The 72,089-nt window shown below is 38.9% G+C and overlaps 1 protein-coding gene across 1 annotated transcript; it reads left to right on the top strand.

Annotated features, from left to right (window-relative positions):
* Positions 1–19,371: 19,371 nt before the first annotated feature.
* Positions 19,372–62,522, top strand: Colec10 (collectin subfamily member 10). Its single transcript, XM_006982391.4, has 6 exons — positions 19,372–19,635; positions 46,612–46,683; positions 48,817–48,888; positions 58,174–58,227; positions 59,615–59,710; positions 62,041–62,522. Exons 1-6 carry the CDS (start codon positions 19,488–19,490, stop codon positions 62,430–62,432), a joined length of 834 nt encoding a protein of 277 aa, XP_006982453.1. The 5' UTR covers positions 19,372–19,487; the 3' UTR covers positions 62,433–62,522.
* The last annotated feature ends 9,567 nt before the right edge of the window (positions 62,523–72,089 follow it).

The raw sequence follows: 72,089 nt of genomic DNA, 5'->3' as shown, positions 1-72,089 counted from the left end.
GCTCTCTCTGTGCGTGCTCTGTGCCAGGATGCTGAACGGTGGAGGTAGACTGTGCAGAGCTCCAGAGAACACCGCTGGACTGCAATACACCTTCCCCAGACCCTGCGACCTACCTATTACTTAATTTGTGAGTTACGCCATTAAATAAATATCCTTTTAACTACATGGAGTGGCCAAAATAATTTTACCAATACCAGGTAGATTATAATTGTTATAAAGTAAAACATAAAGAGACTTAAGATCTGCTTAGGTGTTTCACTTTTATGCTCTTCATAGTAGACTACTCAATTTTGCATCATTTAGAACTAAAGCTCATGTGTGTGTATGGGGGGGGTGGGTAACATTTTTCAAAATCCCTTTTCCATCAGCTGAAATAATGTGTTCTTCTCTGGAAAATGGTTATGTGCAAATTTAAGATATTCTATTCTATGCACTGGTTCAGAAATATTGTTTGTTTTCTATTATGAAGCCTCCTAATTTTTTGCATCTTATTGTAAAAAAGAACTAAAAACTAATAGGATGAAGCAAATGCTTTTTTTAGTGTTATTTTCAAGGGTATCATACCAATTACTGTAAAAAAAAACTAATTAATAAAACTACTGCTCTCAACAATAATAAAAATAAATGATGTTTGAGCTGCTTTTTTTTGTTGGAGAGACCAATAAAATAAACTTTTCTCATGGATGTTATAAAAATTGATTTTCAAGACAAATTCTAGTTTGAACAAATGTAATCCATCTTTCTCTACACAGCCTTGTGAACTACCATCAAGTTAAAGTCTTCAGTCTGTATGATTACCCACAAACCTCAGGTGCTCAATCTTCAAAGAAAGAAATCATTTTAACATAATAATTGAATAAATCAGAATAGTATAATTTTAAATGTTTTGTTTCTTTTTAAATGGTTTTTAATTAGGAGAGTTCAAAGATTACATCTCATCCTATAATTTCTAACTTTTACGCAAATTCACAAAATTTAGAGGTACTTGTCATGAGTTAAATGAAGCTCATATGTTGAAGTCTTGGTCACCAGTGCATGTTCAGAAGTGGGATTCTGAGAAAGTGACTGCATCCTCAGGCCTTTGATTTAACCAATTGACAGAGTCACCATTTGATGGCATTGTTGGCAGGTAGTAGAATCAGAAGAGGAGGCCTAGTTGGAACAAGTAGGCCATGGAGGAGAACAAGCTCTACAAGAGTGTAACTTGTCCCCGGACCCTTCCTCTTTAGTTGTTTCTGCTTCCTGGCTGCCATAAGCTGCCTTCCTCTGTATGATGTTTCTACTTTGCCACAGGCTGAAAACAGTAGAGCTGGCCAGCTATGAACTGACTTCTGAAACTGAACCAATATACATCTTCCCTCTTTTAAGTTGATTCGCCCAGGTTGTTCTGTCTCATTGACTAAACATGACTAAAAAGTGCTGATGACCCCTGATAAACCTCCCACTACTTGTGAGACACTGGATAATTGGTCCTGAAGAAAATATACATCCTCACAGCGTTGATGTTACCTGAGCTATGATTTCTCTCACCACAGACTATCTCTGTCATGATCAAAGACTTTGACCATCTAGAAGCTCAATATTCTTCCCTTTTCAAAGAATACAGTATTTTGAGCTGGGCATTGGTGGCACACACCTTTAATCCCAGCACTTGGGAGGCAGAGGCAGGCGGATCTCTGTGAGTTCGAGGCCAGCCTGGGCTACCAAGTGAGCTCCAGGAAAGGTGCAAAGCTACACAGAGAAACCCTGTCTCGAAAAAAACCAAAAAAAAAAAAAAAAGAATACAGTATTTCTATTGCTGAATTAGCCACTGCAAGAAGAGCTTATATGGCTTTGAACCTGATGCTTCAGCTACAAAGCTGACCATACTTATAATAGAAGGCAAGGAGCAGATTAGAGACACTTGTTCAAGACAGGCAATAAATATATGACTTAAAAAAGTGTATCATTTTATTACTTAGTTCCTTTATGGGGTTTTTTGGTTTTTTTTTTTTTTTGTGTGTGTGTGTGTGTGTGTGTGTGTGTATGTGTGTACCAATTGTTGGGTAATGGAATAGGGAAATACTTTTTATAAGTTTTTTTTAAAAATTTCCTTCCTTTTATATACCAAACCTTGTTCCCTCCTCTTCTCCCGCTCCCCCCACCAACTACCTCATCCCACCCTCATCCCCTCCAAATAGAGGGTAAGGCCTCCCTTGGATAGTCAACACAGGCTATGTGTCATACAATGTTGGGGATGAACCTAGCCTCTCCCCCCTGCATCAAGGCTGAGTAAGGCATAAAATAGGAAATGGGCTCTAAAAAGCCACTTTGTGTACCTGGGATAAGTCCTGGTCCCATTGCCAGGGGACCCAGGAACACATAAATCAATGCACTTTCACCCACATTCAGAGGGACTGGTTCAGTCCCATGCAGGCTCCCCAGCTGTCAGTCCAGAGTCCATGAGCTCCCATTAGCTTGGGTCAGCTATTTCTGTGGTTTTTCCCATCATGATTCTGACCCCCTTGCTCTTACAACCCTTTCTCCCTCTCTTCAGTTGCACTCAGATTAGTGTCTACCCTAATTGCCATCAAAGAACCTACATCTAGCAACTGATAGAAGCAAATGCACCCACAGCCAAGCACGTGGCCAAGCTCCTGGAATAGGGAAATATTAGCATGCTGGCTTCTTGACTATACTGCTTTCATGTTGTTGCAGACGTTGTAACAACATAGAAAGTGATGACTAAGTCCTCTGCAGCTACTGCCAGAATATGCAGCTAGAAGCTCAGACTGGATCTTGGTAGAGACTGATACTTGAATCCCGCATCTGTACTTTGGCCTCTGGCTGAAACTAGCAAGTCGCTTAAGCAAATCTGTGCCTCAGTTTACTCATGGGCAGGTTATATGAGTGTTTTGCTGTGGTTCACTAAGCATCAGAAGAAACAATTGAGGCTCTGCCCAAAAAAAATAAATAAATAATCTTTCTGGGGTGGTGACTTCAAAAATCTCTAGCTAATGTGGTTCTGTAACACCCCAAAGTCCTAGCTGTGCAGTATATTTATATACCATATATTTATGTGCCATATATATGTGCCATATGTATAAATGTGCCAAATATTTATGTCTTTTATAGGAGGGCAAATGCTATCCATATTTTAAAAAATAGTAGCCAGGCCACATCTTTGTATATACTGACCTCTCACAAGGACCAAATTAATGCTTAAGACAGTGTCACTGGGCAACAGTTAATTGCAAGTTCTGCCTATGGGATGAGTATTTTAAGAATAAAAATCATGGCAGCTTCTTTTATTATCCCAAACATTCACTAATCTATTTTTCAAAGCCATCAGATCTAAATCTTAAGATCCAAATTCCAGTTCTGGTTATGGACTTAATTAGTTACACAGAGTTGTTGCGTCCTTTATAGTGGCCCAGTCTCTACTGCTTAGTGGAGCAAATGGAAGTCCCGGATGAAAGCAATCTCAGAGGCACAAAGCATACACAGAAAAGCAAGACAGTGCCACCTTCCATGCTCAGCTTTTGTTTCTGATTTTGTATCATTCTGTCTTTTAGGAGAGAAAAAAATGGGTATTATCACATTTTAAGTTGAAGATATGATCACGGTGAAATATTTATCTTAAGGTAAAAGGTTTTCCCATCTGGTTATATTACGCAAATTTAGTAGACATCAGGAGAAAGAAAGCTTAAACCTGTGTGAAGTGAAAACAGAACAAGAACAATGTGTCACAGCTGCTTTGATCATTCACAAGAGAGAAACAGTGAGGAGGCCTAAGAATCAAGAGGAGCAGGAAGAGGAAACATTCTAGAGCCAAAGTGAGGAGAGAAAACTTGTGAGAAGATGCTCATTGGAAGCTCCTGGCTTGGGAGCTTTGCAGGGGAGAGGGTAAAAAACCTCAATATTATGGACTTAGATGTGGTCTAAGATTGCCTCTTTCTGCTATTTCCAGCATCTCAGTGAAAAAAGAAAATAAGCCACATTAAATTTCCTAGTACTGGTGATATTCCAGAGAAACTGTACAAACAGAATGAACTCTACCTGAGAGTGACTGGAGAGCCAACAGGAAGAGCAGGAAGACAGTGAGCAGAGAGGTGGTCTCAACCTGTGGCTTGTGACCCTTTCACAGGGATAGCCTAAGAACATCTGCATGTCAGATATTTACATTACTGTTCGTAACAGTAGCAAAATTACAGTTATGAAGTAGCAACAAAAATTATTTTATCAGCCAGGCGGTGGTGACGCACGCCTTTAATCCCAGCAATCAGGAGGCAGAGCCTGGTGGATCTCTGTGAGTTCGAGGCCAGCCTGGTCTACAGAGAGAGATCCAGTACAGGCACCAAAACTACAAAGAGAAACCCTGTCTCGAAAAATCAAAATAACAATAATAATAATAATAATAATTTTATGGTTGGGAGTCAGCAAAACCTCGAGTTATTGTATTAAAGCATCACAGCATTAGAAAGGTTAAGAACCACTGGACAAGAGGCTTGAAGCAAGGGACAGCAGCAAGGGATTAGACTGACCACCATGCTGACAATCCTCAGGGCACTGGGGTAGTCATGTTTACACCAGGAAGGCTCAAAACAAGCATGATGGTGTGACACATAGGATATCTGTAGACATGAGACCCCACATGCATCAGCCATTTGTAGCATGAAGAACCTTGTTGAAGATGGTGAGCAAAGGTTCTGAATGGGCGCAATGCCACGTGTAAGTCAGTGCTGGATACAGGGGTTTCCCTTCCACTGGAGATGTAAGGAAGTGACTGCCCCCTTGTAAAGGCAGTTCCCCAACTGTAAAATGCAGGTAACACCTGCCTCTCAGAATTGCAGGCAATAAAAATGGAAACAAAGGCCCCTACTATAATGGCTTATATACAGCAGAACTTACAAAATGACATCTAGTCCTTCTTTCTGGTGAAACCGAATTAACCTAGTTGAAAGAATTTATTTCAAGTATGCAACTTGCAGATGTAATTATTCACCAGGGAAACGATTCCATATCAACAGATTGCACACAGGACAAGCGGGGATGCTAGGATTTTGAAAGATGCGTAAGTACTGAGGACATTTGTGCAGCAAGTGTGTGACAGAGTTACTTAGCAAGACAACATGGGTCTAGGATTTCTCTGAAGAATGGAACACAAAACCCAAACTGAGTTCAGCTCAGTGTTATGATCCTAAAATATAGGTCTGCCTAGAACCACTCAGGGTCTTTGGTTAGAGTTCGTAGATGGCTAGCTTCCGTTTTTTAGAATACGTTCTTGCTTTGGAAACTGGCATGTATAAAAGGCGTGAAAAATACTTTCGTCCCCAGGTCTGGTGACTCAGCTGTCATCCCGCTGACTGAGGAGGCTGAAGCAGGAGGATTGCAATTACAAATCCTGCTTCGGTAGTGAATTTGTGTCCAGTTTTGGGAAATTAATTGAGATTTTATCTCCCAAAAATAAATAATAACAAAGAAGCGAGGGCGTTCGGGATATGACTCACTTGCCTGTTAACATGTGAGGCTCCGGGTTCAATCTTCAATACTGAAAAGAAAGAAAAAAAAAGACTTCTGCAACAAAATTCTCGCATTTTCAATAAAATCTGTCTCTTGGTATTAAATAAATTGCAGTGTGCCCTTCAAAGTTTTTGGGTCCTTTGAAACGAAAAGTAATTATATGAGCAAAAGATACTAGTGTCTAACTGTGTCATGAAGTCAAAATTTAAGCCATTTGTGGGAACTTAGAAACTGAAGAATGTTTTCTTGATAAGTAAATTCCAATCTTCTTGAGAATATTTCACAAAAATACATTTTGAGAGTTTATATATAATGGAGCATACTCTAATTTGTGATGTGAAGTCTCTAAAAAATAAACAGACCATTAGAAACAGAAACATCATTTATTAAGCATATGCTTCCCAGAAGAGCTGAGATAAATATTTATCTCCTTAAGGCAGAAAATATTTTCCCAGGAATCAGTTATACTCTGCATCTTATCAGCTCAGCAAATGCCTTTTACTCCACTGTGTTGAATATCAAACGGAGCATGTCAGCCTCACACTGTCTGGAACGTGTGGAAGTCCCACTGTCTGCTGCTTTTCAGAAACAATGGGTCAAGAGAGTGTAAAAGCGACTGTCTGGGAGAACACTTATCCCTGACCCCACGCACAGCTGGCGAAGGGGCAAGGATGCTCGTTAGCCTTCAGCATTTGTCTGCCCATTTGTCCTGAGTCCAGCGCAAGGAACTTTTGTTTCTACTCTCTGTAGGGAGAGCTTGGGCCTCAGTTTTCAGGTTTGCAAGCAAAACGGAAAGCTAAGATGTAGAACAAGTAAATAACCATCCAAGAAGCAAACTCTGTGACAGAATTGAAAACTAGGCCCAGGCCTCTCCAATGTTGTCACGTCTACTGTTAAATGTAATTTCTATTAAATACGTTCAGTTTAATCATCGTTTTGTCCTGGGGAGTGAGAAACAACTTAGAAGTTACCATGTACTGAAGCTGAGAACAAAGAATAAAAAATGCCTTGAAAGATGAGGGGGAAAAAAGTCTTGTGAAGCATCATTTTCCTTCTCATGCTTGCCCAAAGCATCAAAGAATTTCTCAGTTATAAAATATGAACTTCATTGCTTGATTTCCTAGCACTAGAAAGTGTTATGTATGCTACCAAAGGATAAACGTACTCATGAGTCTTACTCAGCTGTGAACTCTGGGAGCTCCAATAATGGTCCACCTGGCATGGCAAGCACACTGGTGTAATAGTAGCATTGGATGTCATGGGAGTAGTCAACCACTTTGTGATTGAATCTAAGCCCCTTCTCACATGTCGAAACCCATACATAAGACATTATCAATGCCAAGAACCTGTAGTTAAACAGGTCAAAAAGGTGCCAGAGAAGAAGCACCTACTATTACTCTAGGTAAATGGCAGAGTATCAAACCAACTTCTAATGTCTTACCCTTATGTTCATAGATGAGCACATCTCTCAACCACCATCAGAGGATCTTCCTTTTATAGGAGATGATGAATAATACAGAGACCCACAACTGGTAAAGGTGTGGACAATGAGAGACTGTGTGGTGTTCCATCCTAAATGGGACATATATCTTGCATCCTCTCTTCTTGAGAATCGGGGACCAACAATAAAGGAAAGGTGGAAAGATTTTAAGAGCCAGAGGTGGTTAATGACTACAAGAAAACCATGCTTCCCAAACACAGTAGGGTAATTGCACAAACTAACTCATAGCATTTGTGACAGAGTGTTAAAGATTGGCACAAGCTCAAGGTCGACATAATCTGAGCATGGAGAGGGGAGGTGGGCATGAAGTCCCTGGCCCACCCCTAGCAAGGAGCTATTGGGAGATGCTAGAAAGGGGAAAGTCAGTTTTCTTTAAGGGGATGGTCTCCAGTAATTTGATCATGCTCCAGTGGAAGGCCACACATGCCAGAATATATGGGAATCACACATCACACTTCTACTTAAAACAATAAAAAAAAGAGAACACAAAGTTGAGTGGATAGAGAAATGGGAATTTCTGACATTGGAGGTGAATATTGTGAACTGGCTTTTGGAACCCATTACCTATGATGGAACACCTTGCACAGCCTTGATGAAGGGGGAGGGGCTTGGGCCTGCCTCTACTGAATGTATTAGGCCCTGCTGACTCCCCAGGCCATACATTGTTGGCAGATGGAATGGAGGGTGTGTTGGCAGCGGGAGCTGGAGAGGCAGAAGGAGGGAGAAGAGGGAGATCTGTGGTTGGTATGTAAAATGAATAAAAAATTTCTTAATTAAAAATACACTACTCAAAATTCTAAAAGAACAAATAAAAACTGAAGTAAAGGTAAACAATACCAAAACATAAGCAAATAAAGCACCTCTAATTTCATTAATCCACCCAGGTAAACTTTCTGAGTATCTTTTCTTTCTATCTTTGTGGTGCTGGAGACTGAACTAGGAGCTTTGGATAGATGAAACAGTTGCTCTACACCAAGCTATGACTCCAAACCTCTTTCTGGTTTTTGTTTCAGGAAGACAGTGAAGTTCCACTTCGGATGCATCTCTCACAATGTTTGTTTCATTTCTAATAGTGACGCTGAGCTTTTTCTTAAAATCTTACATAGGTTCCCATTGCTCTTAAGATACTCTGAATCCTTAGCATCATGGGCAGCACCCTCCAGCAACTTTCCCTTACCTGGACCTTGTACCCCATTGAGCCTATAAGTTATCAACTCTAATTTTGATGAACTATCTCCTGTTCCCCCCATACCTCTTCCTATCCTTCAACTAAGACACCGTATGTGCTTTTCATCTATGTGGAATACCTTCCATTTATTCTCCCCATCATACCAGCAAACTCCAACAAGGCTTTCCACAATCCCATAGGAAATGTGTCCTGGCCACCAAACCTAGGTAAGGTACATCACATCTAAGTCTCTATGACAACTGCAGGCCTAGTATTTACTTTAATATTACAGTAGATTATATATTATGCTATATTGGTATAAAGTAAGCTTCATCCTAATGGCAATTGCTTTTATCTTTCTCTGGACTGCAATAAAGTGAAGATAAATCTCTAATGGAAAAGACTCCTTCATTCACTGTTGTGAATAAAATCCACATAACTTATCATTGTATCTAATAAGTAATACTATGTGGATGAATGAAGGCATTATCATTACAAATAACTATCATTCAAGATCAAACTCTCATTATGTGTCCATCTAATAATCTATGCTAATTTAACCAATATACATCAAAATATTGCTATGTAATTAATCACTGTACAACAATAATGAAAATCAATGACTTGCCTCCAACTCCATCAGCATCAGAAGAAGATATTGATTCATTTGTAAGTAAATCTGGTTAGAATTCCTGTGATTGTTAATGTAATTAATTTGTAATTAATGTCATAATTAGATATAAATCATAAATTTTGAGTTGTATGTCCATGTTAATGTTTGTCTTTTATCTATTTCATATCAATTAGCTTGACTGCAAGGTTCTTTATAGACAAGTTTTGGTCATACTGAATCAGGTCTTAGAGAACTGAAAATAAATTTATGGTTCCTTACTTACTGACTTTACAAGGACATTTCACAAAAGTAGAGATTTATCTAATTGACTGATCCTGGACTAATAAATACTACTTGAAGCTTATAATCATTCCAAGAGCATTGAATGCAATTTCCATGACAGTTATTTTACAGTTTTATGGTGGTGTGAATTATATATTTTACAATTAACTGATTTTTCAGTGAAGACTTTGATTTTAGTACATTCCCGTAGTTGTGTATGCATTGCTGTAATCCACTTTTATAATACAGCCCTCACCTCTAAAAGTTGTGTTCATCAATCAGCTCCTGCTCTCTTTCTAGATGCTAGGCAATCATACACACTTAACTTTTAGAATAAATTTCATCTTTAAAGGGGTCATATAAGGTGTGCTTGTTGTGTCTTTTTTCTTTACTTAGTACAGTTTGGAGAGATATCATCCGTGTTTGTATCCATGACTAACCAGCTTACATAACTGCTAATTCACATTTTACTGGAAAGAAATGACACGTTCTTTTTATTTGTTCACTGATTGGTGTATCCTCACAATTTTGGTCAAGGTTTTTATTATTATTAATAACATTGTCAGGAACCTTTATCTATAATAATTAGTGTGATTACAGAACTTTCTCTTAAGTAGAAAGTTAGGAGTTCAGTTGTTTAGATCTGTGTGTGAAGTTTACAGTTAACTTTCCTAAAAAGCTAACAAATTGATTTCCAAAGGCACTCTATCACTATACATCACAACAATTAATCAATGATTACTTCAGGTTACCTCACCCTGCCCAACAATGAGTAATGTCAGATTAATTTTGATGATGTAAACTTTTGTCTATTTATAATAATCTCTTTGGAATTTAAAGAATCGATATGCTATATACTTTTATATATTAGCTATTTATTTTTGTGTCTGTACAAATATTTTGCTGATTTTTAGTTGGTCATATGTATTACTGTTTAGTTGAGCACAAGTCCTTTATGAACTATATAATTTGTAAATATTTTCTTTATGTAGTTGGATAATAGATACATGATTTGCAAATATTTTCTTTCACTCTATGTCCTTTCCATGTTTATTTTAAGTGGTACTTTTCTACACTAATGCTTCTAGTTTCTAAGTATTAATTTTATGTGTATGTATGTATGCTTAGTGTGCATATGTGTACCACATGCATGCAGGTGCATGCAGGGGCCAGAAGAGGGCATTGGATCTCCAGAAACTGGAGTTATAGGCAGCTGAGAACTACCCAGTATAGGTGCTTAGAATCAAACTCAGGTCCTCTATTAGCACAGTAAATTCATCTCTTGAGCCCCTAATGTTCCTACTTTTGATGTAGTATAATTTATAACTTTTCATGAATTGGAATTTTGTGTAGTAAGAACTTTCTGCCTAAGTAAAGATCATAAGATCTTCATGTGCTTTGTTCTATAATTTTGAGTATGTTTTCTGTATATACGAGATATAGTTCATCTTATATTATGCAGATAATTTTCCAGTACCAATTGTTAACAAGACTGTCATTTGCTCCATTGAATTTATTTGGCATTCTTTCAGTTACTTTTAAGTTACTATGACCAAATATCTTACACAACCACCTGTAGGGAAAGAGTATTTGCTTTGGAATCGCTCCATCACGGTGGGCAGTGTCATGGCTGGAGCAGCTCCACCACTGGTAGAGGGACCTATCATATCACAGTGGCAGAGAAAAAGCAAAAACCTTGGGCTGAAGTGAACCCAATCTAGGATCTTTGCAGGCCTATCTTCAGTGTTGCACATCCTCCAGCAATGCCTCCCACCCCACCAGTCCCATAACCTCCCAAAACAATGTCACCAGTTGGGGACCAGATACTCAGACACATGAGGCTGGGGACACTCCCCATTCAAATCACAGAGGGCATTTCATTAACAACCAATGAGTCTTTAACACGAGTGTTTATTTCTATACTGACAAGTCACTTATGAAAAGCAGTGTTATGTTTTCAAGCCATACTTTATATTAATTCTGCAGCAAAACAATTGCTATATATTCTTGCCATCCCTACTCATCGAATAGCTGTTCTCACCAACTGAGATGCTCGCAGTGGTAGACTTCTTTTATACAAAAAGACATGAAACAGCACTGTTGTTTCGCAAATCTGTGGCAACTTTGCAAGAATAAATACATATCAGCTTGCCTACTCTGGCCAATGTGTGCAGCCCTGGAATGATTGTTTTTTATAATGTCATGTAGTGTTATGGATGTTTGTGGTAAGAATGTTCTGAGTGTTTTACATAGTCGTTGTTGGAATGTTCTCCCTGGTTCTGATTTTTATGGGGAAAATATGTTGTTTAACCTCATTTCAGAACACTTTCCCACAGGAGTTCCATCAAATTATATCACAAAGTAATTTTGGAACATCTGTGTCCATATGGCAGATTGAATCTACATGTTTATTTCCTGCTCCCTACAGAATGTCCCCAAAAATAGCATCATAGACTAAAACATTCTTCAATGACAGAAAGCAAAAAGGAGAGAGAGAGACTGAGAAACTGACACTGCTATTTTGAAAATACTATCTAAACAGAGCAGTGAGATATGAAAATTACCTGTCAGCAAGAATGACAGAAAGATCTAAGTTAGCAGCACACCAGAAATCCAGAAGGCTTGGGTACTGAAGCTACAAGAAGCTATTTAGTTTGCTGGCAAAATGGGACTAAATTAGAAGACAAAGGAAGTCTTTAAAAGGCAATCTCCGCTCTGGGCTTCCCAACCCAATCTGGGTGTCTAAAAAGATAGTCTTCATATGCTTGGAGTTAGCACTGAGGTTCTGTCATACAGAGAGACTAAACTAGAAAGAGTCTATGTTAGGGGACTTCGGGGATAACTGAAGTCATGGTGAGCCACAGAAGACAAAGAGAAAGTTAAAATGAACCTAGAGGGATTTAAATGCTACCCATAATTAAATGCAATTAAGGATATACGTATGTCACACTGGGCAAAAGATTAGAATACCCTAAGTGAATTGTCTAGGTCAGGAAAAAGCTCTAAAAATGATAAGAATAGATGGCTCTTCATAAATTAGGGCATCGCTATCATTTTACCCTACATTTCTGTAGCTGCAATCTGTGAATATCCTGGTTTCAATTTTGTTGGTATGATAAAATACCTCGCTAAAAAGCAATTTAGTGTAGAAAGGGTTAACTCACACTTCCAGGTTACAGTTCACCATAACATGAAAATTAAAGCAGCAAGAATTCAAAACAGCTAGTCACATCATATCCATAGTCTAAAGCAAAATGAATGATTGCATACGTCTTACTACTCAGACCATTTTTCCACTCTTATACAGTCCATGACACAAGCCCAGAGAATAGTTCCACCCACAGTGGGCTAAGTCTTCTTACATCAATAAACAAAATGAAGTCATTTCCCTACAGACATACCCACAGGCCCACCTAATCTAGACAATCCCTCGCTAATACACTGTTCTCACGTGATTATAATTGCATTGACAATTAAAACTAATCATCACAATCCAGTCAACTAATTCCATTTGTAGATTTTAGAGCTTCCTCATAACATTTCATAGATCTTAACTATGAATGGATTAGCATGGAGTGGCCACACATTTTAACAGAGAGAGACAAGAAATACATAATTTTAAACCAACAGAAATTGGGAAATTTATATTAAATAGGCATAATCTAAGAAACAGAAAATACTTCTCTGAAGACTGTAATGGATAGAAAGCTAAGGTGATAAATTATTGAAACAAAGACAGATGTAACAGCCAACACTAGTGGCACAAGCCTGCAATCCCAGTGATTTAAGAGACCGAGGCGAGAGGATCACAAATTCAAGGTCTGTCTGAGCTACAGAAGAAGCTCAAGACTAGCCTGAGAAACTGAGCAACACTGTCTCTCAAAAGAAACGGTAAAAAGAAGGTGAGGAATATAGCTCAGTGAAGAAGTGCTTGCCTGGCATTCATAAGACTCCGTGTTCAGTCATTTATGCAGGAAAAACTAGGCCCTATTAAGAAGTAAAAAAAATCATGACATGTAATAAGTACTCAAGTACATAATAAATACTGTTGAATAAATTAAATTCTTTAAATACAATTAATTTATAACGTTTCAATATAAAATATGAATTATTTCCAAGAGAAGAATTAAAAGGCAGAGGTTGAAAAATATTAGAGTATCAGCTTAAATTACTCAATATATTTATGAAAATATAGAGAGAAAGATTAAAGTAAATACGGAGAATATGGAGATGACTGACAAAGAAGTCGAGGAAAGTAATACAAGAAAACTTGTAGCACTAATGAACACTCATTTCAAGACCCAATGAACCACAGATAACCTTATGAAGGATATGTAGAGGCCAATCTCAAGGTCATATTGCTAACTTTACAGAATATGCAATATAAAATGAAATGTTGTCAAACATCTTCAGAGAAGAGTACAGAAAACTCATTACAAAATGTAGAGAACATGAACAACATTAAATTTCTCAATGGCAAAACCAGAGCAATGTCTCTACACATCAGGGCGGGGGAGTTATTTTACCCTGGGATTCTATACCCAGCAAAACCTTCACGTGTGCAAAGGTGTAAGTATTATATTTTCAGAAATATATTGTCTCTAAATTTAATCTATAGTTCACTTTGTCCCAGCAAACTACTATAGAACATATTGCACAAAAATGAGAGATGGAACCTAGAGAAAAATACATGGATATCAGAAAAGGGACTATAATTTCATCCCTACACAATGCCAAAGAGAAATTGCAGCATAACTCTGTAATAAGCATATCAGCCTAACTAAAGCAATAAGGAGAAGGATTTCAGAAGAGATATATCTAACAAGAACAGTAAAAACTAATTGAACATTTTACATATCCGTGGAAGCAATAAATCTCAAAGAATTTGTGTGTGTATTAGGACTGGTACATAGAAATCTATGCAAAAGAAAATAATACAATAATTAAATTCCAGAAAAAAAAAACAGTACAAAAAATGCAATTATAGTGCATTTTGTGACTTGACTGTGAGTAATTTTAGTGGAACAACCATAAAATAAATATTGACTATTGTTCCAGATTTATACTATTATTAAATTGCAAAGATAAAATCAGCAGAAATACATATCGGGCAGATGAAAAGAGGAAAAGAATTGTTTGTCTTCCATATTAAGAAGCCAATATGTATCTATATTTTAAAAATATCATAATTATCTATTTGTTATTTAAAATGTAGAAGAGATAAATGAATAAACACTAAAATTGTTAGAATAGTTTCCTTATGGGAACAATAACCAGGAGTGGAAAGCAAGGAGCAGTGAGCTTCTGTTTTTATTTCATGAGTCTGCTAACATCATTTGAGTTTTTAAATTATGCTTTCATCCATATTTAATTTGAAATGTAAAATGTAAAATAATGATGGGTATATTTGCACACTGTCTTCTAAATATGTGCTGTAAAAGCCATTCTACTGAATTCCATTGCTTCCAAACTCCATCAAATTTAGTCGACGCACAGGGAAAACTCAAATCCAATAAAGCATCTACAAGAATGGACAAAGCCAAAAGTCCAAAGCTCCAATGTCAAGTTCTATCAGCTTGTCAGGAAACCTCTTGTGGAGACGAGGTGGTTGTTCCACTTGTTTTTGCTGGTGAAACACTTCTGCCTTAGGATATGCTCATTTCATACCTTGGATTTGGTTTTCCCTCCAGATACCATCTAAGCTGGATCCACGATAATTAAAATGCACAAGAACAGATGTTTCTAGGTCTCTGTCAGGCACTGACAAATGTTTTCATGTGTCATTTCTTCCAGTAACTGTGCACGAAAATCACAAGAATGGCATTTCAGATTCCTAGGACTGCTGTAACAAATTAGCGCAAACTTGGGCTAAAACAACAGGAACTTATTACCTCATGTTTCTTAAGGCCAAAGATCCAAGCTCAAGGTGTCAGCACGGCTGAGCTCACTCTGAGCTCATGGGGAGACTGTTTCACAGCCTTTTACATCTTCTAGCAGATGCAAGGCTATTGCTTAGCTTATGTTGCCTAACTCCAGCTCCTGCTTCTATCCTCACATGTGTTTCTACTCTTGTCTTTGTCACTCTGTTTGGGTGTCTCCTACAGGGACTCCTGCCATTGGACTTAAGGCCAACCCAGATAATTCATGATCTCATTTTAAAACGTCTTGCTTAATTACATCTGCTAAACACTTCTGCCTGCTAAGGCCCAATTCACAAATTCAGGGTCAGGATATGGATATACATCTACAGGAAGCTGCCACTCACACTCAACCCATTCAAAATGTGCAGGAGAATAATGGAAAGAAAAGTCATGTGCTATTCATTTTAATGGCATGTCATATTTGGTCACTGCTAAGACTGAAATGTATTGTCCTGGAAACTAGAAGAAGAAAGGAGTCAAGAAAATGTTGAATTCTGGAGACAGATTTGAAAGCCAGCCATAGATTCTTTTCTTTGGGAATCTAGTTTTAACAATCTTCCAATTTGATTGTAGCTATAAACTTCTTGGGCTTTTCTGTTTCAACACAATGTTCTAAAGTAAAACCAATGTTGACTTGAATTTCTCAGTTGCTTCAGTTTGGGGAGTAAGTGAAAGTGAAGTCTTAAAAATGCCAGTCCAAGCCTCCCTGGGCAGCAGGAGGTATTTTTAGCACACTAAAGGAAACACATTTAACATAATTTGACAATTTCAAAGTTCTGTTTTAAAATCTCTGTCATCCCATATTTATTGAAACATCAAGGAGCTTGGATAAGCCTTTGCATAATGTTAGTACCATGCACATAACCTGCTGCCTTAAATGAGTCACAAGTGTTCCTATCAACACTTTCTAGTATTATTGTTTTTCATTCATCAACAAACTTGTTAAGAAATCAGTGCTGACTCCATTGATTCATTTGTCGTGGTGCTTAGGTTTAACTGGAAACCAAGGATTATTTAAACACTGCGAAGAAATAATCCTTGGTTTTCAAGTGGTGAGAGTAAGTAATTAAGGTAATGAGACTCGGGAACCATTCAAAGACATCCACCTTTGTTCATTTGTGTTCTAAACCACATTTCTTACAGATTTTCTTTTGTTTTGTGATATGTGTGTATATGTATTTGCCTTCCTTAAAAATTAATGTTAAAGATTAAATTATTCATTCATTATGTAGCTTTCACCTACAACCTCTATACCTGTGTGTCCCCCAAAGAAATACCAGTCCTAGACTTTCACTGATATTTAAGACCTGCATTCCAAACTTCCTCTTTATAATCTCCATTCTGGTATTTCTTTAACCCAAAAGGCCTAACTGTTTTTACTTCAAAGGCAATTCCGTTCCAGATTCACTTAAGTGAATAATATGTTTCCAAGTCCTCCAAATTAAAGCCATGAAGTAATTTTTGAGGGCAGCCTTTTTAGTTAAAAGATGGGATATATGGTACATGTATTGTATATCTCTGTTACTCCCTAATATATGAAAATCCTTTTTGAATATCATAGCTATAAGCTCCATGTTTATCAGTGATAAAGAAGCAGAACTATAGTTTTCAAACCAAAAAATAAGAACAAAATCTGAAAACAAATGGCGTAAGCAAGATGAGTATGCTATGATACCATCTTAAATTGTTTGTTTCTTTTTATCTATGGTTTGTAACATTCAATGAATTCACAAGCCACGTGCATTTGCCTCCCTTAAGGGTCAAAAAGAGTGAACACAGACTAGCTGCAGAGATGAAAAAGACACCCATTACAGTGTTATTCATATTGATAACATCAATAAGGTCTAAAATGCCACCAATAACATATAATATATGGTTAGATATAATTTTACATGTAAAATATGTGAATAATGCATAACAACTTAAATTTTGATGTAAGATTCTATTGATAAATATAGAAAGGTACTTTGCGCACTGTTTAGTAAAGGGTGGTGATTGAAGATGGAAGAAATATACTATGTCGAGGAAAGATACTAAGCCTGGCCTTTCCTTCAGATTGCTAACCAGAGCATCCCTATGTATAAATTTAACCAGTCTACTTTCACTGTGTTCCTGGGAATCCTTGAAAAGAAACGAAAGAAGTGAAATAGGTTCAGATTAGGCTAAATAATTTAAAGGGCATCAATTTCTAAAGAGCATTAGATTTAAAGTCAAAACTCACTTTATGTGCTGCATGGCCATTGGGATGGAGTCATTTTTCACTGCTGTGTACCCACAAGTGACAGATGTGGAATCTGAGGCTTCTAGCATCACTGTGGTTGTCCTCACTTTCTTCCTGTCACTGTCCACCTGATCACTACATCCGCTCTGGGCATCTAAATGACTGAAAATCAATGCATCCTCAAAACTTGAGAGCACCCACCCTTGTGGAAACCAAATTGTATTTTAAGAGCAAGGATTTGGGGAAATAATTTTCATTTGATCGTGTGTGTTTGGCTTCTTCAATGCTTGCCTTTAGACAAATGGCTTAGCCTTTCTGAGCATCAGCTGCTTTATCTGCAAAATGGGTGGCTTGCAATCTGTTCTACAGGGTGGACTTGACTAAAATGAGGTAATAGTGAGATCAATCATCTCTTGTCTATAATGATGCTTCTATCAATGTCAGATTCCTTCCTTCCTCCTCTCTGTATTTTGTGAACAGTTTACTCACTCCATACCTATTGCTACTGAGAGGAACGGTTCCCTCTCACCCAGGAAGTACTTCGGTACAAATTTCTGTTACTCAAGTACTCAATTTTAGGTGCTTTGTTATGCCAGCACTGAGAAGTTAGCGTGTATGTTTTTGTTTTTTGTTTGTTTGTTTTTTGTAATGAGATCTCTGAAGAACTAACTCTTAAGTCATACCTGTAAGGACTTTCATTTTCAAACTGAAGAAGAATGGGTTGGAAATGTCTTCCATCCAACTCTAGATAGTATATCTAGCAATATAACAATTTAAAAATAAAGAATATAAGGGTCTGGGGCGATAAATCAGTTGACAAAATGCTTGCCATAAAAGTATGGGGACCTGATTTTCATATCCAATATCAATATAAAGAAGCCAGGCACAGTGGCCTATGCCTGTAATCCCAGTGCTCAGGGAGGGGAGATAAGAGGATCCTAGGAGATTGTTGGCCAGCTAGCTGCCCTAACCAAATTGGCAAGTTGTAGGTACAGTGAGAGACATCATCTTAAAAAATAAGGTGGATAGCAATTGACACCTAATGTTGATCCCTGGCCTCAACACACACACACACACACACACACACACACACACACACACACACACACACACACACACACACATCCTTGCATGTGCTCTTACCTACACACTGTATACACACACACACACACACACACACACACACACACACACACAAGTGAAAGAGTCAGTGATATAGACAGAGACAGAGAGATAATTTTAAAAAAAGAATATTAGGAGCCCAATGTTAATGACTGATTCTAAATTTCCAGTAAATATATAGTTAAGTCTAGGCTGTTTGTAGTGCAGTAGACAGACACATGAGAATAGAGATATTAGAGAAATACAGAGATCTCAATCCCTACAGTCATGGCTACATGTCTACATCAAATCCATACAATCTATATAAAAACTTTGTCTTTTAAGACATATAATTGGGCACTTTCTGCCCAATTAAGTAAAGAACTTACGACAAACATCATACTCGCACATTTCTATTTCACCAAAATTTGTCAACTATTACTATGTGGATAGGCAAACCATCGTCTTCCCCATTTTGTCACATTTTTCAAATAAAGCTGTCTTCATTTCACATTATCTCCTTAAAATGGTGTGCTAGAAGGGCAATTACCAATCCTAAAGTTATCATTATGTTTAATAGCTAGATTTATAACCAGATTGATTTGCAGAAAATCTGGTTATTCATTCATCTGGGGCTTACTCCCAAGGTAATTTTTGGTCTCCAGAGAAAGAGCTATGTCATCGGGAATATTGAGAGCATCTGTGGTCAACTGCCACATTCAATAAGGAGAATTACTTTGTGGAAAAACTCAAAGGCACGCAGGGTGTTTGCAACATGTGCAGAAATCGCAGGTCAGAACCTCCTCCACACTCCTGGAATGCAGTGTTTAAGCTTAATGCAAACTAAGTAGCCAGCTGGAGGTCTAAACAGCAATCCTCTCTATTCTCTCAGCTCATGGGGAGGGTTCCAGTGACCTGCACATCCAAGTGTTTAGTTTAGAGATAATTTTCAATAAACTGTTGTCACTTGAAAAGAAACAGTCTGGACATTGTATGGCCCATTTGGGATCCTGAGAAAATAAACAACCAAGGGAATGAATGCCTCCTGCTTGTCTTTGCAGCCCTTTCTGGAATGCACTTTTCAGTTCCTTCCTTTTTTTCTCTGTAGCAGGTTTCCCTTAAAAAGAATGCTGTTTACTTAGCATGTCTTGGAGACCCTCTTTTGAAGAACTGAAGTCATGAATGGCTTTAGAGCCCTGCTTGGAAGCAACCAGTTCACCCTGCTGCTGCTCTTTCTCTTGCAGTTTCAGAGTCTGGGTCTGGATATTGATAGCCGACCTGCTGCAGAAGTCTGTGCCACACACACAATTTCACCAGGACCTAAAGGTGAGGAAGAAACCTCAAATTTCATGTAGTATGTATGATCTCTTTCCCCACCTCCAGTCCACCCTAGCTGCTATGTGACTCCTCTCCCTCTCCTCCCTGACTTCCTGTCTATCTTGGAATTCACTCGACTATTCATTACTTACTGTAGGCTTCCCTTGGTTGTAGGTAGGAGAAAGTAGGGCAAGGTGGAATCCTGGGATGTGCGTCTGACAGCACTCACTGATGGCTGTGAGAAACTCTTCCAACAGGAGATGAAGATTCATAACCACCGTGATTAGTGCACTTCCTCTTACTCTGGGGCTGCTGCCCTTCCTCCTTTTCCTCACTCACACTGATTCTCAAAAGAAACAACAAGGAGGTCAAAAAATAAAAATTTATTCTGAAGTATATCTTTTGTAATTAATGGGATTTTGCGTTCCAGTGAGGAAGATTATGTTTTAATGAAGGACCAAAAGTCATATATAAATGAGCATTTCTTTATTTAAAAGTGGAATCTCCGAGGTCAACTGCCTTCAGCTGAAGAATGGTAGAATATTTTTTCCCCCATGTAAGGTCGAGGTCCAAAGTCCAAATACGCTTCTAGCCCTAGTTGGGCTTTGTTGTTGTTTTGTTTTTAATAAATCTGTTTTCCTGGTTTCAGCTCTTACCCTTTTGTTTTGAAAGTGGCCACTGAACTCACTGCACCTTGCTTCTCTCTTATTAGTAATTCATGTGATGCTTCCCCAGGCTATTGGTGGAAGAATGGTAGCTGCTAAAAACCTGAGCTATAAAAAAAGGGGGCATTTAAAAAAAAAAAGAAAGAAAAAACAGCTCAATTCTTGTCAGTTATTTAAATATGTATTGCTTAAAGTGCATTTTTCTTAATCAGTGAATTAATTTTCTCCTAGGATTGCAATCCAACTTCTAACCTTTGATACCATAAAATAAATGCAGGGAGTTACAGTGAGACCTTGGGGCTTCCAAATAATTTCTTGGGTGAATAAATGAATAATGTCAGGGCAAATGTTCAGAAAAGAAAGTTTGGGTTAGAAATAAAGTATTTACTTAAATTCATTACTAGATTTTTCACAGAATGCAAGAAAACTGTGTTTTCCCTGTAGTGTCATGAAGACTGAATATTGATGCCTTCCTCAATTGTGCAACAGAGGGAATCTAGTTGAGAATAACACCGCTAAGTTTTCTTTTCCCTTGAAGAAAAAGCTACAGTTTTCACAATGGAATAAGAATGCACAAGAAACTCTTAATACCCTAAACATAGCACTAAATATGACTCTGGCAATTCAACTAACGGGCATTGACTGTTCATTGTCAGGCCCTGTTTTAGGCACAGCAGTACACCAGATAATATATTAGTGTCATGAACAGTAAAGAGATACATTGTTTTCCATAGGTTTCCTGTGAAGGTTTTGAGTTGAGGCTCAGGCATGATTCTTTAGAACAGATGGGGACAGTATTTGTATAGGCAAGAGCAAGACTGCAGGAGAAACATGAGAAAGTCTCTCATCAACTCTTCATTTTCAAAGGTTGCATGCAAAATCAGCCAGGTACCACAGCATTCAGGGGGTTGAAGCAGGAGCATTGCAGGTTCAGGGCCACCCTTGTCTACCTGTGGACCACTGAATTCATTTTTTTAAATGTATGTCTTTATAAGGATAAACAAGACATCTACCTTTTTAAAAAAATAAACCCATTATTTCATTTTATCACTTCAATCTATATATAGTGTTTATTGAAACCAGTAGTGTTGATGAGTCTTCTTCCATTATTTCTTCACTTTTAGTGCAAAGCTTGAGTCTTCTCACTAGAAACTCAGGTACTATTTCGATCTGCCAAAGCTTAACTCTCTTCCTGACCCCAGGGAGAACTGTGAACAGATCATAAGTGAGTATGGAAGGATGGAGATGTGAGTGTACCTTGAAGGAGAAACTGAGAGAGGTGCTTTGGAACACTGTGTTTCAGAACTTCTCAGCTTAAAGATACGGATACAGTTTCCTCTTCTGCAGCATGTGGTCTTTGCAACAAGGGCATTCTAAGTTCCCATCTTAGTAAAGAGATTCTACAACTCTGTAAGATACTGAACACTTGCCAAATCCAGGCACCATGTCAAATGACTTGAGTTTGATGCTGAGATAAGGAACCCATTTTAGGACTCATCTCTAAGTAGCAAGTTTGGGATTCAAGCTCTGGGGCTGAGCTCCTAGTTGACCTGAATCTTTGTGAACTGCCTTCCCAGTACAGCAACATGGTTACTGCTACCTTTTCTCTGTTCTGGGCAGAGTATTAGAGTTGGATGCACAAGAAATACATGGGACCTTTTTTGAATGTAAACTACATCTCATTCATTCCTTGTAAAAATTTTAGCAACTCCTCCCCAGCACCAAGGAAGGCAGACCTGGTTACTGGGCTCCTCAGAAGGAAAACAAATTTTTTGATGGCCAAGTAGACATTTTAAAGAGCCAAATTATAGTTTTTTTCTCCAGTATCTTTTCTCCTACAATCAAACCAATGCATTCTTTTCTCCATGGCTAATCCATCTCATTTCTGTGTTTACCAGCAGAGCAGTACTTTGCTCAGAAATTTCTAGATACTCTGAGAAACAGATAATTAAAGGAACTTAACTCTAAATTTGTTTCAGCAAGTGGAAACTAAATGAATTACTCAGACTTGCAGATGAAACGCCAATAATACTATCCAGTTATAGAATATGCTGTTCAATAGACAAACACGTTTTCAGGGTCATTTCCGAAGCACATCCTAATAGAGGAAAAGCACTTGATTCTCTTTGAGCTACTTACGCTTCCACTTCTTTATTTGAAAAGTGGGCATTCCTCACACATATTTCTTATTATTTTTAAGATGAAATAATCACCATAAATTAGTCTTGTTCAGATATCATTAGTGTATATTCAACACATTTTGTTTCTCTTTCTTTTGCCTGCTTATCAAGTGCACCCAGTAACAGTTTTGGAGTTAAGCATTCTAGTTACTCTAGACATCTTTGCTGAAAGTCCCCATTATATTTCCTCTGTCCTTGAAATATTTGTTTTAGACTACCTAGCAGGAAATGTTCTTTTTTGATTTTCATCCCTACCATGGAGGTTTCTTTAAGCAACTTATGTGAAATTCTGACCTCTGGTGGTTTAAGTGAAGAACAACAATGGATAAGAAAAAAATTAAAAACATCTGTAAGGGGTATTTGGAGGATGCTTGGCAAACTGCAAGAAAGTTTTGAATACATCATCTTGTTTAATTTCACAGCATCCATATATTTGGATTTCCATAGAGTCCATTATCTATATCCTAAGCATTCACATGAGGAAATAATCTTAGAAACGCCAAGTGGATTCCCAAGCTCAGTCAGAAAGAGAAGGATTTATATGAGCGAGAATTGTTGAAACCAAGGTTGGATAAAGCACAGGGACAAATAGCCAAACGAATGGAAACACATGAGCTATGAACCAATGGCTGAGGGGCCCCCAACTGGATCAGGCCCTCTGAATAGGTGAGACAGTTGATTAGCTTGATCTGTTTGGGCGGCATCTAGGCAGTGGTACCAGGTCCTGGACTCATTGCATGAGTTAGCTGTTTGAAACCTGGGGCTTATGCAGGGATGCTTGGCTCAATCTGGGAGGAGGGGACTGGACCTGCCTGGACTGAGTCTACCAGGTTGATCTCAGTCCTCGGGGGAGGCTTTGCCCTAGAGGAGGTGTGAATGGGGCGTGGGCTGGGGGGAAGGGGAGGGAACAGGAGGGAGTAGAACAAGGGAATCTGTGGTGAAATGTACTGAATGGTATTGTAAAATAAAACAAAAGGAAAAAATAAATAAAAGTGCAGCCACTAGCTACCTTCTGGTGATAACTGGTTCTTCACTATCTCAGGACATCGAGTTCATGTCATCTCAGCTCATGGGTTGTACTGGACATTAAAGTATGCTCAAATGATAAATATGTCCTCTACAATAATTAACACTGATATTTCATTTATTTGGAAGTAAGCACTATTGTACTCTAGTCTAACACATGTTAAGTAATATTGTCATTTAAAAAAATATTGTCATTTGTAGCTATATAAGTACTTTGTCACCCCAGTGCACTTTAATTATCTCAATAAACTTTGTAAAGGATATATAATTCCCATTGGCCATATAAAGAAACTGAGGTTCATAGCTACAGTGTCACTAGACCACATGCCACTGAGCTGGAAAGGGCTGATTAGACTTGGATTCAACACAGTTCCATTTGTATCGTCTGTTCCAGTCAGCCTGCTGAATGCTCTAGCCAGAAGGGCCCTCAAAGCCATGGTGAGTGGGACAGACATAGTATTGTATGGGCCAAGAAACTAGTTGCTTTGAGTTTCACTTAAAACTTCCCTTGGTCCCCGTGAATTCATTCATGGAGTGATGAGGGCACACATCTGAGCACAAAGCAACAAGGGTGTGTGTTTCTCTGCTCTTTTTCAATAAGAGAGATCATGCATCGAGAGAAGGCAGTGGAGATCACTCTTACTGGGAGAAATGAGCTTTTCCCCAGAAAAATCCATTAACCATAAGAAAAGGGACATATATTTGGTCAACTTCTTTATTATTATTTTGCATGGCTCTATATTGCAGAACTGATGCAATTTTGGTTATTTCTCCAAATAATTCTCAATGTCCAGTAAGAAGGTTTCTTGTGACTTCCTCATATATAAGGCCAGGTATGCCTGGGGGTATTTGAATTCTTCATATTCAAATTTAAAGGCTTATCACTTGCCAGGTAACTCTCAATGATCTTTGGTTTGTGAATTTGAGGTCTAGTGAGGCACAATGTCATGCCAATCTCAGGAGCATTGGTGGTCAAATTACAAGTGGAACTGAGATCCTAGACTCTCTTCATCCCATCCTGTTTCATTATCTTTGTCCTTACTGTCTGTGAATTGATTGTTTGGTTTGACAAGTTAGCGTTAGAAAAACAGATCTATGAGATCAGTGTGTGGCATGGCATAGGACCACATTAATTAGGTCACCTCTATACATTAAACAGCCAGTTCTTTGCAAGTAACTTTCACAGAGAATTTAAGCAAGTAGCTTGACTTCTTTAATTTTTATATTCCACATTGTAGGTGTTTGGAACCATTTTTTCTCAGTTCCTTTGAGTAGATGCCAAGAAAACATTTCAAAGCTAGTTTAGGAGGGGAAGTATAAAACCCTAATCCATCAAAGTGTAAAGATGAATCAGGAGGTAGAAAATGGTAGTGATTTTAAAAATTATTTGTTCTATTTTAATAAAAGCATAACCCTTATTCTGTTCCTCTCCCCAGTTCCTTTATGTAACTATTTGGCTATGTGCAAATCACTGCTTGGGACCATAGTAACAGGTTCTTGTGTATTGATAAAACTTGTGGGCTTTGCAAACAATGTTCACTCATAACACAAGGACACTTGCTTGACTATGTCTATGGCAGCTTAATTTGTAATAGCCAGAACCTGGAAACAACCTAGATGCCCTTCAACTGAAGAATGGATAAAGAAAATGTGGTACATTTACACAATGGAATATTACCCAACTGTTAAAAACAACGACATCAGGAAATTTAAAGGCAAATGGATGGAATTTAAAAAAAAAAAAATCATCCTGAGTGAGGTAACCCAGATCCAGAAAGACAAACATGGTATGTACTCACTCATAAATGGATAGTAACTGTACAGTAAAGGATAACCATACAGACCCATAAAGGCTAGGTAACAAAGAGGGCCCAAGGAGGGATACATGGATCTTCCATAGAAAGGGGAATAGAGGAGATCTCTTGATTGGGCTGGGGGTAGTTGGGCATGGGAACTTGAGGGATCAGACTAGTAGGTGGCTGGAGGGAAGGTATTTAGAGAGAGATGACTGAAAAGGGGGGCTTTGTGGAGTCAAGTAGAAGCCTGATACAAGAGAAACTTCTACTAGTACAAGGATGGCCCCAGCTAAGACTCCTGGCAGCAGTGGATGCATCGCCTGAACTGGCCATCCCCTGTGATTGGATTAGTGACTACTCTACTTGTCATCAGAGAGCCATCATCCAGTGATGGACGGAGGCAAGTTCAGAGACCCACAGGCAGACATTGGGCCTAGCTGGGGGAGTACTGCTGAGGAGAGGGAGGAAGGATTGTAGGAGTCAAGGGGGTTAGGGACATCAGAGGGAAAACCACAGAAACAGCTAACCTGGCTCGTAGGAACTCACAGAGTCTGAACCAACAGCTAGGGAGCCTGCATGGGACCAATCTAGGCCCTCTGCATATATGTGACAGTTGTGTAGCTTGGTCTATTTGTGAAACTCCTGGCAATGGGAGCAGGGCTGTCCCTGGTGCTTTGGCTGGCTGTTGGGAACCTATTCCTCATGCTGGATTGCCTTGTCCAGCCTAAATACAGGGGGATCTGGTTGACCTTATGGCAGCTTGATTTTCTATGCTTTGCTGATGCCCATGGGCCTGCCTCTCTCAGATGGCCTGCCTCTTTCAAAGAGAACACAGAGGAGGGGTAGATTGATGGAGGGATGGAAGGGAGGTGGGAGGAGAGTGAGAGGAGAGGAAGAAGGCGAGGCTGTGATCAGGATGCAAAATAAATTAATTAATAAAAAGATTTCAAAAAACTTGTGGGCTTTGGAGAAATAAATATATATATATATACATATATATATACATATATATACATATATATATGATTTTAAATTTGAGCTCTTCAACTTATTTAGCTATGCTACCTTAAACTTCTGGTGTCTTCAACTTAAAAGGGGGAAAAGGATTATTGCACAACTCAAATGCTTATTTTAAAACTAAGGCAAGTCTAGCATGCAGCCTAGCTATCACTATTTCTTCTGTCTCCTGTTGCTCTTCCTGGTCATCAAAGTTTGATTTCCCCTCACTTCCATTAAAAAAAAAAAACCATCATTCATAGGCTTATCAAATTGGCTTTCCAAATGCAACTCCACTTGGAAAATACCACCTACTTTCTGCCCTTTTTGAGACCCTTTGTTAGCGTCTGCTTCCACCTCGAAGTCACTTTCAGTCTTCCACAGCATACAAACCCAAGACCCCACATTCCAACCACTTATATTCTCCTTTCTCTGTAGTTTTCCACCTGAACTTGCCATCCTTTATTACTAAAGTGGGAATTGCAGCAGTATAAATATAGCTGGGCTTTGTTATGAGGACTAAATAAACTTCAGGACACATCTCATCAAAGCCGGGGTTTCCTCACCTGTAACACAGGGAGGAGAATTTTCTAACTACTTGATGGTGTCATGGCGAGGAAGAATGAGTTGAGCTACATAGAAGACATTATAATGCTTGACCCCAGGGACTCTGTAAATGAGACCAAATAAAAAGCCTGGCAAAAGCAAGAGGAGAATGAGCCTGGTTCTTGCAGTTTTATTCCTTTTTTTCTTTAGGAAAAAATATCAGCGCCTATCCATCCGAGGCAACACATCCTGTTGGTCTCCAATCATTGTTGACAGTTGTAGGCCAAACAACAACTTCTCTCTTACTCCTCTCAGCTCAACCTATGAAACCTCACTTGTATTACCTGGTAACTCTGTTAAAACGTTCTCATCAATCCTCGCAGCTCATGCCATTTCATCCCTAATGAGGCTGCCTGCTTTTACGCATCAATTATTTGAGCTACAATCTCCTACCGATGCATAAAAGTCTTTTAAATTACACTTTATGGTTATCTTTGCTCTTTTCAGGATGGATTGTAAATATACGCAGTAAAGTTCTGGACTGCCGATATTCAAGTCAAATGGCATCTAAATAATTTAATATTTTTGTGTTGTTTACTGTGATTGTGCTTGATGTGAGAACTCTGTAAGCACCATTTTACGTCTCTTGTGGCCACTTGACAATATTTGTATCTTTTTAGCAAATTATATGCACATCACTTTAGAATTTACAAAAAGGCTCGTCCATTGTTTCATTTTTAGCTCTGATGACATGTATAGGGATCACTTCTCCCCTTTTAAAGAGAAGAAAACTCAGGCAGAGTGCTTTTACTTTTGGTTTCACTGAACTACTATGGGCAAGTGTTTTGAAGAGAAATAAAGTCCAGCTTATTCTCACTCCTTAACACAGTGACCCATTTTGCTCATGTAACCATCACTGATACCTTAGATCATGATCTATTAACTGAATCATGTCACATTGGAAGGAAGAGTAGATGGACCACCGATTCCAACCTCTTTGAAGAGATTCCACCTACTAGGCTTTGCACTCAAGATTCAGATTCATTCATTCATTTCAAGCCATAGTGCTAACACAGTAAGAAATAGTATTTGATGAAGTAAAACAATGTTTTCAATAGTGGTGTTTTGACTGTCCTAAAATAAACCAGGGAAAACACAGCCATGCGAAGACAAAAACTGAAACGAAGTCATCATATGTCCCTGGTTCATGTGCTGGGCCACCAAATGACAAGGCAATGAAAGATAGGAGAGTCATTAATCTGTGCAAAGTTAAGAGATGGAATGAAGTGGGAACAGTAGCATGAAGGAAGCCAAACCGAAAGTTAGATCAGAAGAGACTTCTGGAACTACTAATTCATAAGTGTCAGCTTTTTACTAAGTTGGTTCTTCGAAAAGCACAACAAACAGTCTTACAGGGATTGTGTGGCAAAGCCAGCACAGAACACAAGACCAAATTACTGGCAGAGAGCAAGCAAAGTCACAATGCAGGGAGCATGATCTAGTTTCCTATATTGCAGCATAGCTAAGGTGACATTTTTTTTTCCCAAATTAAGATGAGCTTGCATTGTAGCTTGCTTATGGAAGACTTAACAGCTGATATCCATATATATTCATATGAGCTGAGCAAGTGTCTCTGTAGTAGGATGAAGCACACTTTGGGTTCATGCCCAAAAGTGGTATGACTGGGTCTTGAGGTAGATTGATTTTCATCTTTCTGAGGAACTGTCATACTGATCTTCATAGTGGCTGTACAAGTTTGTACTCCCACCAGCAATTGATGAGTGTTCCCATTATTCTGCATCAGTATGATTTGTCATTTATTATATTTATTTTGGCCATGGGGCTGGTATAAGGTAAATTCTCAGAGTAGTTTTGATTTGCGTTTCTCTGATGGCTAAGGCTACTGAACATTTCTTTATGTGTTTCTTAGCCATTTGAGTTTCCTCTTTTGAGAATTCTCTGTTTAGATCTGTACCCCATTTTTAGTTTGATTATTTTTTTTTGCTGTCCAGTTGGGGGTTCTTTATATATTTTGGATATTAGACTTCTATCAGATGTGGAGTTGGTAAAAATCTTCTACCATTCTGTAGGCTGCTGCTTTGTCTGAATGATGGTGTCCTTTGCCTTATAGATGCTTTTCCATTTCATGAGGTCACATTTATTAATTGCTAAAATTAGTACCTGTGCTAAAGGTGTTCTGTTCAGAAAGTCTTTTCCTGTGCCAATAACTTCAAGGCTATTTTCCACTTTCTCTTCTATCAAGTTCAGGGTATCTGGTTTTATATTAAGGTCTTTGATTCATTTGGACTTGAGTTTTGTGCAGGGTGATGAACATGGATCTATTTGGATTCTCCTTCATACAGCCATCTAGCTTGACCAGCATCATTTGTTGAAGATGCTGCCTTTTTTCCAGTGTATATTTCTGGCTTCTTTATCAAAAAACAGGTGTCCATAGGTGTGTGGATTTATATCTGGATCTTCAATTCTATTCCATTGATCAATGTGCCTGTCTTTGTGTCATTTCCATGAAGATTTTATTACTGTAGTGTAATTCTGTAGTACGGCTTAAATTCAGGAATGGTAAGACCTTCAGCAGTTCTTTTATTGTTCAGTTTGATCTTGATTTTTTTTCTTACCTTCTACTCCTTCTGGGTGTACTTTCTTCTTTTTGTTCTATAGCTTTCAGGTGTGCTGTTAAGTTCCAGTATGAGATCTCTCTAGTATTTTTATGTAGGCACTTCGGGCTATGAACTCTTAGAGCCTCTTAAAGCATCCTTCCTGGTGTCCCATAAATTTGAGTATGTTGTGTATGTATTCATTTTCATTCAGTTCTAGGAAATTTTTAATTTCTTTCTTAATTTCTGTCTTGACCCATTTTTTATTGAATAGAGAGTTGTTCCGCTTCCATGAGTCTGCAAGCTTTCTGTTGTTGTTGATATCAAGTTTTATTCTATGGTGGTCGGATAAGATGTAGGAAGTTATTTCAATTTTCTTATGTCCATTAAGACTTGCTTTGTGTATGTGGTCAGTTTTGGAGAAAGTTCCATGAGATGCTGAGAAGAAGGTAAATTGTTTTACATTTGTGTGAAATGTTCTGTAAATATTTGATAGTTCCATTTAGTTCATACTGTCAGTTAGCTCCAGAAGTTCTCTGTTTAGTTTTTATCTGATTGGCCTGTCTATTGGCTGGAGGGGGTATTGAAGTCTTCCACTGTCATTGTGTGGGTCAATATGTGATTTAAAACTATAGGGGTGTTTCTTTCATAAACTTGGGTGCCCTTGTCTTTCATACATAGATATTAAGAATTTAAATATCCTCTTGGTGGATTTTTTCCTCTGATGAGTAGGTAGTATCCTGCCCTAGTTTTGGTGTGAAGTCTATTTTGTCATATATTACATTGATTACACCAGCTTGCTTCTTGGGTTCATTTGTTTGGAGTAACTTTTTGCAAATATTACTCTGAGGTGTTATCTATCCTTGATTTTAAAGTGTGTTTCTTGGATGAAGCAGGATAATAGATTTTGACTTTACATCAATTCTGTTAGTCTGTGTCTTTTTATTGGGGAATTGAGTCCACTGATACTGAGAGATATCAATGATCAGTGTTTTTTTTAATACTTGTTATTTTGTTGGTGTGGTGGTGGTGTCGTGGTGGTGGTTTGTGTGTGTGTGTGTGTGTGTGTGTGTGTGTGTGTGTGTGTGTCCCCTCTTTTGATTTGTTGGCCATGGATTATTTATTACCTGTGTTCTCTTTAGGTTGGTGTTTTCTTCTCATGCCTTCTGAAGGCAGGGTTTATATAGAGATATTATTCAAATTTGGTTTTACCATGGAATATCTTATTTTCTCTGTCTATTGTGATTGAAAGGTTTTCTGTGTATAATAGTCTGGGCTCACATCTGTGGTCCTTCTGGCTTTTAGAGTCTATATTAAAAAATCTGGTATTATTCTAAGTCTGCCTTTTTATATTACTTGGTCTTTTCCTTTGAAGCTTTTAATATTCTTTCTTTGTTCCGTACCTTTGGTGTTTTTATTCTTATGTAGCAAATGGATTTCTTTTCTGTCCCAGTCTGTTTAATGTTCTGTAAGCTTCTTGTACTTCTTTGGGTCAGGGAAATTTTCTTCTTTGGTTTTTTTGAAAATATTTTCTGTGCCTTTAACCTGAGTTTCTTCTCCTTCCTCTATACCTATTGTTCTTAGATTTTGTCTTTTCACAGTGTCTCAGATTTCCTACAAGTTTTGTGCCAGGATTTATATTTTAATTTAACATTTTCTTTGACTGAGGTATCCATTTCTTCTATTGTGTCCTCAATGCCTGTGATTTTTCTCTGCCATTTCTTGTGTTCTCTTGGGAGGCTTGCCTCTGACGCTCTTGTTCATGGTCCTAAAGTTTTGATTTCCAAATTTCCTGCATTTGGGATTTTCTTTATTGATTCGATTTTCTCTTTCAAGTCTTGAACTACTTTACTCATTTCTTCTTTAAGGACCTCTATCATATTTTGTTTGTGTTTTCACAGATTTCTTCAAGGGGCTTATTCATGTCTTCCCTGAGGACCTCTGTCATATCCACCAAGGCTGTTTTAAGGGGTTTTTCTTGCAGTTCAGCTATGTTGCAATGCTCAGAGCCCATTAATGGCAGGGTTGCTGAACTCGAGTGGAGACACATCATCCTTGCTGTTATTGATTGCATTTTTAGGCTGACATCTAGGCATCTGGGTTCGGGAAGATTGTAATTCCAGGAGCTGATATCTAGTCTTGTCTTTGTCTGGTTGCTGTTTGTTCCTTGGTTTCTGTTGCCCTCTCTGGTTCTTAGAAGAGAGTAGTGGCTGTGTGTTGCCTGGCAGGAAATTGTTCTGGGATCCTGATAGGTATGGCATTGGAGTTTCCAGGTAAAATGTGCTTCTAGTTATTGGAAATAGGAATGGACTTTCAGGGACTAAGGGGACCCACAGAGAGAGGAAGTCAGGGTGTTCTGCCAGGATCTGCTTAGTCCTCTGGAAATGGGGGCAGAAAGGAGAATCTACAACTGGTGGTCTGCTACAGAGCTAGGGATGAGACTGTGGGTTTGGACTTGAAGGAATGGTGAGAGAGGTGAAGATATGCAGTTAGCCTACTTGCTTCTCAGACCCTAGTGGCCTGTGGGTTCCCAGGGAATGCCTGTTAAAGTTAGGGACTGGGATAAAGCAATGAGTGGGGTGAAAAAAAATTTGGAGGGGAATATCTATGTGATTCACTGGAGAAGTGTGCAGAAAGGAAGGGTAGATATCATCAGGTGGTCTGTTGCAGAGCTAAGGATGAGACTGTGGACTAGATTTGAAGGAAAGCAGGGATACATGAAGATCTGCTGTTAGCCTATCTGCTTCCCTGGCTTTAGTGGCCAATTTGTGTCCTAAGGAGAAACAGAAGGCAGTGGATTTAGATGGCTGGGAAGGTGGAAAGGATCTAGGAGGAGGTAGAGAAGAAGAAATTATAATCAGAATATATTGTATGAAAAATATTTTTCAATAAAAGTAAAATGAAAAAAAAGATGAACTCACTGATGTTTTTATGGCATTTTTCTTACCTTGTCACTATCAGATGAGGAAATACCATTCTGATATTATTTTCCCTGCTGCACTGGCATGTAATTTCCTGTTGTACTTTCTTCTGATTATCTAATATTTTAATTTTGAGCACATGTGTATATGCACAACTAATGTCTAGTATCCAGAGTCTCTGCATCAGTCTACATGTCTTTATTAACTAGAACTGAGTCACCCCAAATTCATTCTATCCTTGCATATTCTCCAATGTCCTCTTGTTTTCATTCCAGGAGTATAGCAAGAAATACGAGTATAGGGTGAGGGGTTATTTGTGGGAAGGAGATCAATTACACCGAACTCATCTATGATGAGAAAAAAACAGTATCCTACCTCCAAGGGTCAATGATCTTTACAAAGGTTCACTTGTTAGAACAGCATTGCAAGGCACTGTTCAGAGGTCCTTTACCAAAGTCTTAGGCACAGATCAGGTTTTAAGATGATGTTCAACTTCTTAGAGCCTAACACAGAGCTTCATAGCCAACTAAGCAGAAATGCAACAGATATTTGTTCAATAAATAAGTCAGTAAATTGAGGCTGTGAATGGCACTTGATATCCAAGTGTTTCCCCCCCAAAACAGTCTAGTCAAATTAAGTAGTTGACATTAATATGAAGTTAAATACCAGTGTATTACTTAAATAATATGTCAAGACAGCAGTTAGAAAGTAGTAAAAAGGAACCAGATGGTGAATTACCAAGGAAGCAATGCTATCAAGAAACGCAGACAATGTAGGAATTAACTTGAGACAGAATTTATGGGTAGGATTTACAAAGCAAGAGAAAGGGGGTAGAATTTTTACACTATTTTTGGCATATTTTTCAAATTGTGAGAGCATTTCAGAGTGATGATGTATAAAGAAAAGCTAATGGGTTTTGATTTTAAAGATATCTTCTGTTTCTGAATTCATTTCTCTTGCTGAGGCTTATCTATATATTCATTCTATTTATTTTCCTTATTCTAAATAGGGCCATACTATACTCCCTAAGAGACATGATGAACATACTAATATGCAGATCACTCTCTCTAATCCATCATTATCACTATCAGCATAAAACTGTGTTGTATTTTAATACAACTGTAATCATTGGAATATAGTGTTAATCAATGTTTGGCTCAACTAATCTCATAATGACACATTTTCAGGTATTTACAGTTTCTGGGTTTTTTGTTTGTTTGTTTTTGCTCTAAACATTCTTGTATGTGTATTCAATTATGTCTATAAAAAAAGATCCTTGCCTACAGAATGGGAAAAGATCTTCACCAACCCCACATCTGACAGAGGACTGATATCCAGAATATATAAGGAACTCAAGAAATTAGACATCAAAATGACCAACTGTCCAATTAAGAAATGGGCTATAAAACTAAACAGAGAATTCTCAACAGAGGAAACTCAAATGGCTGAAAGACATTTAAGGAATTGCTCAACATCCCTAATCATCAGGGAAATGCAAATCAAAACAACTCTGAGATACCACCTTACACCTGTCAGAATGGCTAAGATCAAAAACACTGAAGACACTTTATGCTGGAGAGGATGTGGAACTAGGGGAACTCTCCTCCACTGCTGGTGGGAATGCAAGTTTGTACAACCACTTTGGAAATCAATATGGTGCTTTCTTAGAAAATTGGGGATCAATCTCCCCCAAGATCCAGCTATACCAGTCTTGGGCATATACCCCAAAATGCTCAATCATACCACAAGAGCATTTGCTCAGCTATGTTCATATCAACATTGTTTGTAATAGCCAAAACCTGGAAACAACCTAGATGCCCTTCAACTGAAGAATGGATAAATAAATTGTGGCACATATATACAATGGAATACTACTCAGCAAAGAAAAACAATGACATCATGAGGTTTGCAGGCAAATGAATGGATCTAGAAAAAAAATCATCCTGAGTGAGGTAACCCAGACTCAGAAAGACAAATATGGTATGTACTCACTCATAGGAGGATACTAGATGTGGAACAAGGATGACTGGACTTCTACTCACATCACCAGTGAGGCTACCTGAAAAACAGGACCCCAAGAAAGACACGGGGATCACCCAATGACAGAGAAATGGATGAGATCTACATGAACAGCCTGGACATGAGTGGAAGCAATGAAGGGTGAGGGTCGAGGGAAAGAGAGCAGGAGATCCCAGCTGGATCAAGAACAGAGAGGGAGAACAAAGAATAGGAGACCATGGTAAATGAAGACCACACATGAGAAAAGGAAGAAACAAAGTGCTAAAGAGGCCCAGAGAAATCCACAAAGATACCCCCGCAAAAGACTGCTGGCAATGGCTGAGAGACAGTCGGGACTGACCTACTCTGGTGATGGGATGGCCAAACACCCTAATAGTTGTGCCAGAAACCCCATCCAAGGACTGAGGAATCTGGATGCAGACATCCACAGCTAGGCCCCGGTGGAGCGCTGGGAGTCTAATTAGCGAGAAAGAGGAGGGTTTATATGAGCGAGAATTGTTGAGACCAAGGTTGGATAAAGCACAGGGACAAATAGCCAAACGAATGGAAATACATGAACTATGAACCAAAGGCTGAGGGGCCCCCAACTGGATCAGGCCCTCTGAATAGGTGAGACATTTGATTGGCTTGATCTGTTTGGAAGGCATCTAGGCAGTGGTACCAGGTCCTGGGCTCGTTGCATGAGTTAGCTGTTTGAAACCTGGGGCTTATGCAGGGACTCTTGGCTCAGTCTGGGAGGAGGGGACTGGACCTGCCTGGACTGAGTCTATGAGGTTGATTGCAGTCCTCGGGGGAGGCCTTGATCTGGAGGAGGTGTGAATGGGGGGTGGGCTGGGGGGAAGGGGAGGGGGGCAAGAAGGGAGAGAACAAGGGAATCTGTGGCTGTTATGTAGAACTGAATAGTATTGTAAAATGAAATAAAATAAAAAATAAATAAATAAAGATCCTTGAGGTAAACTAGGGTATTACATTTTTCTATTTTAGTGTTTTTTCCTTTCAACAGTAGGGCCTGAACCTAGTACATCATTCATGCTAGGCAAATACTCTACTCTTTAACTATATCCCCAGCTGTCTGTTTTACTTTAGAGGATTATTATTATTATTATTATTATTATTATTATTATTATTTTACATTTATTTACTTATTTATGAATTCATCCATGCCATGTGTGGAGGTCAAAGTACAGCTTTCAGAAGTCAATTGGCTCTCTCCTTTCACATTGCGGGTTCTGGGCCTGGAACTCGGGTCCTCAATCTTGTTAGCAGGAGCCTTTACTCGGTGAACCATCTTACTGGCCTCTCGTTTTTCTAAAGGGTCTCATTGAGTTGCTCAGGCTGATCTATAACTCACTGTGTGGCCTAGGCAGGCTTTAAACGTGTAATCTTTCTCTATTGGCCTCCAGAGCAGCCAGGGTTACAGGTTTATAGAGTTAACTGCACTTTAACCCTACTGTCAGATTACTGTCCACATGCATTCCCATTGTCAAGAACATGAATGAGAAATTTCAATTCCCTTTCTCTATGTCAGATTTGGATCTTATGTGAAATACAGTGTAGATATTTATTTATATATGAAGTACAATGTAGATATGTATATATTTACGGTGTAGACATTCTGTGCATTTCTCATCAAGTATTTGTTATTTAAACCCCTGAGTGATCTTTGAAAATCATTCATTGCCTTTCTACAAAGGAATTTCCCTAAGTTCTTTGTATATTATGACAATTATTTGTTTCTTATGTCTGGTATTAACTTTTCCTTTTGCCATTTCTTTGTTTATAAACCTTGTAGATTTATGTCTATTTACTTAAACTCTCATTTTTTCATTATGTCTGGCCTGTCTTTTGTGACTTTTGGTTTCTTCTTAGTGTGGACAAATTTCCTATAGAATGAAAGTATATGTGCCGTTCAGCAAGGCAAGAGCTGAAGGGCATTTGATGACCACGGAACAAACAACTTGGACAAAGAAGGGATTATACAAGTCAAGATCAGAAAATAACTTCCCTTGATGTCAGTATGAAAGGCCATCTACTAGAATAATAAGTGTGGCCTTAGCCTACAAACAGAAAACTGCTAAACCATTTTAGATGAGGCAGTAACAGCGAAAACGTGATTTTTCTTTAGATTCACTTACAAAGTGATTTGAAAAGCAAAATTTAGATTCATGGAAACCAGCATTTAAACCATTTGTTGAACAAAAAACTATTCTAATTATGTTTGATGCATCAATTAATTAAGCACCATGAAGACTATTTAGGAATCATCTACTAAGGTCAAGAATTGGGGCATGAAGAAAGACTAGGTAAGATAGAACCAGAGAAAAAAGAATGGTTAGAAAATAAGAAAAAGTAAGAATTCAGATGGGGCTGAGAAAGGATTATATATACCTGGCTTAACTGTTGAGCCTAGGAAATTTGAGTGTGATGGAAATATTGGGAGAGAAAATAAATTAGAGGAAGAAACAAAAACACTGCAGGGCAGTAGCAAGAACGGTGTTTTGTGTGTTTTCCTGGGCTGCCTTATTGCTTTATAGGCTGTTACTACAGACTGAGGCCAATTCATTAATCAGCCAGTATTGAGAATGACATTTCAATCAATCACAAATTCATTTGACTGTGTTGTCATTAAGCTCACATTTATCCATCTTGTCTTTGGGGATGTTGCTCCTTTTATTTCAAGATCATTTATTGAGCGGGCACCTATTGCAGCTCAGACTTGGTGCCAAGTGCTGGGAATACAGGGAACAGTAAGTATGTCGTCTCAGATCTCTCCAAACCTGGGTGACACCTAAGGTGGGAAGCTTTGAAGTGCTAGAGGAAGACCCTTCAGGGAGCATCATTAATTCTCTCTGCTAAAGTGGAGTACACCTGATCCAGGCATGCCTGTACTTAGATGCCTCTTGACCTAGGGCTGTCAGGATTAAACACCCAGAAGAAGATAAAAATTCACATGAGCTTTTATTGGTGAGAACATTTTAGCACACATTTGCCTTATTAATATACTGACAAATTTGTATGTTAGCTCGTTTTTGTCTTAGATGTAAATCTATTCTGCTGACGCTCCTTTTTCCTAACAAAGATAAGGAAGAGCTGGGATGTGGGCAGATGGAGGCAGGTGGCTCTTTTCTGCTTGTATAACAGACTCTTTTAGCATTTGTTACAGTAATTATTGGCTTCCTGCGGCTGTGCCCTTGCCATAGAGAAGGGCGTTGTTGTCTTAATCATCGTCTAGTAATTATATTATTGGGGAACTTGTATTAGCAAGCGAAAGAATCTAACACCAGCCAAAACAGCAAACAGAGGGGAGAATGCCAACTTACAGACTTCAGTATCAGGAAAGAACAGAGTTGGGCTAGAGCCACACACTTAGCAGTCTTCTTGCCTTGTTGTTCTTCCCTTTAATTACTTCAATGTAAAGGCTGTCCTTTCTCATGCTGTGAGGTTATATTCAGAATCTTCTCTGCAAACCCTAAAGACAGACTGATTCTCCTCTAGTGTTTGTAGGTTCTAATTAAAAATCCTTAAGTTGAGACTCATGGTTTCTTAGTGGGTCACATCCCAATTGACTGCACAAACCATATCAGAATGAGTGACTGTGGATTCCTACAGAGAAGCTGTTATCAGAATCCCAGGAAAAACATACAAAAAAATCAATGGTTGCCCATTCACTATATACACAATATTTATAAATGAAGCACATTTGATTCAAGGACTCCATTATGAGTTTCATCATCTACAATCTCATATAATTTTCAAGTGGTTCCATAAAAAAGACATTATCATCTTTTTCAATGAAAAACTATGAAGAAGGGAAGTCAAGTGTTTAGTGTAAGATTTAATTTAAATTTAAATAATTGATTGAATAATTTGACAAGCTATTTATTAACATTATTATAATTCAATTATTGATTAAATGCAATGATTTAATAAAGTGGAAGTATACATTATTTAGCATATGACTAAGTAGCCATTATTTGGGAAATTCAAGATTTGAGCCAGCCTGTATATGAACATATAGCATATGCATATCCAAAGTATATATAAATATACATTAATATGTGTATATTTGAATGAGTATCTAAGCACTTAATGAATATGTGCTTCCCAAAGATGGAGTCCTTGACAAATTATATCATTTTAAATGGATATTCTAATTTATTTTTTACATAGAAAATTAAAATTAGTTAAGTATGCATTTCTACAGAACACCAAGCATCTTCAAAGTATCTTCAATCAAATTATAGAGAAGAACAAAACCAAGGCAAGAAGACTGAAACCCAGAACAAGTTGCTCAAGTGTGTATAACTAGCATGGTTCCATCCTTCCCTGATACCTAAGTCAGTAAATTGACATTAGCCAGAGCTCATCAATATTTTGAATTTATAATTGTCCATGCTGAGGTCATTGCTTTTCAAGAATTAATAGTGCTGTAGACCAAGAAGAGTCAGTATTTTTGGAACATTTTAACTGTGTTAGGAAAACTCTTCAAGAATGGTTCCACATGAGTAGAACCATGTATTCATGTACACTCAGCATGATGATGTAATTCAAAGTTAGATAAGAATCTTGGGAAAATTCCCAGAGGGATCTTGCCCCACTGCCAGGTAAACTCTGCTTCTGTTTCTGGGCAACACATTGTTGTTTGTTGTTCTTAAGTAGCCAAGACTTGACTTCCATTTTTCTACACATAAGCTGCCATGCAGAGATACTGAGAGCAGACCTATAACCCCTGTAAATCATCCTTCATTTTCTGATCTTGTTGCTTTCCTTTTGTGATTTTCTGAAGACAAACATGAGGACAACTTCCCTTCGATGTGTTAGGCTAGAGAGAACTGTGATAAAACTTCAGCATGGTCTCATAATCTCCATAGTGTACTTCCACAGCTCCCTCTAGAGGCCACCTAACGCAGTTTCCTGGCTTCTTCTTGTTTGGGATTTTTTGTTTTTGTTTTTGTTTTTGTTTTTGTTTTTGTAAGACAGGGTTTCTTGGTGTAGCTTGGAGCCTGTGCTGGAACTTGCTCTGTATGCCAGGCTGGCCTGGAACTCACAGAGATCCACCTGCCTCTGCCTCCCAACTGCTGGGGTTAAAGGCATGTACCACCACCGCCTGGCCAGTTTCCTGGCTTTAAGGTCTGTTTTACATTATACATCAGCTTATTCTGTTGACTCCCATTAACTGAGTCACTGCTAAAGCACATGACTATTTAGACAGTTGACAGATCCCTCCTTGAGACAATCTGTGATAGCAATCCAAGAAGGATTGCCCTTACTCCCCACTATATTTGGCAATAAATAGAAAACTGTTTGACTGGTTTCTCCTCTGCTGTCAGTTTCCATCCCAGAGCTACTCTAAGTGATTCAAAGAGTTACATGTTGTGGGTGGATGAAATATGTCCTCAGTATGGGCAAGTCTAACATGGGTAATTTAAAATTACCAATGAGAAAGAAAACAAAGACTTTGGAAAGTTAAATAGTACACATAAGTTGAAAAAGTCTGAGTATTAGTCAACTTTCCGTAACTGTAACAGAGCACCCAAGGTAACTAATATGTAAAGAAAAGGTTTGCTTTAATGCTTAGCTTTAGAGAAGATCCATTACTTTCAGGCCATGAGTGGCGGCATACATGACAAAGGCAGAGTGCATGGAAGAGAAAACTGCTTAGTTCATGGACAAGAAGCAAAAGAAGAAGAGAGAGGGGCTGGAGTCCTAAATCTCATGTAAGGGAATATTCCCAAAGACCAAAGAACTTCATACTAACTTCCCCACCCCCCACGCTGAAGGTTTCATCACCTTCCAAGTCCTTAAGATATGGACTGCAGGAGATGACTCGCCATCCAAATTATAGCAGCTGATCATTGATATGATGAGAACCTGAACTTGCGATGTGTATGATTAGAGCCTATGGACTTCATCAGTTTATACCCAATCTTATAAGGATGATTGCTTCCTATAAATGATCAGTAGGAATTTGTCTTCCCCCAATCCTCCTTTGATCTATTAGTAGTTCTTTCAGCAGAAAAAAAAAATGCTATTATTGTTCATGATTTGTTTTCTAAGAACTCAGGTTCATGCCTTTGAATTTTGGCTTCTCTTTCTAACTGTTCTTTTCTCCTTCTTATTCTATTAGACTGCAATACAGTAGGCTCAGAATAAGCGAAACCATAGAATTCTATGAAGCTGATCTTAGTACTTTCATAAAAAGCAATATTGTTGTAATAATAATGTGTTTATACAAGAGGATATTCCTAGCCTTTAAAGACATTTGGTGATGTATTGAAGGATAATATGTAGATATATCTATAATTGAATATTTTCATCAGCCAAAAAAAAATAGTTGAAGCAGTGGCCTCAAGCTAGTGGTTTGTAGCTAGAGTTTTCCCGGTCCTGCCTGTCTTCCCACAGTCAGGACAAATCTCTCTCACCAGCCAGTCCTGCAGCTGCTCAGACCCAACCAAGTAAACACACAGAGACTTATATTACTTAAACTATTTGGCCTAATGGCTCAGGCTTCTTGCTAGCTGTTCTTATCTCTTAAATTAACCCATTTCTATTAATCTATAAGTTGCCATGTGGCTCATGGCTTACCAGTATCTTAACATCTTCTCATGGCAGCAGCTGGCAGCGTCTCTGTCCCTCAGCCTTCCACTTCCCAGAATTCTCTTCTCTTCTTGTCCCACCTATACTTCCTGCCTGGCTACTAGCCAATCAGCATTTTATTTATACAGAGCTATATCCACAGCAGTGGTTTATGTCTTAGTGCTGGTGTATCTGTCTTTCGTCATTCAGTGTGTAAAAATTTTTATGGTGGAAAGAAAAAGACCATGTAGTCCAGTGAAAGGTAGTGATGGCCACAGGTGCCTGGGGTAGTAAACACATGAGGATGACCACTTTTTAACTTCTTATTAAAGCACCAACAGGGGAGCACACCAAATGAACAGCTCAGTGCTCTTCAGCAATTGGATGAGATACCTCTCATTTGAAACCACCCTATGAGGTAGGCGGGATTTTCCCCATTTTTACAGATAAGAAAACTAAGACTCAGAGAGGTGAAACAAGAATATTCAACAATTCTATAGAGTCCCTCTGCCTCAGGTAGAGCTGTGTGGAAGGGACTGAATTGAAACAACAGCAGACAGGGAGGCAAATGAAGGCATCAAGGAAATGATAAACAGATGAAGGGGAGTAAGGCAAACACATGCAGATCCCAACAAGGTGCACATATTTCAGCAAAGTACCTGGAGAAGGAACAGTACACAGGTCCATTACAACAGCTGTATTCCCCGAGGCACAAGGGGCATCTCAGGAATAACCAACTGAAAGCTTCAAAACTGGAGGCAAAATTGGCAAATTTGAAAACAGAATGCAAGGAAGGGCGAGGAGGTTGTTTCAGGACTGAATGAAGCGTTATGGGGGGGGGCTATCACGCCACATGTCCCACTCAATTCTAAGTGTAATCAGATTGCTGACAACACCTTTCCTGCCTCTAAGATTACTTTAGCAGTAGAAATGACAATTTCCAGTGCTTTTATTTAGCATTTCCAAAATGAATGTGAGAATATTTCACATACTTGCTCCATTTGAATTCACGGTACAGGCTTGAGTTCAGCTATTTAACTTCAAATAAATCCTACCTAGGAAAATGTGGTCAACTGTATGCTCTAGTGGAATTCTGCTGGAAAGATTAGTACAGTGTTCTGATGACCTGGAGGAGCAAACAAATGATCTTTAGAAATTCAAAATCAGTTTATCGTAGCTTAGTTTTTCCTCGTTTTTTTTTTTTTTAATGTAAGTGGCTATTTTTTTAATGAAGGAAAGGTGGTCTAAATATGCCCAGTAATCCAATGAAATATTTCCAAGATACTGAAAGATACCAGTGAGACATGGGAGTCCTTTCCAGGGCTTGTTTTTATGTCTCCCTTCTGTTTTCATTAAAGTAACTCTCAAAGATTAAATAACTAGGAACCAAGTGGAAGGAAAAGATACAAGTTGTTTACTTCCACTCTAGCAGGCAGGCTGGGTACAGTCAGACAGATCACAAGAACCATAATCCTTTCTGTCCTCCAGGATCTCCCATCAGGAGCCACCAGGGAGCAGCGGATAACTAAGTCACTCCTTGCCTCCTTTAGGGAGATATTTGCATGGAAATGAATAGGAAAGATCACAGGGAGGGTGGAGGGAAGAGAAACAATAACAGTACCAATATTCACATCCATTCGACTTTATGATCGTCCCCTTTACTGAGCAGGATGTGTCTCTTTAGTCCCTTTGTGTGGATCAGCAATCCAGGTCCCAAGAATGGGAGAAAAAGAATTCATCCAAAATCATCCCACGTGTGCCCGACAAGGGATTTGAAGAAAGACATGTAAAATTTTAATCCCGATTTTACCCTTGACACATGCTTCAGCCATACTGATGTTCCATTACCTCTGCTTGACCTCATTCCCTCATCTGTAAAATGGAGCTGAGAATAGCATCCTTCTGAAAGGTTTGTCATGGGGATCAAATGATAGAGTGCATGTCAAGGAGGATGGACACTTTGGCTCATAATGTTCAATAACGCTATCATAACATTTGTAAAGTATCATGGTGATGTAACCAACCGTCTTATTAAATAAGAAACACAGAAACAATGTAAAAGAGAAAGCCAAGAGGTCAGAACTCAGAGCTAAAATCTCACCCTTCCTTCTGCTGTCCCAGCTTCCCGAAAGAGAGCTACTTCCTGTCTGTATGTCTTTTTTATAGTATTATTGTTCTGCCTTCTCATTGGTTGTAAACCCAAACACGTGACTGCCTCGTCACTGTCTGAATGTACAGCCCCCTAGGTCTTAAAGGCATATGTCTCCAATGCTGGCTGTATCCCTGAACACACAGAGATCTATGGGATTGAAGGCATGTGACACCACCGCCACACTCTGTCTATGGCTCTAATAGCTCTGACCCCCCGGGCAACTTTATTTATTAACATACAATCAAAATCACATTTCAGTACAATTAGAATACCACCACAGTATCATATAGTTCATACAAAGTATAGCCAATTCCATTACATTTCAAGTACCAGGCAGTGCTAAATTGTCTATGTGTAAGCAAAAAAAAAAAAAATGTTTATTATGGCAGCCTATCCCTTAACTCACAGAAGACTGGATGCAAGTTCTAAACAAAAATGAGCTGACACATTGAATATAAAGAGATATTTTAAGCAACAAAGGTAATCAGAAGAATTTAGCTCAGTCTGGTAACAGTAGGAAAGAAAACTGTTTTCTATATAATGTCACTATGGGGCAGGAATGAGGGAAGAAAGGAAGGAAGAAATGGAGGGATGAAAAAAACTCCTGGAAAAAACACACACACACACACAAAGTATTTTGTCCATTCTATCACTGAGTAAAACAATACTCAGAAAGATAAAGGGGTTCCCAGAATACAAACTCCCTCAGCTAGTGAGTGGCAAACCTAGGTCTCAGCAAATCTGCCTCCAGGATACATTCTATATGAATTAAATCATTGGAATACTATTAAGATTCCTACTATCTTTCTTGTTTGAAGATAATACTAATCATCAAATTATTTTCCTCGTAACTTCCCTTTTCTCTCTGAAAACCATCCCTAGGAGTCACAGCTGACAATGAAGAAAGTACCAAGTTTACATTAGAAGGGCAGAAACAGACATGGGAGAATTCTCCTAGGAATACTCAGAAATTCTATTATAATTCACAAGTGCTTTAACCACACAGCATCTTGTTTGGTTTTTTTTTTTTTTTTTTTTTTTTTGTCTTGTTTTTTTTGTTTTTGTTTTTACTTATGAAATAGAGCAAGAATAGTTTCTACCTCCTGGAATTGCCAAAATGTCATGTCAAAATCCTTAGCTGGAGTGCACAGCACATACTAACCTTGCTAAATAAACATCCCCCGGCACTGGAAAACACCATCCACTCCAAAAATAACTCCTCCAGTCTGACCACAGAAATCGTCTAAGCATCTTTATAAAAGCCAGTTCCAGAAGGATCCTGTAGATGCTCTTGTAAAACAGCCAAACGCTTGAATAATCTCATAGCCTGGAATCTAATTTTCCAATCATTCTTCAGGCTTTCCCTGTCCTTAGATTGCCGTGGTGATAATGTGGGTATCTAGTCACAACATGGTATGTGTTATGCTCTTTATTTCCAAAGCACATTCACATTCTTACCTTGTTGATTCTAAAACAATTGGGCAAGTCAGGGGGGGTAGGTAATATCCCACAAAAAGGATGAGGAAACACAGAAAACAGGAGAGAATACATTAGCCACTATCATTATACACCAGGTGTGCCCCAGTGTTCTGTGTATATTAGCCCATGTAAACTTCTTAGGAGCCCATTCAAGCCGGTGTTGTTATTTTATTTTCAGGAAAGAAAAGTGAGACTTGGAAAAGAAGGTCATATGTTTACATGTAGCTGGAAGTTATAGTTTTCCTTGTTAACAAATTCAGAAAAGAAACTCACTAAAGATGTGCTAAGTGTGTAAGTTTGAAAAACATCAAAAGATAGTTTTAGGTTGGTAATACAAGTTAGGATAGAATGTGAATTCGGTACAGTGTTTTGGACTCACCAAAATAGGATAAATAAGAGAGCTTTTTCTTTGAATTTGTCATATGTTAATGGACTGGACATTGTTAATGTAATTCTTGACTGTACTTATTGTATATAGTTATTGTACATATTGTATGTAGTTTTTTCTTATATTAGTTATAACCTTCCTTTATTATTTTAGATTTTAAAAAAAGGGAAACATAGTGATATTTTGCTGTACTCAAAGAAGGCTTACCTGAAGATCAGAGGACAGAGCCAGCTGCAGAGTTAGCCCCAGAGGTTAGGCACTCTGGAGCCAGAGATCTGTCTGAATCTCTATGAGTTCAAAGCCACCCTGGATTATACTAAATTAATGCAGTTTAAAAGAGAAAGAGCTAGGCAGTGGTGACATACACCTTTAATCCCAGTACTTGGGAGTCACACACCTTTAATCCCAGCACCATGAAGGCTGAGACAGGCAATGATATGGCAAGGCAGAGAAAGGAATATAAAGTGGAAGAAAACAGGAATTAGTCCCTTTCAGCTGAGGACTCAGAAGCAATCAGTCTGAGGATCTTCTCTTTTTGGCTGAGGAGTTGACAAGATGAGAAGTGGCTGTGGCTTGTTTCCTCTGATCTTTCAGCATTTACACAAATATCTAGCTCTGGGTTTTTATTATAATACCATTTAGGATTCATGCAAAATTCACATTCCTCCAGATAGGTAGTGGAGGAGCTGGGACTCAAGTCTGGACCTGTCATCCTCCAAAGTCAATCAACTCTATCACCAACTTACCAAAAAAACAATCACTCAAACTATTAATGGCTAGCACCATATTATAATTTGCATATTATAATCTTCTAACTCATAGTCTAAGACACCTTTTGTTAAAGCCATTCATTCAGCCAGTTTGAATTGTTCAAGGTGCTGATGCCACACTCATCTGTAGCTAAGACAGTCTCTGCCACATACAACTGCTTGTCAGCTGTCCACTACTTCTAGTCTCCTATTCCAGTCCATGCCTCAAATTGTGTGGCTCCTCTAATGCTGATAGGAGAAAAGTGAAAGGATAAAACATATTGCATGTTTCTTCTCCTTTTATTAATTTATTAATTAATTTGTTATTTGAGAACTTCATAGGTAGATTACATGATGAGTGCTCTAATGCCCTACCGTCTCTTTAAATCCCTCCCATTCCTATCTACCCCTCTTCTTCCACAAAAGTCTATTTCTTACATTCATGTCTATTTCTTGTGTTCTGTGACCCACTGAGTCTAACCAATGCCTTCAATGATTTGGAGCTCTCTTCTATGTGACCACAAATTTGGAGATATCTACTAAAGTCTTGTGGGCTCAACAGTGGGTTCAAGGAAGAAAATGAGCCACCGCCCACTCCCAGCATCTACCAATAGCCAAGAGTTCAGCAATAAGGGGCAGGGACCTATCCACGACAAATTATTGACAGTCAGTCTTGTGAGGGCTCAGTGCAGGTAACTGCAGCTACTGTGATGATTGCAACTGAAGTTCTTTCTTTTCAGCTGTCCAATCCTTGTGGCTTAGGTATATTCCCATATCCAAGTTGCAATGGCATTTCGAGCATGATCTCCTTCCCCTGAGGAGAACGTTCTCAGTCCTTATTTGAGATGATTGACTCTCTCTTGCTTTGTTTTAAAAGGAGCTGATGGTGAAAAAGGAGACACAGGAGAAGGAGGCAAGGATGGCAAGGTGGGACGCAGGGGACCAAAAGGTACACTAACCTGTCTGAAACTGCCACTGTAATGTGCAGATGTTCATTCTCTCCTGCCCCCTGTCTTGGAAATCAGCAGTTTCACAAAGCTCTTTGGCCCAGAGATACATGTAATGTGCTTCAGATGTGAATTACAGAACCAACCAAGGCTCCTATGAGTTTGCCTGATGGCTAGACTTTGTGGTATTTCTCAAGCTGTATCATTAAGGCTGGTCAGAGTGGTTCACGCTCTGTGGTGCAGGGAGTAGCTGTCTCAGAGAAAATATAAGATGGTGAGTTATAGGAAACATAGCTGTGTTCGTAGAAAGAGCTGCCTGGTCCTTTGAAGGACTCATCTTTTCCCAGTCTCTGTATTTCTTTACTCCTCTTTCCTTATAATAGAACATGACATAAGAGGGCGATGACTGGTCCTGCAGGGGGTGGAAGTACAACAGACAAGGGCAACACAAAAGCTATTTGGATTCCTTAATGAATCAACCCAAGATTAAACCTTACTAAAGCTAAATAATAAACAAAAAGCTTCTAGGTTGCCACCATGTATCTCCCAAACACCCGAGTTCTTCCTCCACTCACCAAATGGTTCCCATGGACCACTCATTTTAAATTTTTGAATAATTTAAAAAGTTTAAAATACCCTTAAACCCTCTGAACCTCAGTCTGAGAAAGACTGACTTAAGCTCATTCTGGAAGTTCTTATGTCAGTTGCTAAGTTATTCTCACAAAACCCATTTGTAACTAGTAAATTTATATATATATATATATATATATATATATATATATATATATATATTATCACTTCCTGTTACTTATCATGTTGTGTGTTTTGCTTTTTGCTTTTTTTTTTTTTTTTTTTTTTTAGTGAGAGTTCTTGCTATGTAGCCTTGGCTGGTTTGAAGTTTGCTCTGTTGACTCAGGCTGGCCTCTAACTCATAAAGATCTGTCTGCCTCTGCCTCCCGAGTACTAAGATTAAAAGTGTGTGCCACCATACTCATTTTTATCATTTTTGACATTATTTTTAATTTTAAAAGCAAGCAATGACTTTGGACTATTGTACGGATAAGTCTTAGACTACAAGCTTAGCAATAAAGCAAGCTGTGATGGATCACATATGCAATCCCGTCATCCAGGAGGCTGGAGGCAGAATCGCTGTATATGAGATCAACCTGGCACACACAGTGAACTCAAAGCCAATCTGGGCTAGAGTGCAAGATACTGTCTCAAAAGACAAAAATGAGCAACAGAACTTCAGCAAGACAATTGCTGGTGTCTCTTTCCTCACCAGATTTTATGGCTACACATTCCCTTCCTTGTTTTGAAGTAGCTATAACTGTTGAGTCTTATTTGAAAGCAGAGAGAGAAATTAATCCTAAAGCAAAGCCAGACATGTATCTAAAGGTGAATATATCTAAAAACAAACTCTGCTGCTTAGCTACCCTTTCTTTCACAAATCCTCTCCTGAAAATTTTTCTGGAGTAAATATTCTAATACCAACATACTCAGAATTGTCAGAATCACTCACATTTCAATGAATAGATAGTATCTGACTCTGTTTAAACATAGTATACAGAGCAGAAGATACATGTTAGTGTCTTGCTTTCATTTCCCGGTACTGTGATAAAATGCTCTGAAAAAAAAAAAAAATAGCAACTTAAAGGGGAAAGTGCTTCTGGTTCTATGTTACAGTCCATCACAGGCAGGAAGTCACAGCAGTGGAAGCTTGAGGGATCTTACACATTGCAACCACAATCAGGAACAGAAAGCAAGGGATGCAAGTGTATCTACCCACCTCCTTCTTTTCTTTTATGTGTGTGTTTATAGTCTAAGACCCAAACCCAGGAAATGCTTCCATTCACAATGAATGGGTCTTCCCACCTCAATGAACATAACCAAGACAGATATGCCTGCAGGTCAACCTAACTGTTGAGAAAATTAACCATCCAATTAGGTCTTGATAGATGATAGATAGATAGATAGATAGATAGATAGATAGATAGATAGATAGATAGACAGATAGATAGGTGTATATATGTATATGTATGTATATATTTCTTTGAATTAAAGATCATGTTAATCACATCCTTAAAGGAAAGAAAAAGCTTCATGCTATAATAATGACTTGCTTTGTTTTTCAGGAGTAAAAGGAGAGCTGGGTGATATGGGAGCCCAGGGCAATATTGGCAAGTCTGGCCCCATTGGCAAGAAGGGTAGGTTGGTCATGTCATTTTCCAGTTCAAATAAAATGAGGGAAACACACAGTGAACACATTATGTCATGAAAATGATGGCTTTTCTTTCTTTTAAATGGTGTTTTTTCTGTCTCCCTAACTTGAGTCTTACACAAGGAAGCTCTCATAGCTCAGAACCAGAAAGACATGGAGCATAAAGTTCTGGAAGGCTCTATATTGAACTCTGTCCCTGGATCTATTGATAGCTATTAACCCTTGCTAAGACCCAATGACACCATGATTCAGATACCGTCATGATTACTCATACAACACAATGTAGACAAGTATAAAGTAGAGGAATTAATAATACTGTCTCCATAATCTATTAGCAGGATAGGAAACTGAAGTACATACAAAAATGCTCACCATTTCCAATATAGTCTGCTATAAATGCAACCTCAATATTAGAAAACAAATAGTTGCTCCTCATTACCTAATCTCCCCTTCCCTGCCCTCTTCTCATAAAGCCTCACAGTGGTAACAAGTCCCAATTGTTCTCATATGCAGTAATTCATATGCAGGCATTGCTCCACTTGGAAACACAAAGCTGAAGGATAATCAGCAAGTGTTGCCAACAACTCAGAGATCATTCAGAAAGATAAGATTTTCTCAGAAGAATTATAAGCCTAAACAATATGAGTAGTAGATGTACCAAATGGGAAAGAAAACAGGATTGATATGGGGAGACACTGAAATAGGTCTTGAGGAATAACAACATGTTTATATGCACCAGATAAAGACATTTGAGGGAAAATGGAAGAAATAGTTCTACAAAGGTTCAGATTGGAAGAAGCTCAGTACCACAAATATTATGATTATTCACCCTGTATATACTCTCCATAATACATAAACACTTGAGCCTTTGAATAATTGATCAAGTGCCTCATGGTGCTCAGCACTGGATTCTTTTTTTTTTTAAGTTTCTTTTTTTATTAATTTTTAAATTTATTTTACATACTGATCACAGTTTCCCCTCCCTCCTCTCTGCCTGTTCTGCCCCCCCCACCTCCTTTTTACACCCAGCCCCCCATCCAGTCCTCCTCTGTCTCCATTCAAAAAGGGGCAGGCTTCCCATGGGTGTCAACAAAGCATGGCACATCAAACTGAGGCAGGACCAAGCTCCTGTGTGACAGTTGTGTAGCTTGATCTGTTTTGGGGGCTCCTAGCAGCACTGAATTCTTAGAGTTAGGTTGCCAGGGTCGAGTCTGAACTGAGGCTGTGGCCTTTAGTCTCACCTGGAGGCTCCGTATTTCCTCTTGTCTCCTCTCCCCCAATTATTCTCCACTTTGTTCCTTAAGGGTTACCCTTCAGCTGCATTTGAAGACATGGATGGGCATCTCTCTTGTATATTCACCACTGGTTGAAGTCCTCACAGCTGGGGAAAGCTACACACTAGCTCTTCACAGTCCAGGCAGCCTGCTGTAGCCTGAGTCAGGTGATTTTATCAAAAGCTGAGAAGTGTTGGCTTCAGAACTCTTCATTTGCACAGGCCCTTCACCAAACCCTGAGAGGCAGCCTAGTATGGTTCACATGACCATATGCAAATTAAGACATTGCATCTCTGTCAGCTGAAGTAGTGATAGTCTATTTTTTAATTTTTTTTAAATGATTGCCCCTCCAACAAGTATAACATGCACACATGCATACATACATATAGATATAGACAGATGTAATATATTTATAAATATTAAGGTACGTTCCTTTTTCAACCCCAATGCCATTTGCACTCCTGAAGTGATATTACCACTGACAAAGCACAGGTTAAGACCACTGTCTCCAGCTCTAATTTCCCTCTATCACCCTTCTTGTATTGGATGGTTTGGGAGTGGACACAAGTATTCAGGGAGTGAACTAAGATGGGCTTAAGTGAAGAAAAACATTTAGTTTGGACTTAAGGTGATATGTTTATGTAGTTTGAAGTTACTTCCATAATCAGTCAAGTTATTATTAACAAGTACAATGTAGGAATGACTTCCAAGAATTCTCCCGCCGCCTACTGTGCCCGTCAATACAAGTCATGAAACAGAAGTACTGACTGTGCCCAGCAGTATTCTAGATTAGACATCTCAGGTATGACATGACAAAGGATTTTCCAGATTGTGTTCTCAAACATGCTGACAATCTGAACCTGTGTATCTTATCAATAACAAGTTGCAAGGATGGAAGCACATTAATATAGTTAATAACGAAACACATCCTGAGCAAGAGGCTGCAGCCTGTATCAGGCTAATCTTTCTGAAAATTCTAACTGGCTAGGTTTAAAAGAAATAAGCACACATATATTTGAAGGTATGAGAGAACTGCCCAAATTAATAGGAGCATGACAGCCACACTCTGCAGCAGAAGGGGTCACACTAGAGTTGTGTATTCTGTGTGACTTTTTTCCTAGGATACTCACCAGTTCATATATAGTGCCCTGTGTATAGCAGAAGGCAGCATTAAGAGTCTGAGATGTGAATAGAAAGATACTCAGACTCAGTTGATTCTGAAAAATTGCCAAAGAGAGAAGCCTGGGGAAATGCTCCCTATTTTTAGTTATAACTCCAGAAAACTTTAAAATACTTTAATTAAACATATACTAATTTGTGATTTTTTTAACATAGCAAACTAAGTGTGCAAGAAAATACTTGATCAAGAGGAGAATATAAACAACAAAAAATTATTTAAAAACATTCAATGATAAAAAAAATGAAAATGTCTCTCTCCAGATTGGTAACAAGATTAGTATAGCTCCCTAGCACAAACTCTAACCAACATTTCTCATGAGCTTCTACCCATAACACAAATTCAAGAAAAACAACTAGGAATCACAAGAGTAGAACACAAACTGAGATTCATTACATGTAGATGATTTATTACAGAACCAGAAAATTCTAATAAGCTGCAGATAAGATATCTGTATAGCTAAGATTTTTAGGATGCCAAATAAACAAAAAAAATCAATTTGATTTATACATAAGAATGATGAAATTAAAATAATACTATTTATCATAGTATCAAAGTTATTATGTACCCAGGAATAAATCTAGTAAAACTTATATAAGCTCTCCACAATAAACACAACACACTGGTAATGAAATTAAAGGATGCCAGAGGAAATGGAAACAAAGTTGTACAGATTATGAAACTCCATATTTTTTATATGTCAGTGCCTCCAGACACGATCTTTGCATTCAATACCTTTTTGACCAAAATCTCAGAAATGTTCTTTTGAAAATCAATAAGCTAATGCAAAATGTATGTGTAAATGAAAAGTACTAATAATACTCAAGACAGCCATATAATAAAACAAACAGTGTTGGAAGACATAAATTACTAAATTAAAATATTTACTGTAAAATTATAGTGTGGAGATAATATTAAAAGAAACAAACCAATGGAAATGAATAGAATTCAGAAACATCCAAATGGTTTATGCAAGGTTGATAACAATTTTCAATAAAATATTAGCAGCCTATCACTAAATAGAACTGGGTCAGTTAGATATTTATGTTTCAAAAATAATAATTGAGCCACTGAATTGTCTCGGTGTGTAAAAGTACTTGCTGTTTTGCATAAACATATAATACAAATGGCAGAAGTATGTCTAGGGTCATTTTAGAAATTGTTGAGAATTCTGTCCAAATCCCAAGACAAAATTCACTTAATGATATTTTGTGAAACTCTAGTCAGCAATGCAAACAGCATTTTTAAATATCAAACCTCCTAACGCTATCAAAAGCTATACTACATTGATATTTACCTGCTAAGGAATGACAATAGGAAAATGTGGTCTTCATTTTCCATACCTGAAACTTTATGTTTATGTAACTTTGTATATGCACTAAAAACACTAACACCTGTAATATACAGTCATCTTGAGTCTGAAGCAAGGTACTTCAGACAGCATTTAGCCATGTTGTGTAACATGACAACACACACTGTGCAAAGTGTACATGCTGTATGCTCAGAAACAAGGGTGCAGTGAAGTCACAGGTTACAACATGGGTGAGCTCTGCCACAAAACACATCAGATTCGTTATATGATTAATTTTGAATTAGCTTTTGCTCTTGGTGTTTTCAGAAACCTTTTACTCCTGCCAAGTTTCTCATGACACCTACACTTACCTATGTCACGCCAAACGTGGACACAACCCACAATTTAAGAAACTCAGTAGTAAATGACAGAGACGAGGAAGAATGACACATCTTTAGAATGGCTCACTAAGCCCCAAAGTGGATGGACTTCCAGAAATGTTGATGTGTTAATGAAGCTTTCCTCCTTCAGGTTAATTCCCCCTTCACCACTCAGGTATGCAGCCCTCAGAGTACGCCTCTATCACTGTATGCACTGACAGGCCTGATTTTCTCATTCACCCCTGTAGAATGAAATATTTACTGGGTCTGCTGACTTGCAACATATAAGCAAGGTGCTAGAAAGATAACATGGTAGGTAAGAGCACTTGCTGAAGAAGCCAAGGACCTGGGTTCAAATCCTGAAGACCAATTTTAAAAGATGGTATGGCATTTGATTGGCCACCAATCACGGAGTTGTGGAGGGGAGAAGGGGAAGTGGGGATAAGAGGACCCCAGGGACTTGCTGGTCACCAGTAAGGTTCCAGGTTTAGTGAGAGACCCAGTGTGAAAGAAAAAAAAAATATCCAAGAATGATAGGATGGGACATTCAATGTCTTCTTCTGGCTTTCTGCAAGCACACACATACACAGGCATGCATACTCACACATACAGGTGTACATACACCATACTCACACACATAAATATGCATATACCCACAGTGTGTGTGTGTGTGTGTGTGTGTGCGTGTGTGTGTGTGTGTGTGTGTGTGTGTGTGTGTGTGTGTGTGTGTGTGTACATCTGTAAACCAACTGAGGACTATAATTTTACCTTTCCTACAACACAATAAAACATTTTAATAATTTGTTGTATCAAGGATGCAGAAAACTGGGCTGCAGATGTAGCTCAATGTAGCAAGCTTACCTAGCATGCACAAGTTCCAGGTTTCATACCCAGAAACACACGTTTACCCGTACATACGTATTCATAGGTATACATGGGTATAGGTAAAAACTGAATGCTACAACATGCTATTTCCTCCAAAGTAGCCTGATTGTTCCACTCTTTGCCTTCAAGCACCACTTTTCTACACTAGCAGCTCCACCGCTGACGCCCCGACTTCCCTCCCCTATAGAGTCGTGACATCAAAATTTATAAGCAAGTCTTAAGAAAAATGGAGATGCAGTGTTTTGGCTCACCTTGGTTAATTTCATCTCTAATCAGCACTTGGAAATTTATTGTCCTCATTTGGCCATGGCCCTCGTAAGTTTTTCATGGACTTAGATTAATCTCCATGTCCCTTCTAGGCTGACCTTAAGGCTGTCACCTGCATGGTTAAGGTAGCTTTCCAGACGTCAATATTTCATTTTAGGAATAAGAAATAAGAATGATTTAGTGTAGGTAAATCCAATCTCATGGCAAAATAAATGTTTTTACTTAAGGCCAATAATCCTTTCACACTGAAAGCATTCTGATTTCTTTTTGTTCCTCCGAATGTGACCTCTAATTCTTTACTTAAGACACTCGTTATAGACATATTCCTACTCACAGGTCCAAATAAAGTTTTGTGGGTGACTTGAAATCATAATTAGTTTTGGAAAGATAGATATACTAAACCCGAATCCTCTGTAAGGGAGCTGAGGACTCAGCACTTAGCTGACATGTGGCTTAGGTTGGCTCACCATCCTCTGAATGGAATCCAATATGGATTCCATCATAAGACAGGATTGCTTCATTTACTCCCCTAATAATGTCATCATTTTAGGTAACATGATTCCCATTTAGGAGATGAAAAAATACAGACTTAAGGAAATTCAGCAGCCTGGCCACAAAGCAGCAGGTTCAGGATTTGAACACTTGGCCTTTCACTGGTTTGTCTTCCAGTTTGTCACAAAAGGAAAGGACTTCATGACAAACATCGAAAAGCAGTCACAGTGCTTACAGCTTCTTAAAAGAAAAGCCACATATGGGTTCAAGAAGCCACTCCCCACCCAAAGATCAAGCCAGAATGGTGCTTCCATGCAGCCTTTTCTGCTGAGATTCACAGGGGGTCTTTTCCTGTTCTGACCACCTACCAAGCTTTCAATTTATTTTGAAATGTTAGTACATCATGGTGTCAATCTCCTTGCTCTCTGCTATGTTTTTATTTCCTTAAAAGCCCATCATTCTTCCAAAGCAAATACTGACCTTTCTTATTCCTGACAGAAACACCCAAGATTTGCAATGGATACTGAAGCAGCAGATAATAATCCAGAGCCTTTATATATTATGAATTTGTTCCTGATTCATACATTCTTATGATGATATTTAATTTATAAGTCATGTAAAATAAGAGATTGACAACACTAATTTAAATGAGAAACATTATCAAAATACATTCTGAGAAAGTTTGTGTGAATGCAGTTTCTCTTTTTTTTTTCTTCCTCTCAAAATACATTGCACTGTGTATCTTCTTGTGAGGATGTAAGATGATGTGATGTCAAACATGAGCTAAAAGAGGCAAATACACAGGTATTGTAACAAGGGATCATGATGCCGCATAAGGATTATTTAAAACCATTTTAATGTGGCAGTTCATTTGATAACTGAGGTAACAATTAAGTAGTGGATGGGTAGCATATACAGAGTAGATATAATGCAAGTGGAAGATTCATAGTCCACAAAAATAAAATGAGACATTTTATGCTACTGAGAGTAGTATATAATTTAAAACTCATGTATCATTTAGTTCTGGAGTTTCTATTTAATAATTTTGGACTATGGTTGAGAATAGGGGGACTACAACTACAGAAGTCAAAACAGCCAGTAAGAGGAGATTATTGTTTGCTCTATTTATTTTACGTCTGTTATAAGACCAGAAAGAGGTACTATACCAGAATTAGAATCCCTGCTCAATCCACATCAGTTTGAAAGAGTTTTCAATGCAAACAAAATATAAATTATAAGAAATTAGAATATTAAACCCACATTCACAGAACTATTGCGCTAACTGATGGTGTCTTTGGATATCCTAAAAACATATTTCTGGTTTCTTAAGTGAATTTTTTTATGGCAAAGAGTGCTGTTTCTTTCAGAAATTTTCTTATTTTATTCTTTGTTTGTTTTGTTTTGTTTTTTTGGTTTTTCAAGACAGGGTTTCTCTGTGTAGCTTTGCACCTTTCCTGGATCTCACTCTGTAGACCAAGCTGACCTCAAACTCACAAAGATCCACCTGCCTCTGCCTCCCGAGTGCTGGGATAAAAGGTGTGCGCCACCACCGCCTGGCTCTTATTTTATTCTTAACTGACATCATTATACAGATTTAAGAGGTACAATATGATACTTTGATACATATGTACCCTTGAAATAATCCAATGGAATTAGCATGGATATCACCTCAAACACTTACTGTTCCTTTTGTGGTGAAACAGTCAAGGTCTCCTCTAGCCATTTGGAAGCAGAGAGTATATGACTCTCAACAGTAATCAGCCAGTCGTGCAACAGAACACCAAGGCTTGCTCCTACTAATTCTAACCTTATTCTCCTGAACCAGCCTTCCCCTACTTCCCCTTGATCCTAACCTCTCCAGCATCTGCTAGCGATTACCCCACTGTCTAAGTCCACAAACCTGACATTTTGTTTCATATATAAGTAAGATCATGGGGTCTTTGTCTTTCTGTACCTGGCTTATTTCACTTTGATAACATTTTCTCTTTAATTTCCTTCATTAAATCATGGGCCAACTTATCTGTGAGGCCTTATGAACTGGGGAGCCAGAAATAGTTGGATTTGAATATCAACACTGCCATTCAAAACACTGAGCATATTATTTGCCTCCGAGAACCCCAGTTCCTTCCGTTGTAAAATAAAGGCAATAAACAGCACTCGCAGCCTCTTTGCTTCTGTTAGGCAAGCACTTAGGTGACATCACTGTAAAGACAGTGTCTACACAGATCAGTCTAGAAAAGCTTGGGAAATCCATAGGATCCCAGTGAAGTTACTTTCTTCCCTGTATAAGAATCTCTCAGTGGGAAGCATTCAATAGACAAGGGTGAGAATAATGAGTGACACCCTCAGAGCAAATGGCATAAGGGACCCTGTAGGCTGTAGAGTGGCCTTGGGACAGATGACATCAGGCAGAATATCAGTGCTGATGGCATTGTCCTTTACATTGTCCTACTAGGTCATACGCCCAACTCCCTGCAACCCCTTACTTCTTATCCAGCTAGGACTCCTATTCCTGCAGCCTGGATGACCTTCAGCCTGTGTTTATCCTTCATAATGTTTTTTTTCTTATACTGCCAGATCACCACTGAAGCATGAAACTTTATTTCACTCCTCTCAATGTCTTCTCTTTTGATCTTCAAGAACCTCAGCCAAACATTTTCTTCTGTAAATCAAAAGCTTTTCCTTTCAATTATTGTGTCTGATGTAGGCTTCAGGAGTTATTTTGAAGTTTTTTTTAATCTCTATTTTTTTCTTTCTCTCATTTCAAAAAAGCCTGCTTCTTTAAGAATTATTTTTTGGAAGCCTCTGAATGAGTAAGATAATGGTCCCATGAAAAGAAGAACAGAAAGAGGAATTACCAAGGTTGACATTTCAGTCTAATATGATATGACTTTGCAGAGCAGATATTTGTATGTGTCACTTCTTGACTAAAAACTGTCAATGCTTTGAAGTCCGAGGTTTAATTTTGTCCTTCTGTATATTTCTCCAAGTATCTAGCTGCTCGTCTTGCACAAAGTAAACAGCAAATATTTGTTGAATTCATCTGGAAAAAAAATCTGTGCTTTTTTTTTTTTAACCCAAGGTCAAAGTCACATAGAATGACTTGGAAAATAGTAACTACAGGGAGCTTGATGTAGTAACTAGTGGATACAGATTTGCAAAGCAATTGTATTTTCAAAATTAAATCCATGCTGCACATTGTATTGGCCTTGTTGCTAAGGCAAAGGCCATATTGTAAGTAAGACAAGTACCGCAAATGCAAGTGTTCTTTACATATCCTGCAGGAATTTCGGCAATCAACCTAAATAAACTGTGACTCACCTGATTATATGTGCCTGTGAATAACCCAAAGCAAATCAGTTATAAAATGCAAGGGGTATTAGTTGAAGATGATGAGAATAAAACTTTGGGAGCTGTTTCCTCTGGTTTTAGAGATACAGGATGTTTTGTCAGCTTGAAACTACTCACTATTTATTTATTGTGCCTTTTTGCTGTTTTTATTTAGGCGACAAAGGGGAAAAGGGTCTGCTCGGGATTCCAGGAGAAAAAGGCAAGGCAGGTAGGAACGACATACTCATTTTGTTTTTCGTTGATTTCTGACACCACTCCAAATGTGTCCAGCTCAAAACTATACTGTAAAACAAACAAACAAACAAACAACAACAACAAAAACCCTTTCCATGCATTCAACCTTATTTCCAAGGGATAGAGGACATGGAAGAAGAGAATTTCCTGTCCTCCCACTGGTGACTTTCCAAGCCCCTGGGAAAGAAATGAGGGCACATTCCGTCCCCGTCACACTCCTGATGAGAAGTAAGCCTAGCATACCGGGAAGCAGAATGCAGTGTCTGGAATCAAGAGGAAAGTCCACACCAGAAGCTGCATCAGCAGCCATGCTTTGTGTCCTGAGCATCTGAGCGAAATGCTAGCCTATGGGTGGCCTCCTGTGCTGATCCTTTAAGGCTACTTGGCTTCAAGAGCTGGGGGAGTCCTCAGAGAGCTCAGCTTGTAATTTTTTGATACGAGGAAGTGCAGTAGGTAGTTTGGGGAGAATTCCAGTTGTTTCTCTTCACAGTGGTCTAGTGAAGACCCATTCAAAGAACTACCTTATATTCCTCGCGTTTATCTGTGTATGTGAATCAATTAAAGAACAGGGTATTTTTCCAATTGGCTAATAAAATTAGATTAACTTCCCATACTGCCAAGTAGTAAAGAAATGGAAAACTACACACAGCCACCATTACACAGAAATAAAAGAGAATCATTTGAATTCACTACTGCGTTCTTTGATCCTGCTTCTCCTCACTATAACACGAGGCAGTTAGAAAGCAGAGTGGGTAAAGGAAGCTGCACAACAAATTAAAATAATAGCTAACCCATAAACTGGACGGCTGCCCTTTAAAATCTAAACTGCATCTATTCCCAGTATTTAAATGTCGTCTTTGAAACCTGACAGCTTTACTTTTCATGGATAATCAGAGTTAACATGTGATGGAATCATGAAAAGTTTCTTCTCTCCTGGGAGAGCTGTGTGGGCTCGTGAATAATGCAGTACCCGGAGAGAGGCCTGGCCGCCAATATGTTTTAAGGAAGCTGTAAAAAGTTTCTTCTCAAATTGAGCAGACCATTTCTGGACTCAATAAAAATGCCAAATGGCCCACTGTGTGTACACAGTGGTTTGTCTCATTCATTCTTTGTAAAATTATTTGATTTGTTTTTTTAACTCATTTCAAACAATTTCTAAAGAATGTTTTATGAATTCTTAAAGATAAAATAAAATAGAAACCATGTTTTAAATCAAAAGTTAAACACTTGGTGGTTCATAAAGACATGTACCCAAGCTAGAAAATGGTAGAAAACATGGAAAACACTGAGAAGAGAGAATGGTTCTCTCCAATGTGTCTTCATGTACTTCAATGTGAACTCATAGCTGTTTCATTTACCAGGTACCATCTGCGACTGTGGGAGATACCGGAAAGTGGTTGGACAACTGGATATTAGTGTTGCTCGTCTTAAGACATCTATGAAGTTCATCAAGAACGGTAAGCGTAGAAAATGCCTCAAGTCAATCAAAGTATCACAGTTCAAAAGCCTCCCAAAATATTGATTGTTTTCTCAGAATTCAATATTTTTTATTTCACTGCACAGAATCAATTATATGCATGTGGTATTGGCAGGAAAATGGTCTTTGCTAAAAGAGGGTATTAATTCCACTGAACAAGAGTAAAGACCATTACTTAAATTCTTTGGTCAAATTAAGCAAGTTTTATTTTCTGTCTGACAGGGCTAGCTCCCTAAAGTGGGGTTTGAGAAAATAGCATTGAACATAGGAAAAAGTAGGGCTTATATATCCTCCACACTACAAAGCTAAGGGGTTCCCAAGGGGTTTTTGTTACATGGAAATGTGGCAGAACATCTTAGCTTATCAGGGTATAGGTTAGGGTATAAGGTGTGGAAGGAACATCAAATTCCAGAAAATGAGTCAAGACCTGGTCAAATCCAAGTTTAAAGAAAATGGGAATGAATTTATTTTGACCTGTAACAAGATGGCTTCTAATCTTAAAATAAAGTCAGGCTGGTCTACCAAGGGGAAGAAGAAAACAGCAGAGTTGGGCAAGCTATGCCAGGAGAATAAAGAGAGACAGAGTCAAGGAGAAACAACACCTTAGAAAATATGAACAGAAATATGGCTACTTCCTTGAGTACTTGGGATGGCACATAACTACTAACAAATAGCATGTAGTGTTTTTCATTATTATGTTGCAAGTGCTGTGAGTCAACTGAAGCCTGGAGAATGCCATGCCCAAGGATACAGATAGCCGAGTAGGGTTTTCTTGACTCCTCTGCCAATAATGCATTCAGTACAGGTCTTATGTGTGTCTATAAATTTTTCAACTTGACAGTTTTTCTTGCCCTTTGTCTGTTTCCCACACTAAGCAGCAGTAAAGTCTTCAACTTGGAAAGGGCTGTGCTGAGACAGTTTTATTGAAGGAACTGATGCAGTGACTATCATGGCTGATTTCAGCTGGCTGGACTTTCACTTAGTGTAATCTAGATGTATGTGTTGCACATTAGTGGAAGCACACAAATGCCATCTTGTGTTCAGAGTCAACATGTAATGATAGAGGCCTAGGAAATACTAAAGCTTAACTAAGCAACTTAATTGGATTTAAGTTCTAGTTGTAAGTCATAGATAAGATTCTGTATCTTGGGGCTGGAGAAGAAGGCTCAGCAGTTAAGAGCTTGTACTGCTCTTTCAGAGGATCCCAGTTCAGTTCCTAACACTGATGTCAAGCAGTTCACAGCTGTCTATAACTCTGTTTCCAGAGGATCTGACACCACATCTGATTTCCATGGGCACCCTCACATAGCATGGCTTATACACAGAGAGACACAATGTATTTATATGTATATGTATGCATGTGTGTATACATATATGTATATATATACAAATTTAAAAATAGAATTCTATAGTTTACATGACTCAGACAATCATGAACACATCAGAACCAAAAGTTATAACATTTCAGTGACCACTAATTTCTTAGTGAAGCTAAAGACCCCAAAAGTGAAGCCAAAAGCACAAAGAACATATTATGAGTTGAAGTTGATTGTCAATGCCTAGTTGTATCTTGACACTGAGTCCATAGCTAAGTTTCACTTACAGCTGTGTGGATAATCTCAATCATTGTGTATGTCCATATCCTAGAAACTCGACCTGAAGTGGACAAATGTTTTTATTATTCCTAGACTGTCCATTTAATTTGCTTTTAATAAGCATTTGTCATTTCTCGGACTGTTCCAGGCACTGGGTTGAAGAGTGTCAGACATGAGCTCTGCCCTCAAGACATTCCCAGTTCAAGGGAAGATACACACAAGCAAGCATAGAATAGATTGGAAGGGACAATGGGAACGTAGACGACCCCATGTCCAGCAAGGGGCATTATATACATTTTCTCTGAGATCTTAAAAAAAAAAAAAAAAACAGCAGGCTCTTCCCAGGCATGCAGAATGTGAATATAGAAGAAAGGGGGACAATTATACCTGAAACATAAGCTAGATTTTAAAAAAATGGTAAGATGCTCTGGGTAGTAGCTCATGTTAATTGGGCTTTGTTACCAGGGCTGCTATTGGACAGATGTGTGGGAAGCTAAGGAGGAAGGGGAGGGAGAACAGATGGTGGACTTTTGTTTTCACTTGATAAACAGAAAGGCACAGAAGAAAGGGAAGGAGTGACTACCTCATTATGACCTTGCAAAACGGCTCTTGAATGCTGAGTAGTAGGTGCATTGAGATCTGACAATATTATACAGGTATGTGCTTCTTCTTTTCTTGAGACATGTTAATGATATTCTTCCTCTCCTCCCTTCAGTCATAGCAGGGATCCGGGAAACAGAAGAGAAGTTCTACTACATCGTGAAGGAGGAGAAGAACTACAGGGAATCCCTGACCCACTGCAGGATCCGGGGAGGAATGCTAGCCATGCCTAAGGACGAGGTCATTAACACTCTTCTTGCTGACTATGTCGCCAAGAGTGGCTTCTTCCGAGTGTTCATCGGGGTGAATGACCTTGAGAGGGAAGGGCAGTACGTCTTCACAGACAACAGCCCATTGCAGAACTACAGCAACTGGAAAGAGGGAGAGCCTAGCGATCCCAATGGCCATGAGGACTGTGTGGAGATGCTGAGCTCCGGCGGGTGGAATGACACAGAGTGCCATCTTACCATGTATTTCGTCTGTGAGTTTGTCAAGAAGAAGAGATAATCTCCCTCATGTTACACAGTCACTCTTCTCTTAGGCCTCCCAACAGTTTTATCCATCTGTGCCCTTCCTAATTACACTGCTTTACTAAAATGACATGAGTCCTGTATCCACTATCTTCTTCTGTGTCAATTGTGACAATTTTATGCATACTGTTTGTTTGGTACATTCTTGGGGATCTTTCTCTCCCATTTCTCTTTAGCTCTTTAACTTAATGGAAAGAAGACTCTAGAACTCCGAACAGAAATGGAGAGGGTTGTTCCTAAACAACACATGTTATTGTTCTTTTGTTAAATTGCCCCTTGCTATTAATGGCTCCATCTTTTTTCATAAATGTGTTCATGTAAACATTCCTGACCTTCAGCATAGAGAATGGGGGCCCGGGAAAGCCTTCAGAAAACTCTCAAAGTGTTAAAGTGCTACCATCTCCAAGGCCCCTTACCCTTCCATTTAATATGTTACTCCTGGAAAAATTTCAAGGGAGGCCTTTCACTCTCTGTACATGAGTGTTGCTGGAGGTGCCCTTCCTATTATTTTGACTTCACAGGGCTATGTCAGACACAACATTTGGAATGTATATAGAATCCTCATTTACTGATTTGGCAGCAGGCTACCTTTAGCTGCAGATCAAACCTCAAAGCAGCTTTCATCTGGCATTTGAAAATAAACAGTTGAACAAATCTCCAGCTTATCTCCTTCTAAACTGATGCTCCACTTTCAGGTTGTGACACATGATTCGATTGTTTAAAATGCTGGCAAAGCAGTTAATGAAATAAGAGGAACAGATCAACAGCATATGCTCTCCTTAAGCCATCTGTTCATGACGTCGCCCATGACTAACGGGTTGAGAGATGGGATTTACTGACATTAGTTCCGTGAATTCAACAAGAGTTACAAACCCATGTCCTACAGAGTCCAGAGAGATGGCATAAATGGATGAACTGGAAGGAGTGAGGCCCCTTATCCACTAAGCACAACCTGCTCTTTGAAGGAACTAGCTACTCCTTAACTACTGCAGTTGCTGCCACACGAGACCCAGCATCGCTGCAAGCCAGTGCCCTGACATTTGAACAGAAGTCAGACAGCTGCAACGTTATAACTCCATATTTTTAAGTGTTGACAATTAATCAATATCTAACCCAGATTTTTAAGACCTCCAAATGTCTGCTAGCCAAATTGTGAACTTTCCATTTCCATCTCTGGGGAAAGTTCTAATTGCGCCAGGTGTCGTTAGGAAATGATGACATCAGAGTCAGGTCTCCCATGAATGCCTTATTCAGTTCACCTCAACAGGAGAAATTTGTTAACTCTTTGACATTTATCGTTATTAAACTAGTTACAGAGTCTCTTTTGAGAATGTGGCATAGGGTATTCTGAAGGCTGATCAGTTAAATACAACTACAATTCAGGGCACCAGGCCAAAGGCCAGCCAAGATCTCAGAGAACTGGAACACCCAGAAACATGCAGAGGAAAAAAGGGGGTTGAAGAAAGGGCTGAGAGGAAAGAGAGGCAGCCAAAAGCAAACACAGCCTAGGGCGGCTCCTGTTGGATCCGTGCTCGAAATTGCTCTGAGTCCCTGAAGTCTGAATGTTTTAAACATATGGCAAATGCTATCATTTCTATTATAAATGGTATAATGCTCACAGTTCTCTCAATAACTCACTTTAGTTTGGAGGAGGCTTCTAAGAGTAGATGACAGCTTCAGAGAATAGGCTCTATCCTGCAGCCTTGCCTGGAAGAACCTCTTAAGACATTGCATATTTAAATAGAATTACATGGAAATGTGTATCTTTTTTCTATCTTTCTTTCAAGGTAGACCAGGCTGTCCTTGAACTCTCAGTCTTCCTGCCTCAGCTTGCTGGGTGCTAGGAAGATCCCTAGATTGCATTCGTGGAAGATAGCAAGATGTGTATGGGGCAGGGAGAAATTAAGTGAACAGCATGACTCACAGCATTGTCTACAGAGAGACGGAATTTGTACAGGTGTTATCGCTGATGAGAAGGTGGTCATGTGGTTTCATTCAGGGTGATACATGTGTGAAAACACTGCTCAAAAGTTCAAATCCTAAATCTGGCATCATGGCTGCCTAAATGTCCTTCCTTTCTTACTGTGACCTTTCCTGGCCATATTATGGGAATAATTTAAATGTTCTTTATCTCTTGTGTCCTTATCATTTTCTCTTTGTGGAGAACCTTGACAACTAACAAGGAATATTATGGTGAGGTATTTGGAAGAGTACCAGCTAGACACACAGTATGTGTGCCACAGACTTAGACATTACTACTAGCTACATGTGCTATGAGATGCATAAGAGAAACAAAGAATATTTTGTGATATATAAAAAAAATACTTAAGTAATTATATGTTAACATGTTATAAATAGAGACTCTATATTTAACTACACAGAATACAAGTTTTAAAACATAAAAGTAAAATCTCCTGGAGAGATAGCTCAGTGGCAAAGAGTCTACGTTGCTCTTTCAGTGGACTCTAGCTAAGTTCCCAGCATCCACAATATTTGGCTAACAATTGTCTGTAACTCCAACTCCAAGGGGTCGCAGACTTTTATGTGGACTCCATGGGCACCTGCTCTCACATGTGCACAGCCTCATACACAGATATACATATATGCACATAGCTTTAAAAGTAAAATAAATCTTTTTTAAAAGTAAAACTATTAGTTGTGTTGCCTTTAGCTTATTATGCCTTCATACTACAGCTGAATCCTCTCATTTATGAAGGAAAACTTCTATTATATCATTTCAAATGGAGACTGAAGCATAATCATTTTCCATTGATCCTGTATATATATATATATATATATATACATATATATACATATAATCCTTTATATAACATAAGGATGTGTTTCACTGTAACTCTAACAGATGGTCATTCAGTCTGCATTTGATTGTTTTGGTAATTTAATAAGCTCTTATAGCAAATTAAAATACATTTCATCTAATTTGCACCCATTGTCCTTGTTCTGCCTTTTGGCATTTATAATTGAGAAATTGAGTCCTGAGATCAGCTGGGGAATCAACAGCAAGCTCTTAAGGAAAGGCGATGCTAGAAAAGGAATTGTCCTCGCCCCGCCAAACATCATCAAAGTGATACCCAGTACCACAACATTCTCAAATCCTAAAGAGTGTGCAACATGACCAATAATTCAAATTGTGTTCATGAGTCACAAGAGGCAGAGATGAAAAGTGTGGATAGTAATTGACTGGGACATCTCAATCAAAGATAATTTATTCATTGAGATAGAGTGAGTATGTTACACAGGGTTTAACATCTTGGGGAAGACACTGTAAATAGATGGTTTGTAAAGCCCATAGAAAGGATTAAAGATGGCTGTCTAGTAGCAGTGGGATAATGAAGTCAAGATCAGAATCCATATGCAAAAAAGCATGAAGCTTCTTTGAGGAGCAGTGAAATAAGCTATCTTTAGTATAACAGTAGAGTTCATTAACTTCAGCATCCATCATACATACTACGGTCTAATATGTTTCGGGTGGTACCATGTTGAGATGGGAACTGGAAATACCATGGAGAAGACAGCTCAGATTCCAGCCTCATGAACAAAGCTTACTTCAGATTCTTTGTACATCAAGCCTATGATAATGAGGTTCAAGATTGAAGGCATTGCCAAGGTTATATAAAGGCATGCTGCTTTTACATCATGTTGTTCTAACATAATCTCTTCTACAGTATGCTAAAATAAATTGGCTGAAGAATTTTTGTAGGAGGATTTACATCACCCTTTCTCAAAGAGTAACACTGACACATCTGTTCAAATAAATTAATTCATCTATTTTGGCTTACTCATTTTTATGTGAACACGAAGTTCCCATGTCGTTGTGTACATCCACCCACATTATTTCCTAACAAGATAGACTATCCTTGCGTTTGTACATGAATGAACATTGACAGGTGCTAAATGTTCATTCTGCTGACCTGAAGGGACTCGAGCCAGCCCAGGCCTAGCAAACATGGCTCTGGAAGGCCTTTCCCTTCTCCCCGATTCCCTCTGCCTTGCTTAAAGGAAAAAAAAAAAAGTTAGATTGTGTTTCTGAAGCTAGCCACCAAGGTCTATTCCCTTATTTGGCCAATTCCTCCTCCTGAGGCTGACTACAAAGGCCCAGCTACCAAAGTGTTGAAGTCCAGCAATCAAAAGCCCCCTTTGTCTCACCTAGTTAACACGCCCAATTAAAATTAAACACCTCATCCTAACACAGAGTTTCCCATTTTACTTTTATAAACCACCATTTCCTATGTGCCATGTCTGTCTCCTCTCTATCCAGAGGCAGTCCTTTGTTGCCCTGTGACAAATACCCCTTACCCGTCTCCCCTGCCCCTTTTCTCCCCTGTCCCTTGTTTCCTTCCTCCTCTCCACATTCCTCCAGCTCCAGTCTTTGTCACTTATCCCTGTCTTCTGTCACTCTGGGGCAAATAAATCTCCTTTGTGCTGAGAACTTTGGGGAGTCCTGAGCTGACCCCATTCCTTTCATGAGCTACACCACAGTCAGTAAAGCTCTGATTTGCCCCAGATTGTCAGTTTTATAGTGAAATATGAGGTGGGGAGAAAAGTGATACCTTCATTTTATAATTGACTAAACTGTGATTATAGTGAGCCTAACCTACTACTTGTAATTCAGTTTGGGAAGTAAATAAGATTTCTGTGCATCAGTACAATTTAAAAGTATAGGACCCTTTGGTACGTGTGGTATTCTCGTTATGAATCTTAGCTTAACTTATCAACAATTAATTGCTGCTTTTTGTGTATATCCCGTCAGTCTGCCTCCAGGAGCTGAGCTGAAGATGGGGACTGCTTTCAGTCCACCCCTTGACCTACTGAAAGAATTCTAGTCCCGAAAAGAGTACTCATAACTTCAATCATGATGTGTAAACTATCCAAGAAGTCACAGAAGCACAGCCAAGCCTTGAGAAAATAAAGTAACATTCACTTTCAATCCAATAAGATGATTGTAAATATTAAACTGAGAAACATAGTCTGCATGGTATGAAATTAAGGGATGAGAAGCTCTTCCCTGACTATCCACACTGAAGCAACTCACACAATGGAACCCTAGAGAAAGCTCACCAGCAGAAAGGATGTGTTTTAGAAGTGGACGCTTTCAGGAAATGTTAATGTTTTAAAACCTTTTCCTCAAATTTCTTCTGAGAGTTTATCTTTGACTTTTCTGTGCTTTTCAGGGATGCACATTCTTAGATGCTGAGGTCCTTGTGTGCCATTTCACGTGACACAGATGCTTGCCCTAAAAAAAGCTTAGAAAAGACGCAAAGAAAAGAGTCAATAAACACGGGTACATGTTACTTTGCTCATGACTGTGACCAACTCCTGACAATGTAATTTACAAGAGGAAAGATGTATTTCAGCTCACAATTTGAGCTCATATCGTCCATTACAGCAGGGAAGGCATGGTGGTGGGCAGCTCAGCGGCAAGACTGTGCAACAGTTGCTCCCGTCTTACATCAGGTCAGGCAGGCAAGGAGGAAGGCTAGGATCCTGGAAGGTGCACACTTCCCAGTGTGTCTGCTTTAGGTTCACCCATGCTTCTGCCCACAGCCCTCACTCAGACTCTGTAAATGGCACTGGTAAACTTTGGTTTCCCCAGGCTGAATTTCAATGGAATTGAACTTTGGTTTGTGTCTGAGACATTAGCAGGAGGAGGTAAGAAGCTGCCCAGGCCCCCACCACAACCCAGAGCTAAAAACTCTTATGCCAAATGGGACAGTATTTCATATTGCTTTTCACCTAGGTGATGGGATCATGGGCCTGCTAGATACTTTTAATGGAGACCTAGTTGGCCAAACATGAAGTTTGTGAAGAAATTTCCAAGAACAAATGGAATATGATACAGAAAATGACCAAATTTAATGAAATCTTGAAGATGTAATTTTCCAAGACTTCTAACACCCCGTGGGTGCCTAAGGGTGTCTTCTGTCTACCACTGTATGCAGTAGTTTCCCTGCCATGCTTCTTTACACCCAGTAGCTTCAGCCATGTTCTTTCCATGGACAAATGAAGCTAGAGTTGTCCTGCCTTGCCCACAGTCAGGACAAATCTTTGTCACCCACCAGTCCCACAGCCGCTCAGACCCAACCAAGTAAACACGGAGACTGATATTGCATATAAACTGTATGGCTGTGGCAGGCTTCTTGCTAACTGTTCTTATAGCTTAAATTAATCCATTTCCATAAATCTATACCTTGCCACGTGGCTCGTGGCTTACCGGCATCTTCACATGCTGCTTGTCATGGTGGCAGCTGAGAGTGACTCCTTCCACCTTCCTGTTCTTTCTTTTCTCCTCTCTGTTAGTCCCGCCTATACTTCCTGTCTAGCCACTGGCCAATCAGTGTTTTATTTATTGACCAATCAGAGTAATTTGACATACAGACCATCCCACAGCAGACAAAGGTATCTGAAAAAGAAGTGAGATTTTTCTTTCTTCCCAGACAAACATCTCTGCAAACACAGACTCTTGTTAAAGCACCCACTATCCAGGTTGGATGAGCTGAGGTAGACTTTATTGAATGTGCAATGAAGGAGATTCATTCCTTCAAAAGCTTAAACTAAGGTCCCTTAACATACAGAGACATTGAGTCCATACAGGCAAATGGGAGTGGGGGTGGGGAAATAACTTTCAATGGTCTTGGTAGGCACCCTTTATTCTTTTTAACAATTGGTAACAAGGAAAGAAGTTATGTCAAGAGTAAAGGCATTAAAAACCTATCATCCCAACAGGTCCATGCACATTACACTCCAAACAGTGTGTCTGAGAGTGTCCAAGAATTAATGTTAAAGAAAAATTATGATCAAAGCAAGAATGCTTCAGAACCTCAAGCTCACAAAATACTCAGGAATGCAAAGAATTTGACAGCAAAGACTTGAATAGCAGGAAGCCGATACACAGTGATTTCTGTCTACTCAGAACTGAGGGCTTGTTTATAGAGGACACAGCCCTTGCTTTGTGAATATCACCATGCAAATATTATCTTACTAATTTGTAGTACAGGAATTGGTAAAGTTCAAACATTAGTCCAAATCAAATTCTTTTTTCCTTTGTTTGTAGCTGTTTTTTTTTGTTTGTTTGTTGGGTTTTGTTTGTTTGTTTTGTTTGTTTGTTTGTTTGTTTGTTTTTGAAACAGGTTTCTCTGCATAGTCCTGGCTGTCCCAGAACTCACTCTGAAGACAAGGCTGGCCTCGAACTCACAGAGATTTGCCTGGCTCTGCCTCCCAAGTGCTGGGATTAAAGGCATGTGCCATCAACTGCCCAGTCAAATCAAATTCTTGAATTTTCTAAAATGTAAGAAAAGCCCTTTTGGAGATTCCTAGTGACATAATGCCCACCCCTGCCCCAATGACACTGACCATTTGAAGGAAGAGGGGCCCTCTACTACTTCTTTTTGTTTGTATTTTCAAATAGAGAGACACAAACATATATCTTAACTTCTTGAATTTCTAAAAATTCTCACTATGTAGGGGTGTTTAGAGTTATTTTCAAACTTATTCAGAAACTATCCTCTCTCTCTCTCTTTCTGTGTGTGTGTGTGTGTGTGTGTGTGTGTGTGTGTGTGTGTGTGTGTGTAGCGGGGGTGGGGGTGGGGGTGGATGTGTGCGAGTGTGCATGCGCTCAGATATGGGGGCAGGTCACATGCACCAGAGAACAACCTTTGATCTAATTCCTCAGGAGCCAAATACATTGGTTTTTGAGACAAGTCCTCTAAATGGCTTTGAGTTGGCCAGTAGGCTAGGCAGGATAGCTAGTAATCCCCAGAGATCTGCCGGTCTCTGCCTCTCCAGTGCCAGGGTTATTAGGGTATACCACAAAACCTAGCTGTCGCTATATGTCATGACACAGGTGTGTGGGTTCACACAGATCTGTGGAATGAAGACTCAGAGGCATCTTAAGAATGAATCTAGTTGCAGGGGGGTCCAGCCTCCAAGGACTGAAGTACTCTCCCTTCACCTAGGGCATTTTTATTTCTCTCTATCAAAGTTTAGCCAGTTAATTTCCATACTTTCAAAGCAACCCGAAAGGAGCTCCCACAGATAAAATGCCAAGTGCAAATTACTTGATTTCTCAGGTGCCGGTTTTCTGGGTTTCCTGAACCAAGTTTTGCATAGGCCTTTGATCCTTGGGAGACTCTGATCCTTGACTCTCAGACAAGATTCACATAGGGCAATAAGAGCAACAAAAGGTAAGAGAAACAAAAGGTGTGGTTAAACAAAGGAAGGATTAGGGCTAGGTGCTGCTCTCTGGAGCCAAGCCAGGAGCTCAGCAGGAATGCAGCCACACCTGGTTTTTTCAGGTGAGTTTTGGTGATTGAAGGGCACAGCTGATCTGACAGAGATGGTGGCAGTTTGGCTCAGAGAACAGTTCTGTACAACGCTGATGGACCCGAAGAAAGCAAGCCTTCTGCTTTCACTTTCTCAAAGCCTTGCCTCTGTGTTCAAATTGGTCAACACTCCACAGCAGAGGAGAGTAGCAGGTTTGTTTCGCCTTTCAAGAACGTCGAGATGAGTGATCTTTTCTTCGTTAACGGAATCTACCCAATAAGCCTTTGACTCATCTCCCACCATGCCACTCTGACACAAAGGGTATGTTATCCTTGTTTCCTTTCATCTCCAATCAGCTATTAGATTATTTTTTACCATCTAGCTCATATGCTAAGAATGTCTTAGGCCTGGATCAAAGAAGGAAGGGATGACTTAAAGCGCTGGAGAGATAAAAGCTCATGCACATTTGATTAATCAAGAGTGATATCTACCAAATTATACATCTAGGCAAGTTTTCTATCTATTACTCATTAGGATTCACTCATGTCAATGGTGCTCAGCAAACTCACACAAGACAAGAAGCACACTATGGTGGAAAAGCCCTGGGCGATCAAATTTCTTCTTCAAAAGGCTTTGTCAGAAACAACTTAGGTTACACATAAGACTTTGATTTTGTTTCTCAGCATCCATGTCACATATAACTAAGGACCACATTCTAAAGCTTCACACGTTTTTCGTGTCAACTTTGCAATCTTATATTATCTGAGCTTGTGTCATGAAACCTAGATGGTTTCAACTTGCATTCTTTCTGGTACTTTCCATGGGCGAGTTTGGCTATGGAGTACTGTACAAACCATGCACATAGATTAGGACTTCAAGGTATACCGTAGGATTGATTAAAGAAAAGATGTTGAATTTTAAAAGTGGGTTGAGATCCAATATATTTTAATATGTGTATTAGTTCTTTGAGAGTTTCATGCAATGGATTTTGATCATATTCACCTGTCTCCCCTAACTCTTCCCAGATCCACTCTCTTCCTTACCCACCCAACTCTGTGTCTTGTTTTAATACTTCAAGACCAATTTGTACTACCTAAATATTCTTGGATATGTGATCTCCAACTGGAGAATATGACTTACCAGGGGCAGCACTCTTGGAGAAGAATGTCTCTTCCCCTCCTAGCAGCTAACACTGGCAAAGTCTCTGTTACTAAGGGTGGGGTTGTGTGCCTAAATTCCCTCTCCATGCTGGGATTTGCTCTGGCAGACACTCTCACAGATTTTGAGTGTGCTGTCAAAACTGCTGCCAGTTCATATGTATAGCTGCCCTGCTTTGCCCTGCTTTTAATATTTC

Source organism: Peromyscus maniculatus, chromosome 20, assembly GCF_049852395.1.
Source record: "Peromyscus maniculatus bairdii isolate BWxNUB_F1_BW_parent chromosome 20, HU_Pman_BW_mat_3.1, whole genome shotgun sequence".
Taxonomy (NCBI): Eukaryota; Metazoa; Chordata; class Mammalia; order Rodentia; family Cricetidae; genus Peromyscus; species Peromyscus maniculatus.
Note: the sequence above shows the minus strand (reverse complement) of the source record. Positions and strands in the feature narration are given on the sequence as shown.

What these genes read in the sequence shown, in the direction of transcription:
- Colec10 (XM_006982391.4), top strand. Translation starts at nt 19,488, where the DNA reads ATGAATGGCTTTAGAGCCCTGCTTGGAAGCAACCAGTTCACCCTGCTG. An exon ending in GGGACGCAGGGGACCAAAAG is followed by an intron (nt 46,684 to 48,816) that starts GTACACTAACCT and finishes TTTGTTTTTCAG; the next exon opens with GAGTAAAAGGAGAGCTGGGT. An exon ending in TGGCCCCATTGGCAAGAAGG is followed by an intron (nt 48,889 to 58,173) that starts GTAGGTTGGTCA and finishes GTTTTTATTTAG; the next exon opens with GCGACAAAGGGGAAAAGGGT.